The 65,886-nt window shown below is 39.8% G+C and overlaps 1 protein-coding gene across 1 annotated transcript; it reads left to right on the forward strand.

The window, feature by feature from the left end:
- The first annotated feature begins 19,543 nt into the window (after positions 1 to 19,543).
- Positions 19,544 to 49,257, forward strand: RpS12 (ribosomal protein S12). The gene is made up of 4 exons (XM_067149203.1): positions 19,544 to 19,583; positions 19,812 to 19,940; positions 28,868 to 29,072; positions 49,143 to 49,257. Exons 1-4 carry the CDS (start codon positions 19,567 to 19,569, stop codon positions 49,209 to 49,211), a joined length of 420 nt encoding a protein of 139 aa, XP_067005304.1. The 5' UTR covers positions 19,544 to 19,566; the 3' UTR covers positions 49,212 to 49,257.
- Positions 49,258 to 65,886: the final 16,629 nt, after the last annotated feature.

The raw sequence follows: 65,886 nt of genomic DNA on the forward strand, positions 1-65,886 counted from the left end.
ATAATAATAATAATAATATTGTAGCTCGGTCATTTTGTATGGAAGGCCTTAGAAGGGGACGATCTAGCCTGGCCCCAGTTGCGAGTGATGTCACCTAGTACGACCCGTCCGCCCACTCGCTTCTGCTGCAGCCAGGCATCGACGATCCCGTAGCACAAGGCCAGTCACGGCTACCACCAATGCTGACATCACTAGTCGCAGCCCTCCCTGACATCGCGAGAGAAAACCAGAGCATTCCATTTCCAAGGAGATGCAGGGGCTTCTCCTCGTCTGAAGTATGTCCCTATAACAGACAGGCTGCACTAGATCGTGATGGTTCAGTTTGAGCTCGATAATGGATTTCAGTACCAATCTATTTTTAATTAATATTGCAGTCTTACACAATGGTGACAGAGACCACCTCACTGCTCCTGCAAACCAATGAAAATCATATCAATCAATGAATACTGATCTGCATTTAGGGCAGTCGCCCAGGTGGCAGATTCCCTATCTGTTGTTTTCCTAGCATTTTCCTAAATGATTTTAAAGAAATTGGAAATTTATTGAAAATCTCCCTTGGTAAGTTATTCCAATCCCTAACTCCCCTTCCTATAAATGAATATTTGCCCCAGTTTGTCCTCTTGAATTCCAACTTTATCTTCATATTGTGATCTTTCCTACTTTTATAAACGCACTTCAAACTTATTCGTCTACTAATGTCATTCCACGCCATCTCTCCGCTGACAGCTCGGAACATACCACTTAGTCGAGCAGCTCTTCTTCTTTCTCTCAATTCTTCCCAACCCAAACATTGCAACATTTTTGTAACGCTACTCTTTTGTCGGAAATCACCCAGAACAAATCGAGCTGCTTTTCTTTGGATTTTTTTCCAATTCTTGAATCAAGTAATCTTGGTGAGGGTCCCATACACTGGAACCATACTCTAGTTGGGGTCTTACCAGAGACTTACATGCCCTCTCCTTTACATCCTCACTACAACCCCTAAACACCCTCATAACCATGTGCAGAGATCTGTACCCTTTATTTACAATTATATTTATGTGATTACCCCAATGAAGATCTTTCCTTATATTAACACCTAGATACTTACAATGATCCCCAACAGGAACTTTCACCCCATCAACGCAGTAATTAAAACTGAGAGGACTTTTTCTATTTGTGAAACTCACAACCTGACTTTTAACCCCGTTTATCAACATACCATTGCCTGCTGTCCATCTCACAACATTATCGAGGTCACATTGCAGTTGCTCAAAATCTTGTAAATTATTTATTACTCTATACAGAATAACATCATCCGCAAAAAGCCTTACCTCCGATTTCACTACTCATATCATTTATATATATAAGAAAACATAAAGGTCCGATAATACTGCCTTGAGGAATTCCCCTCTTAATTATTACAGGGTCAGATAAAGCTTCACCTACTCTAATTATCTGAGATCTATTTTCTAGAAATATAGCAACCCATTCAGTCACTCTTTTGTCTAGTCCAATTGCACTCATTTTTGCCAGTAGTCTCTCGTGATTCACCCTGTCAAATGCTTTAGACAGGTCAATCGCGATACAGTCCATTTGACCTCCAGAATCCAAGATATCTGCTATATCTTGCTGGAATCCTACTTCTATTACTTCAGTTTCCCTATAGAGCTCATTTGGTTTTATCAGCACCACATCCAGGATATTTTTCCCTCTGGTTGGTTCCATCACTTTCTGAATCAGCTGTCCTTCCCATATTAACTTATTTGCCATTTGTTGGTCATGCTTCCTGTCGTTCGCATTTCCTTCCCAATTGACATCTGGTAAATTCAGATCTCCCGCTACAATCACATTTCTTTCCATGTCGTTTCCCACATAGCCGACTATCCTATCAAATAATTCCGAATCCGCGTCAGTGCTACCATTTCCCGGTCTGTACACTACAAATATATCAAGTTGCCTATTATCTTTAGAAATGAGCCTTACACATAGAATCTCATGTGTCGCATCTTTAACTTTTTCGTAGCTTACAAATTCTTCTTTCACCAGAATGAATACTCCCCCTCCCACCATTCCAATGCTATCTCTACGATACACACTCCAGTGCCGTGAGAACATTTCTGCATCCATTATATCATTTCTCAGCCATGATTCAACTCCTATTACAATATCTGGTAAATATATACCTATTAAATTACTTAATTCTATTCCTTTCCTTACAATACTTCTACAGTTCAACACTAACAATTTTATGTCATCCCCACTGATTTCCAGTTCCCTGTTCCCTGTTCCCTTTAAATGATTGGATGCGACTCATGAAGTATTTTGCAGCTCAGTCTATGCATTCACGTGATTTGTGGCCTATTAAGTGAGCTGGACCTTCGTAAAATGCATTTCCTCATTCTCTGCTCTCTAATTGTGCGCCTCCTAGTGGGCGAGCGCTGTACTTGCCACCCTGGTCCGTTTGTGCGCTCCTGCCACCTGCCTACGTGAAGTGGAACTTGCTTTACGATCGTCGACCGTGTAAGAACGACAATCAGGGTAGTTCAGTTGTCGTGATATCTGGTTCAAGAACGAAGCTTGCCGGCTAACGTTCTGGTAGAAAATTAAGTTGTACAACTAGTAATTGAGAGCTGTAGAGATGTTACTCGACTGGATCCAGGGTAGAATAATCGCCACCCGGGCGATTAGGACTGAAGTGTTTGGGTTATTTTATTTTCATATCCTTCCGACGTTGTGAGTATGTATTTGAATTTTGTTGTCAACGGGTTTAAACTGATCGATGGATACTACTAGAGCTTGATACATTGAGAAGCAAACAGAAACAGTTTTGGTATAATAACTATGTGAAAAAAATTATCAAGTTATATCTCAAGTAATTCAGATTTGGGCAGAAACATTCGAAATTCAGGTCATAATCATTTTATTGTAATTTATTGGTTGTAATTGGGGTTTCAAAGAAATTGCAAATGTATAATTCGGTTTGACTTTCATTTTGAAATAATTTGAATACTTCATAAGGTAAACTTAAGAGAATCTATACTGTAGGAGCTCCTAAGGACCATTGGTTATGAATACGTTATTGGTATAAACATCTATTTGGTGGTTTAAGTTGATCTTGTTTAACTCATTCGAATTATGGTTGTTATCTTGTATATTTCGCAGCCACCCTTTCTTGGGGATAAGTTATTAAGCCGTAAACCTTTTCTGGTTGACCACTCGGATTGTTTGGGTCGCCATCTTAGTATGTGTGTCACGTGATTCGTTGCTACGTACGGTAACTAAGTGTAAACTGTTGGTGGACGTGAACTCTGCTGAGTTTGACATGTGAGTGTCGTTTCTTATTATTATGAAACTTGACATTCGCCGATTGAGATGAGAATTTTTCTTCTGGTGCTCTGATATTTGATCTGCTCGTGTGATAATTAAGTTGGATTTACTGAGGCTCTTGTGGTATTGATATTTAATTTAATTTATTTGTGGGCGTTATTTGAATTGTGTTTGTTTTTCTTCTCCTGTTTTATTGGACCTTGCATACCGTTTGTGTTTCATTACGTTTTTAAATTCTAACTACGATCCGAGTTCCTTAGAAATTGTTTTCTATTTTTCGTATCCTAAACTGAAGTTCTCAAAGACAGCGAGACTGCTATTAACGCATATTTCCCTTTTACTGATCTCTAGTTGTTGATATCTTTATTAGTTTAATTAATAGGTTTTCTTTAAACTGTTGCGCATTGTCGGATATATTACTATCAATTTATTTTAATTAAAGTGTTTTCTCCGTAAAATCAGTGAATTATTATTTCAGTCAAAGATAAATTAAAATTAAGTTTTAATTGTTCCACATTGCCTCGTGGACTCTTGCTTTCACACTCTGCGACGACCTTACCTTGGGATCTCAGTCGATAAGTGTTTCCAATTTACTATAATTGTTGTACTGTTGTTATGATCCCTGGTCGTGCGAAATGCTCTCACTACGTCCCTTCTGTTCGGTTGTGAGAGCTCGGACAGTCAAGAGAGACGGTTCAGTGTTGTGAGTGATAGCTCTATGTAGTGAGTGCTTCGGAGCACTGGAACGCTGTTTTGAGAGAACAGACGGCGAATGAGCATAGTGCACCCAAGCAATGATGGAGAAAACTGCAACGGAAAGACGTGGGGCACAGGGGGAGACTGTCGTGTGATTGCGAACATTGTACTACGTGTAGATTTGTGAGACTGTATGCACGCGCGTAAATTGTGCAGTATGCGACCGCCATTGTAGCACAGTGAGTACAGTTGCAGTGAACTGCTCTGGGGTCCGAGTGACAGTTACAGAAGTAATCTTAATGTAATCGTTTTAGCTTGAAGTGTCAGAGGGAATAACTTGTATGGCTGAACATTGAGAACAGAGAGAGAGATGATTATTATTCTTTCCCTATAAGTTGCTATATGTCGCACCGACACAGATATGACTTACGACGACGACGGATAGCAAAGGGCTAGGAGTGGGAAGGGGACTACCGTGGTACAGCCCCAACATTTGTATGGTGTGAAAAAGGGGAAAACATAGAAGACCGTCTCTAGTGCAGCCGATAGTGCGGTCGAACTCACTATCGCCCAAATGCAAGCCGAAAGCAACGTGATCCAAACCCCACAGCCACTCGCTCGATGATGATGATGATGATTATTATTATTATTATTATTATTATTATTATTATTATTGCACAATGGAAAGTTCATTACAAATGCCCGATTTATGGTCAGCGTTGAGGCCTTCAGTTCTGAAGGTCCCGGGATCGATTCACGGCCGAATCGGGGATTTTAAACGCGTCTGATTAATTCTTCTAGCTTGGGGACCTTAACACTCTCCTCTTCATATTCGGACAACACCATAGTACCAACCACCACAGAAACACGCAATCGTGATTACGTCCCTCCATATAGGGTTGCGTCAAGAAGGGCATCCGACCGTAAACAGGGCCAAATCCACATGTGCGACACAGTTTTCATCCGTGACCCCACAGGCGTGGGAAAAGCAGCAGAAGAAGGAAAACATGGAAAGTTTATTACAAAATAAATTTGGAATAATCGATACTTTTAAATGTAATATTTGTTTTATCTCTTGATTTAATCTCCTATAAAAACGGACTCCCCCGGTACATTTCAATAAATTCTTCTCAGCAAGCTTATTTTCCTCAAAAGTCATAGACTATTGGTATTCGAGGTAATTAACGTCAGAAATAAAGTTATACAGAAATACTTAAAAACAATACCCAGCTACAGATAAAAAAAACGGCGAGCCAGACAGGTAGATGTCAATGCACACGCCGACAGGACAGTGGACCGGTCTGCTTCGCCGGTCTATCTGTTGAACCGCCTACATGCACTCAGCCACGGCAAACCTCCCATACACTAAATTAATCTACCTAGTGAATTCGTAACAACCTCCTTTTTCTTTATTGTGCACCATTTCAAGTATAGTCTACGAAGTACATGCTTTTGACATCAATCTTGGAGTACCTTAACGAATGTAATCTAAAATGAGAAGATTTCGCGTCAAAATGGAGTTTGGACCGTCGACAGCTGATCCCCCCCACCTTTTGATATCCACCATTTTTATTTTTAAAATTTCAGTCTGAGATAAACTCACCGGATAACAAATTAGTCACCCCTGGAGAAATCATTACAAGCGTCATATAATACCGCGTAACTCCGCCTCTGGATTTGATATCCGCCTGGATTCGGTCAGGAAGTGAGTCCACAAGAATGTGCAGGTACGTCGCATCCAGGTTTAGCCACTCGCTGGGGAATTGATCGCTCAATTCCACCAAATTGCGGGGATGCTGATATCTGCGCTTTACCCGCTGTTCCAACATGTCCGAGAGGATTTCAAAGGGGTTCATATCAGGTGATTTTGCAGGCCAATCGAGATGTAGTAGGGTGGGGGATGTCCATAAAATCAGTCACATATGCGCCCAGCCCGATGAACTTTGATGCTGTCATCTTGAAAAATCGGGGTATCAATAGCATGGGCCTACTCATCATGCAGATATTGACTGAAAGGTAACACCTGATCACCGAGAATGTTTAAATAAGCATTCTGGTTCATGTTAGTGGTCACCTCAGTGAGCGAGCCGAATCAATGATACGAAAAAATAAATCGAAAAATACAGACCCACCTCCGGCTTTAACTTCACCTTGCACACATCCAGTATGTGCATTCCACGACATGTGTCATTTTAATATAGGCAAAAACGTGATTCGTCAACCATATTACGTTTCGCCAGTCAGCTATTGTCCGCGTTCGGTGATTTCTAGCAATGGCCTCTTGCGAGGTGACCCACTCCAGATATTCATTGCATGCAGTTCCCGTCTCTAACGGGCTGACTGCAGCAATTTCGGTCAGGTTTGGAAGCGATTTTTATTCACGTGCCATGAAACGCTTTTCCGGTTCCTCTCAGTCAGGATCTTTTTCCGACCACAAATTCTGATGTCGTGTTTCGTGGCCACGTGTAGAACACCACTGCTTTTAGACACGTTGAATACTCCACTGCGAAACACCAACAATTCCAGTAACTTCACGTACCGTGTGGCCATCGGCACGGTCAAACACGAGTGCCCATTTATTCCACTCTGCCACATCCTTACATCTACCCATGTTGACGTGCACTGGCCGCTTGAAACATCAATTTCTTACTGATCGCTACTGCCCGCTCACGTAGAGGCAGTGCGCATGCGGCTGAGCACAGGAATCGTTCACCGCACCATCTGTACAGGCTTAACGATCCGTCTGTGCGTTCGCAGTAGGGTGACTAACTTTTTGTCCGGTGAGCTTATAATTATTATTGGAATGTCATTACTTGTCCCTTCTGGTTCAGCCAATTATTTCTTACACATTTAAAATATACTCCCTGTCAAAAGACGCTGACGTTTTTCTGTCACACATTGTTTAAAGTAGTCATATATAATTTTCAGTTCATTAAAATCACTAAACCTCTTTTATCGGTGTAATTATTATCAGCAATCACACAAAATACCTGTAGTTTTATCTCCGCTAACTTTAAAATCATTGTTTTAGTAAATGTTTGCAAATCCCCTACTTTAGAAATATTTAGTGAGAAAATATGTGTTACATCTACATTCCGAGAATTTAAACTATGGACAATGAAAACCTAGACACTAACAACACACTGAAGAGTACATTCTACAGAACCTACGGAGCGATCCATACAAACCTGAACATTTTAATCCGGCATAATTTCCCTCTGAAAGCCCGTAGAAACTAGAAATTTGTTTTAATGATCACAGTAGTTTTGGGAGAATTATTACCGCTGCCCATTGTTGACAATTTTATTGAATGTGGTGATAATAACGACCACTATTGGCAAATTAATTCGTTCACAGTCTTTAGCTGGCAGTCGTAACGGAAACCCGCAGTACGCCCGGCGAGAGCATGTTTTTAGCGAAAACATACTGAAAATAGAATCATTGGTTACAACACAACGGGCATTCCGAAGACAATTCAATGTGCGCGATGTTCCAACACAGGCAACAATTTCATCGATTGTAAGGAAGCTGGAGACAACTGGTGTACCTACTAAACAGTGACAGTGGTAAATATACACCATCACTGAGTGCAGAGACTATTGATAATGTTCAAAGACGCTACCAGAAATCTCCCAAGAAATCGTTGCGTCGATTGAGCTAGGAGATAAGTATTTCATATGGCATATGTCAGAGAGCTGCGAAGAAATATGGGTTGCGACCATACGTAGTGCATATGATGCAAGCATTAAAGAAGCTGAGCATGAGAAACGAATGTCTTATTGTCGATGGTTTTTAGAGGTTTATTATTCAACGTCCATACATTCTCTCCTTAACTTGCTTTACACACGAGGCAAGGTTTCATCTGTCAGGTTACATCAACAAACAAAACAGCAGATACTGGGCTGCTGTAAACCCCCATATCATTCAAGAAACACCACTGTATGATGAAGAGGTTAAAGTTTGGTGCGCGGTGTCAGCTCCCAGAATTGCTGGCCCCATTTTCTTTGATACGAATTTGGACACTGCAGTTTATACGAGCATCTTCAATAAATTAGTGGAGCAGCTGGATGATGTCGACCTGACAGAAGGTTATTTCCAGCAAGATGGAGCAACATGCTATACGTCTTATGTTTCCATGCAACTTGTAACCAGTTTCTTTGATGACCGAATAATCACCAAAAATTTGTGGCCCCACCGATCACCTGACCTAACCTCGCCAGACATTTTCTTATGGGGGTATATTAAAAGCAGAGTGTACAAGGGTAGACCTCAGACAACTGATGAACTCCGTGGTGACATTAGACACGAAATAAGCAACATTGGCGAGGATACACTTTGCAGAACATCGCAGCATATGGTGAAACGAGTACTCTTGTGTATGGATGCTGATGAAGGGCGCTTCCATCATTATCTGTGAGGAATCTCCCAACAAAGTACTGTAACCAGTTTCTATGCTGAACGAATAATCTAAAAAAACTGCGCCTCCCCCCCCCCCCGATTCATGTATACATACAATTTGTATGTATGTATATATGCATGCATATATGTATAATATCCCAATTGTGTATTATTACCTTCTGAAGTTGCACACGTGTCCTATTATCGATTCAAATGTTATGGCACATTAAAGTAGTTCAGGTTTAAATGGATCGCTCTATACAATATTTTCACCCTTAATGAAATTGTGCTTAAAGGTTAATTTCATCCATTGAAAGAACATCTGTCTTCATCATCCAAGAATTTAGTTTTTCAAGCAAGATAACACAAAAAGTTAGATGATTTCAGCTCGGTAATTGGTGAGTAGAAAAGTTACTCCACTCCTGTGCAAAAATTAAGGACGAGGTAGATAAAGCAACATAACATATCAACTACTCGGTTGAAATAAATGAAAGTGCGGTAACATGTTGCCAGACGTCTCCCACACTTGCGTAAGTAACCTGGCGTGAGCTGAGCGCAACTTTAGCGCCAAATGGATCTGTCCCCACAAAACGAGGCAGTTGAAGGAATGGGACAAGTCAGTGTGTGTCAATCAGTTATTATTATTATTACAACATGGCCCGGAGGCAACATTTCGAAGACTTCACACGGGGAAGAATCATCGGAAAGCTCGAAGAAGAATGAAGTGCGGCTTGTGTAGCCCAGGAGTTTGGTATTGATCACAGCATTGTTTCACGCACATGGAGAGGATTTCGAGCCCCAGGCACTATTGCCCGAAGGAGATGAGGGGGTCTACCAGGCCAACTAAAGCAGTAGATGGCCGCTACATGGTGCAACAGGCAAGAGGAGACTCACGTCAACAGCGGGTGCAATTGCAACCACATTTAACAGGACTGCAAAGCACCCAATCCCACGCTCCACAGTGGCACGGCTACTGCATGGGGGTGATCTGTTTGCCCGATGACCATTACTGTGCTCCGCTGACACACTCATATCGGCGGCATCGTTTGCGATGATGCCAAGAGCATCAGGTCTGGGCCGACGAGGAGTGGGTTGATGGTCGCGTGCTCTTCTCATATGAGAGTAGATTCAGTCTGAGTAGTAATTTTAGACGTACCCTAATTTGGCGAGAGGTTGGAGTACGTAATGGACCCAGGAACATTGTCGAATATGACCATTTTGGTTGTCCAAGTGTTATGGTGTTGGGAGGCATAATGTTGCAGAGGCGTACCGACCTCCAACTTTTTAACGGAGTAGACCCATCGGTTAACGTATTGTGACAGTGCACTCCTTCCCCAAGTGCGTCTTTCCAGAGGTGCATGTTCTGCATCGTGTTCCCATGCTGGCCACAATATTGGTAAGGAGTTCTTGTGGTAGGGCAGCCTGACTTCATTTTTATGAATGACAATGCACAACCACATCGAACAGCGCAGGAGGAGGAGGAGCTCTTGGAACGAGAGGATTTTCGGGGAATGAACTGGACTGTCGGTTCCCCCGACTTAAATCCCATTGAGCACGTGTGAGACATGTTGGCCAGACGTATTGCAGGACGTCCACATGCTCCTACGATCATCCAGCGCTGTTGGAGGAATGGGACGCCCTACCACAAGAACTCCTTACCAATCTTGTGGCCAGCATGGTAACATGTTGTAGAGCATGCATCGCTGTCCGTGGTGATCACACACCCTTTTAAAAACCATGCACCTTATTTTGTGATGTGAAGGGGACCACCATGAGTCGCAGTGACTTACGTGTAATTTATTGTCTCTGTATAAAAGTGTCATTTCTGTTCGTCTCATCGCATCATCTTTCAGTTGCGTACCATACTGTAACTGTTCTTCCTATGTATGGTTCAAGTTTCATCGAGCTATGTTAATGGGCAGTGACACAACATGCGAAAGTTACTTTCATACTTACGTTTTGCACAGCGGCACGGCGACTACATGGATGTGGTCTCTTTTTCGCGTACTCTTCTCAGCTGAGAACAGGTTCAGTCTGAATGGTGATTCTAGACGTTCTGGACTCAATATTGTCTCACGAAGAAGTATCATATCAGATGTACTTTATAAATATCGATAACAATGAGGTGATACTGACCACACAAGAGACCAGCACAATAGATTTTCATGAGTATCTCAAATTGGATTTGGTACACTTGAGAAAGCTCAACTGTTCCATCAAAAATGGAATCCCCCTTCTTTAGCAGCCATACAAGGAAGTTAACTACTCAACATGCGCTGTATAGCGTTAATTTTCACACTTACTGAACTTGGAAAGTCATTAAATTAATGATCACACCTTCGAGTATAGAATCTAAGAGGTTAGTGTCAGTTTTACAATCACTGGAAGTTTCGTACCGGTATTGCCTACCTGATTCATCGGTGAGCCTTCAATAAACACTTACGAAAATAATTCTTCATTGATAAAAATATGCACGCAATCTTGGAATATGGAACATCACGTATCAACATAAGACACGCATGGTAATCTTTTTTCACATTCATCCACTCAGGTTGTAATTCAGCCCTTGATGGAAGTGCGTTTATATTACAAATGAAATCATTTTTACTCATTCTTCCAAGTCGGCGAGGATAGGAACTGTAGTTCTATGCCTCATCCTTTAGTCACTTAATATAATATCTACTTAGTAAGTACAGAGAGTAGAAACAACTCATATAACACTCAGAAAATTAAACTAGGTTTTCCTCGATGCTGGACTTCAGAAATGTCTATTCCAGTTGTTTTCTGCAGTTCTTACCATCATCTCTTGATGCTGAAGGTCTGAAAAGATACTACCAATATCCGGGAACACTGATAGAACTGCATCTGAATAATATACGTAATATTGTTTTATATACAGCACTTAGGGCTACGATAGTACAAATTCTGTTATTATCATAGGCAATCAACTGTAATCACATATACTGTAGAACATACCTTTCTTGATTTGAGGTTGATTATAAGGGCTGGTATAACCTTCCATGCTTAAGGTTATGCATTTAAATATTTCCCTCGATATCAGTGGACTGGAAATACAATTCAGAGACCTGAAAAGCAGGAAGCATTTCCATATTATGCATATAATGTTTGCAAAATTCCATATTTACAAATATCATATTTACTTAAGATAATGCGTATCATGACAATCTATTGAAAACTTCCAAGTCGGTGAGGTTGGGAACTGTGGTTAATTATACGCCTCGTCGTTTCGTCATTTAATATAGGTATATATTAACAAGAGGGAGTAAAATAACTCAAACAACACTCAGAAAATAGAAAAGCTTCAACTCACCACAGATTGTTTCTAAGGCACAGATTCAACCCCGGTGGGGGATCTTTAATCCATTTCTCTTTGAGATATTCATCACTCGGACAGAGGAAAGCACTCACTTTTCGTCCGGATGAGTAAGTGCCCTTACATGAAGGGACGCAACACTACACTTACGGGGCTTAAATCTATTTCCTTAAACTGATAAATATTTCTATAGTAACAATAACCCACGTGCGTGGGCACGAAAATTACATTAAACAATTTCAAACAATATGGATTCGGTCAGCTGGACTGCGATTTCGTTAGTTTAGCCAAATATAGTAGAGACAATGCACGAATATTTTATTGTATAGTGCAGCAGTTAACCTTCAATACCGATGTGTTGTTGTAGAGAATTAGAGTAGGGGAAGCTTTATCTGACCCTGTAATAATTAAGAGGGGAATTCCTCAAGGCAGTATTATTGGACCTTTATGTTTCCTTATATATATCAATGATATGTGTAAAGAAGTGGAATCAGAGATGAGGCTTTTCGCAGATGATGTTATTCTGTACAGAGTAATAAATAAGTTCCAAGATTGTGAGCAAACTGCAAAATGACCTCGATAATGTTGTGAGATGGACGGTAGGCAATGATATGGTGATAAACGGGGATGAATGTCAGGCGGTGAGTTTCACAAATAGGAAAAGTCCTCTCGGTTTTAATTACTGCGCTGATGGAGTGAAAGTTCCCTTTAGGGATCATTGTAAATACCTAGGTATTAATATAAGGAAAGATCTTCATTGTGGTAATCGCATAAATATGATTGTAAATAAAGGGTACAGATCTCTGCACATGGTTATGGGAGTATTTAGGGGTTGTAGTAAGGATGTAAAGGAGAGAGCTTATTTGTCTCTGGTGAGACCCCAACTAGAGTATGGTTCCAGTGTATGGGACCCTTACCAGGATTACTTGATTCAGAAACTGGAACAAAATGAAAAGAAAAGCAGCTCAATTTGTTCTGGGCGATTTCCGACAAAAGAGTAGCTTTTTTCTAGTTGCTTTACGTCGCACCGACACAGATAGGTCTAATGGCGACGATGGGAAAGAAGGTCTAGGAGTGGGAAGGAAGCGGCCGTGGCCTTAATTAAGGTACAGCCCCAGCATTTGCCTGGTGTGAAAATGGGAAACCACGGAAAAACCATCTTCAGGGCTGCCGACAGTGGGGTTCGAACCTACTGTCTCCCGAATACTGGATACTGGCCGCACTTAAGCGACTGCAGCTATCGAGCTCGGTCAAAAGAGTAGCAAAGTTTGGGCTGGGAAGACTTGGGAGAAAGGAGACGAGCTGCTCGACTAAGTGGTATGTTCCGAGCTGACAGTGGAGAGATGGCGTGGTAGGACATCAGTAGACGAATAAATTTGGATGGTGTCTTTAAAAGTAGGAAAGATCACAATATGAAGATAAAGCTGGAATTCAAGAGGACAAATTGGGCAAATATTCGTTTATAGGAAGGGGAGTTAGGGATTGAAATAACTTACCAAGGGAGATGTTCAATAAATTTCCAATTTCTTTGCAATCATTTAAGAAAAGGCTAGGAATACAACAGTAGGAATTCTGCCACCTGGGCGACTGCCCTAAATGCAGATCAGTAGTGATTGATTGATTGATTGATTGATTGATTGATTGATTGATTGATTGATTGATTGATTGATTGATTGATTGATTGATTGATTGATTGATTGATTGATTGATTGATTGATTGATTGATAAATGGAGTAACAATAACATCAAATACACTGACTGACAGAGCAAATGCAACACCAAGAAGGAGTGGTCAGAACTTTATGCCAATTGCAGGGTAGACTGACGTCACTGAGGTATGCTCATGATGTGAAATGCGCCGCTGTGCTGCGCACGTAGCGAACGATAAATGGGACACGGCGTTGGTGAATGGCCCACTTCGTACCGTGATTTCTCAGCCGACAGTCATTGTAGAACGTGTTGTCGTGTGCCACAGGACACGTGTATAGCTAAGAATGCCAGGCCGCCGTCAACGGAGGCATTTCCAGCAGACAGACGACTTTACGAGGGGTATGGTGATCGGGCTGAGAAGGGCAGGTTGGTCGCTTCGTCAAATCGCAGCCGATACCCATAGGGATGTGTCCACGGTGCAGCGCCTGTGGCGAAGATGGTTGGCGCAGGGACATGTGGCACGTGCGAGGGGTCCAGGCGCAGCCCGAGTGACGTCAGCACGCCAGGATCGGCGCATCCGCCGCCAAGCGGTGGCAGCCCCGCACGCCACGTCAACCGCCATTCTTCAGCATGTGCAAGACACCCTGGCTGTTCCAATATCGACCAGAACAATTTCCCGTCGATTGGTTGAAGGAGGCCTGCACACCCGGCGTCCGCTCAGAAGACTACCATTGACTCCACAGCATAGACGTGCACGCCTGGCATGGTGCCGGGCTAGAGCGACTTGGATGAGGGAATGGCGGAACGTCGTGTTCTCTGATGAGTCACGCTTCTGTTCTGTCAGTGATAGTCACCGCAGACGAGTGTGGCGTCGGCGTGGAGAAAGGTCAAATCCGGCCGTAACTGTGGAGCGCCCTACCGCTAGACAACGCGGCATGATGGTTTGGGGCGCTATTGCGTATGATTCCACGTCACCTCTAGTGCGTATTCAAGGCACGTTAAATGCCCACCACTACGTGCAGCATGTGCTGCGGCCGGTGGCACTTCCGTACCTTCAGGGGCTGCCCAATGCTCTGTTTCAGCAGGATAATGCCCGCCCACACACTGCTCGCATCTCCCAACAGGCTCTACGAGGTGTACAGATGCTTCCGTGGCCAGCGTACTCTCCGGATCTCTCACCAATCGAACACGTGTGGGATCTCATTGGACGCCGTTTGCAAACTCTGCCCCAGGCTCGTACGGACGACCAACTGTGGCAAATGGTTGACAGAGAATGGAGAACCATCCCTCAGGACACCATCCGCACTCTTATTGACTCTGTACCTTGACGTGTTTCTGCGTGCATCGCCGCTCGCGGTGGTTCTACATCCTACTGAGTCGATGCCGTGCGCATTGTGTAACCTGCATATCGGTTTGAAATAATCACCAATTATTCGTCCGTGCCGTCTCTGTTTTTTCCCCAACTTTCATCCCTTTCGAACCACTCCTTCTTGGTGTTGCATTTGCTCTGTCAGTCAGTGTATAAGAATTATAAGAGCTGTTCAGATCATTTCCAGGCCAGCGACTTTAGAAATCCTTTATTATACAGCCAAGGGTATGTTACATTTTTACTCTAATTGTACGTAAATATTCCTGAAAGCATCACTATCGACAACATTGACATACATTTCTTTCTTTTATCCCTCTTCTCAGATTAAAGCCGGGAATTTACAGATTTTCTTTCTGTTAGTAGGCTTCATGTTATGAGGAAAATTGTCCAGCTTTTGAATGTTAATTCATTGCATCAAGTGTGTAAGGAATGTGCCGATATTTTTATTGACAAGTGTCTTAATGTGATTATACAATTTTTTAAATGAGAAAAAAGACAAATCTATCCGTAAAAGTTCAGGCAGAAATTCTAAAGCAAAAAAAGTAATGCATAAATGAAAGATCAAGCCATTTCACAGCAGTCCATTTCACATCTTGTGTATATGTCTAATTTCAGTCTTTAAATAATAACCTTTTAAACCTTTCATTCATTTATCCATAATTGCTTTAGCAACTTCGAAGTTAATATTTCAATAATACTTTCTTTCTATACGTAATTTATTTATGAATTTTCGTATATGCATTTCCATTGATATGTGAATTTAGCGCGAATTTTCAGGTCACGTCACTAGGAGCGCCACTTGCGAATTGTCTCCCATTTTAACAAGACTAAAGCCGAGTTTCCACGAGGACAGTATGCAAGACAGGACAATATTGTATTGTCCTGTGCTCCGTGAACATTTCCCTTGCGCAGGGCAAGACAATATCAAGTCGTCCGCTTTCCATCATCAAAATGGATCCACTACGCCGTGCTCTTCAAGGAAAATTAAGTAAATTGATTCATATCTTATACGAAGATGTGTTAAGGGCTCTACACACGCGCAGACTTAGTCGGAGGTAAGTCTGCGCAATCCAGTCTCTTCAGACATGTCTCTGTCTAAGTCTGCCGACAAAAATTCTGCAGGCAAGTCTCTGACATTCTGACGCTGCTTGAATTCAGCCGGAGACTTTGCGACGAAAGCGCTATCTCATAGTTGCTGCAGGAAATGTAAATGTGATAACCTACAAATATGAAATCTGACATTTTTTTTGCGCGTCTTCTTCGTGCAGAGCGCTACACTGTGTCCAAATAACGACTCATCTTCTATACCGACTATCTAATTAATTTCAATCCATATACATTTTTCAACCATCCGAAGCGCATAATTTTAAACGGAAAAAACAGCTGAGCGCGACATATTCAAATTCGTCGGTAAATAATCATTTAGTATGAGCGTGTGTGGGCAACTGCATACTTCCTACTTACTTCCCGGAGGCAAGTCTGTGCAGGTAAGTATTCCAGAAGTCTGCGCCTGTATGGGCCCCTTTAGATATAATTAAAGACGTTATAACTAAAAATAAGAAGAGATAGTGGTTACGGAAATGGTTGTCTCGCCGATCTTCATTAGGATCGTCTGTTTCATTATTAAAAGAATTAGAAGATCCTCAAGAATATAAAATGTGCATGAAGATGTCAATTGAATGTTTTGAAGACCTTCTGAGGAAGGTCTCACCGATGATTCAACGTAACGATACATTAATGAGAGAAGCAATACCCGCCAGAGAAAAATTACAAATTACTCTAACATACTTATCAACAGGACAATAAGATCGATGGTGGGGGGAAGGCATTGTCCCGATAGATAGGAAGCGAGGCTAACTCGTAAAGCCAGCTTTACATTTACGAGTAACTCGTATACGAGCGCTTGTATACGAGTAGGAAATGCGTTTACATTTATGGTGCTTACTCGTATAAGAGTACAGTTTCCAATATCGCTCCAAGCAGACGAAAACGTCTTGCTATGGCTGGTATCTTGCTGTTGTGTTTTAAAACAAGACAACAGAATGAAGCTATAAAAAGGTCAGGAGCTTTTGGGTTAAAGAATCCTTGAAGAAAAGACCCGTTTTTGGAATACAGGAACATTTACTATTTGATTTATTAAACGAGGGAGGAGATGGTTATAGAGACTTCTTAAGGATGGATTTTAGTACATTTGAAATGTTGTACCTTTTGGTAAGTGGACTAAATGACTTTTATAATACCGGTACTGATATGCTAAATTCTGGCATATTATTAGTAATTAATTTTTTCTAGGTTGCCCCTCATGTCCCCAAAGAAAACACTCAGATGATAAGTTGTATCAATTCTCAGCTGCAACTGGCAGTGACTCAGATTTTTAGCTACTGGAGATAGCTTCAAATCATTACAATTCTTGACGCGTATATCAGCCTCAACTATTTCCTTGTTCATTCCAAAAGTTGTTGATTTTCTTTTTAACTAGATCAGTGGTTATGTTAAACTTCATAGGCCTTATTTCTCGCATTGATGTCCCGATATTGAGAACACTTAACATTCCACAGGCACTCCGCTCTGTAGTATAAATTAATGAACTCCTCCAGATTTTCACGAGACATCCTGCAGTATTTAGTCTCCGCCATTTTTAAAACAGTCTAACTCGGATGCAAGTCGGAAGCCTCTCTACTTTGATTGCTATTCGTATACGAGCTACGAGTACGTACGAGTCATCGTTTACATTTACGATTTCTTATCCGAGTCAGTCCGAGTAGCCAACTCGTATAAGAGTTACTCGTAAATGTAAAGCCGGCTTAAGACAGTAACTTATTCATTGTCCTCTCCCCGGCTAGTTCGTTCACACGAGGACAATATTGTCTTGGCTCACTGTATTGTCCAGTCTGCTGTCCTCGTGTAAACTCTGTGTAAATCCGTAAGTGTCACGTATTGCCTCTACTATATTTGGTTTAGCGGCCTTGTTTCTTAGGTGAGGTTGGTCTCACGGTGACGATGGGATAGAAAAGAGCTAGTAGGCCACGGGAAACCATCTTCTGTTATGCCGACAGCATGTTCTCAAGCGTTTCTCTTATCACATTTGTAGTTTTTCGCTCCGCTGCTATTTTCTACGAACGGTTTTTCATGTAAATTTAATACATGGCCACTTTCTGCAAGTTTGGAATAATTTGGCCGATTGTTGTTGCATAAAACACTCTGAAATCTCACTGTTATTATTTAGTCGGCCATGGCAGCCGCGATGAGATGACAGCAGATATCTGCGCAGTGATCGCATTAACTTACAATGTTCGCCACGCGCAGCGGTGCATTTCTCCCATTAGCGCATGGAGCCCGTACACAATACTACCGTATTCTCCCGCATTAAACTGAGAGACATGTTGACAGTGGCTTTCCAGGGAGTGTGGTTTACAGCTTTCCGTTTTTATATTTTGTTTGAGATAGATACTGAAAACGGGTCAGCAAATATTTTCTCAAAATCTATTAAACGCATTTTTAAACGATTTAGGAATAAACTCAGGAGTATAGGTTGTAATGTCAATTCAGAAGTATTTTAGGCGCTATAGGACCACCGTGTCTAACCTTAAAAATACTTGAAACGTGTAAATACAATTTCATTTTAAGTTATCCTTTCAGGAACAAAATAGGTATTTCCTTAAAATCCGAGGTCTAATGATTACATCCCTCCATATAGGGTTGGGGTCAGGAAGGGCAATCGTCCATAAAATAGGGACAAATCCACAAGTGCGACACAGCTTGCACCCCCGACCCCATAGATGTGGGAAAAACGGTAGAAGAAGAATTTTTTGTTTTGTGTATTATGTTTCAATTTTCTTCATCAATAACTATATATATATATATTAACCCAAATCTCTTAATATTCACAAACAACAGGACAACAATAAATCAGTAGCTAACAAACAATTTAATAACCTAAAAAAAAATCAAGGAAATTTAATGTTCAACGAGGTAATTAAAGGCGATACTACTGTACAGTAATCATGGATAAAACTGAATCCATTAAGAAGCAGAGCATTTTTTCACAGATTATAAATTCACTATATTTAAGAAAGACCCCACTGTTTTGTCTCGAGGTAAGAGGAATACGGTATATGTTTCGACAGCTGAACTACACTCGCAAAGTGACACGTGTCCTCTATAGTGTACTTGTTTAACCTCGTAACGGGAGGAGTTTAAAGCTTCACCAAGTAATTATTAAGTATGTCAAGATATGTTTTTCTTGTTAGTGTCTGTGCATCCTTATTAGGATAGAGTATTCGACCATTATCCTCTAAGTTCATACAAAAATGTATATTCATCACAATTCTTTCCACTGTCATAGTACGGTACTTCGCTGCCAACTCATCCCGCTTTGTACTGTAGACTACTGGCCTGAACAAGGTGATTTGAAAGATTTGAGCTCCTATTTTCTTCACGTACACTTGCGTTTTATAAATTTGTATCTTGTATTCAACAGACTGAAACAACTTACATTTTTATCCAAACAATGTTAATCAAGTACAGAGTGGATTGGAACAAATATCGATAGCATAGCCGTTAATGTTGTCATGCTATCGATATAATGCCTATCGTGATAACTATCGCACTTCCTTTTGCTCAAAAATCCTTTTCCGTTTTGTGGTACGTGTGTGCATGTGTCACAGTGTGTAGATTGTAGTTATCCAAGTGAAATTAACTCATCTTGAATATTTTAGTACTCGTTATTGCATATTTATATTCACAGAAGGCTCCGATATATCACTTAATATATCTTGTCTTTCCAGGTTCCATTTAATCTGTCGTTAAGATGTCTGATGGTGAAGCGTAAGTTTGTTTCTCAAGCATGTTTTGTTTACGAACTTGAGTTTAAGTGATTTTGCATTGGGCTAGTATAATGAACGAGTGTTAATAGTTAAAGAATGAAGAGTGTTTGACATTTTAGATCACTTATGACCTTTTACCCCATATACTTACAGCTTTGAGGTTAATTGAAATTTAGATCACTTATGACCTTATACTTGCAACTTTGAGTTAATTAAAATTATGTTACAGAGATGCGCCTGTGGCTCCCGTCGGAGGAGGGATGGACATCAATACAGCACTTCAGGAGGTTTTGAAAGTAGCTCTCACACATGGTAGCTTGGCGCATGGACTTCATGAAGCTGCCAAAGCACTCGACAAGTAGGTGAAATTCGGTACCAATATTTTAACATCCGTTTTGAAGAAGATTTCAAGTGTTCTGTTTAGAGTGCATTTATGTTTCTCGACCATTGTCATGTGTAATATTTTTTCGAGGCTAACTTTAGCGGAAAACTCTCCTTGCCCGTCAGCATACGAAACTTCATGCCATCTGCAGTGTTTCAAGAGGGGTATTTTTCGTGCAGTAGGCCCTATACTAATTCTCGAATGCAACGCCCAGTAAGATCGCTGAACGCAGATTATACAGACAGGATGCTAGTGATGCCTGCACCCAATATTGGAAATTCTACCCTGCAGTGTGCAAGGATTTGCAAATCGCTAGGCACTATCGCATATTTATGTTGTCAGTTAAATACATACGTAATGAGTTTATACGAAATATATTCGTTCACTGTTCTAAAAGTTTGTAGGAGTTTTGGGGATTTATTGTATTGCCTACTTTAGTTACATCACCTGTAGTGGCTGTAGGTTAACCAGGAAGGGATGGAGGGGTTCTGCGCTTAGAATGGTTAGTCCACACCAAAGTTAAACGGTGTTAATGAAAACATTTTTCCACATGTTAATAAACTTCTGTTAACAAACTTCATCAATCTGTCCACACCAAAATAACTGTTCGTGAGGTTGGTTTAACTCAAGTGACAGTTGTTCCGTGCGTGTGAAAGTCTCATCTCCAAGGCTAAAGTGTTGATGTAAGGTTACAGTTGATAGGGTCAGGAAGAAGAAAATATTTAAAGCTGTAGCTTTCATTATTTTAATGTCTAGAGTATCAAAACAAGCAATTTCAGTTACTGTTTTGGAAACATTGTACAACAGTATCAAGGAATTGGTAAAGGTACGAAATAAAGAAAATCTTCATTTAACTTACCTAGTTAGGATAACGTTATTTTGATGAAATACAAGCGATTATGGGAGGTTAGGTTATTCAACCCACGAACCTACTATGCTGGCGTAGCAGGGGGAGAGGTGATACTCCCAGATGGCAGATAGGGGGGTCTCAACCGGCTTGCCGGTGGACTCGAGGGAAATTAAATACCTCTCATGGGCCAAACACACAACCCCCTATGGGTGGGGGGGACGCAGATGAATACACCCACGGTATCCCCTGCCTGTCGTAAGCGGCGACCAAGGGATGATTGTATTAGAACCATGAAACTACTTGCGATAAGTACCACCACGTGGGGAACATCATGGGTTACTTTTACTTGCGTGTAGTACCACTAGGTTAGGTACCAAGTTTTCACGGACCTACTACGCTGGCGTAGCAGGAGGGCAGAGGTGATATTCCCAGGTGGCAGGTAGGGGGGTCCTAACCGGCTTGCCGACGGACTTAAGGGGGATAAACGAACTCTTGCGGACCAAACACACAACCCCCCGGTGAGTGCGGGGTGCAGACGAAGAATACACCCACGGTATCCCCTGCCTGTTGTAAGGAGCGATCAAGGGATGATTGTATTTTTGAACCATGAAACTACTTGTGATTAGTACCACCATGTGGGGAACACCATGGGTCGCTTTTACTGGTGAAGCTATAGTGTAAGGAGCACTCACGGTTTCGTAACACGAGCGACCGCTAGATGGCACACGCCAGTTCACTGTCAAAATAGTAGCGCCGAGAGGAACGACAATGCTGCCAACTGTTGGTTTGATATGGCTATACCTTTTTTTCTTGCCGTGCGGACAGTACGCGCCGCGGCGATAGAAAAGAGCCTCTCAAAGGGAGTGTGGCTCCAAAGGGGCCACTGTTCTCATGACAGATTGGCCTCGAGGTGCAAAAATACCTTAAAGCTAATAAATGATCTTCATTTCTCTCGCCAAGGCCATTTCAAACTTTCCTGGCCGCTTCATAATTTGTTTTTTCTGCAATGGTTGGTAACAAATTCTCTGCCTCATCCTAGGTGTCAGTGACGTCATCCTCTTACTTACGTGAACCAATCACCGTTATAAGCAATGGAGTATGGTGTCTAAAACAGTATTTCTTATTATAAAAGTAAATGCTGGCCTGTGGTTGTTAATATCTCGTGTTTCTGGCCCCCCCCCCCCCCTAAAGTCGCTGAAAATTTTGTTTTGAGAAAGTGTCTGAATTATGTAAACAAGAAATCAAAGCGATAACGAAAGTGAAACAAAACGTAACTCAACTAAGCTGCATGCCAGATTTATATGACAGAAAAAGTTTGTTCGTTTGGCTGTTAGTAGGCCGTATGTGTCAGCCCAGTTCAAACTATGCACTCGCCGTAAGTAAAACATGACGGGCCTTAACACAGTATGGGTATAGATACAAAATAATAATACTGGTAATTTGCACTTTATTTTCGTAACTGCCCTCTACCTGCAGAAATGTTGTGCTGAGGGGATCATGAGTTCGTTTTTACCTTTTGAATGAAGAGACTACAATATTTACAACATTCCTGGAAACATTGTATTTTGCAATCCCACTCAGGTGGGTTTTCAAGCTTGTTGATCTGTGAGAAACTGCCACTGACAATCGTTGCACGAGAGAGGATTCGTATATTATCCGCGCACTTTTTAGTGATAGATTTACACCCTAGTGCTGAAGCGGTCGACTTTGGTTATCTTCGAGATTCGTATTGGCAACCTTTGAAACACAAACTAAGAATCCCTTATCATCGCTGTGCGCCATCTGGCGTACACTTTAAGTACTTGTACTGTTGTTTACACAGCAAAGCCAAACCATAGAATTCATGCTAGGAACAAGTTTCGCAACGGGAAATGTTATATAGTATTCAATATTGTGTGTGTGACACAGTTGTTTGCTTAAAATAATAAAGGTTTTTAAAATTCATATCGATCGATCATATTATCGATTCAATTCAGATTTCATTTCCATTCAGTTGGCAGTATTGACGGAACCCTTCTTACTTCTCCAACGAGTACAAAAATCTATCGCTAAAAAGTGCGCGGATAATACTTATGTCGTCATACTTTTCGTTTTAAGTCCCCGTGTGCCTCACACAGATTGCATTAAGAAATCAAAATAAACGTTTCTCATTGCCTCTGTATTCTACAGTAATCTGTAGGTTTTACATGGTCAGTAAAGGAATAAATAGGTAGGGCCTATGGTACGTATTCAAAGTACAACTATGTATGAGAAATTTCATCAGTTTCCTCTGAAAACTTCTTTCATTTCAGCAACTTTGATCAATCAAACTGTTTGAAAAACCTAATCTTTCATTTCAGCAACTTTGATCAGTCAAACTGTTCAGAAAACCTAATAACACCAAGCCAAACAACAATCGACCAGTCATTTTTAATTCTCTAATCTAATAAAATAAAGCGCATTGGATAAAAAAAACGCTCAACATGATGGCGAAATCCCTTTTTCTTTAAATCTTCCATTGTGATTTGGTCACCGGTATACTGTTCGTAGTCAGTTTGTGGAAATCTTGTACCGCGTAAATTAGGCCTACATTGAATTTTAAAGGTTATGTTGAACTCAAGAATATGGTTTTGAATGTAAGTATCGATTCTCAAGTTCTCGAATGCATTATATTCATTTCTGTGCATCACCAATCACAATCAAAGTGGAAAGAGAAAAAATGTCATCAAAACTTCCGAATATACGGTTATTCGCGACCTTGAGCTCAGCTGAAAAGCTCGCTCTCTGTAAAAGTCGTACAAGTGTGAAATGATACAAAAAATTTTAATGTAACATGCACAAATAAAACGACTGCGGTTTTTATAACATTTTAACACAAAAATGTGAAATTCCCAGCCTTACATTAGGACCAAAATCGTAATAGGCAATCCCAAAACCTCTCATGGATTTATGCATGTAAGGTGCAACATCTGTTCTGGGCTCTCTAACATAATCGTATACGATAATTAGAGGCATGATTTTTTCGCATTAACGATAAATGCAACAAAAAATATTTTGAAGCGATTTTACGAATCATGTTTCTGGTTAAGAAAATATGGATATTATATGTTCGTGAATTAAAGCGATAAGGTCATTTTAAAGCAAAATTAAAGTATTTCGTGATAAGCGCGATATTACAGCAAAATCTGTAGTGAATAACGAACTTGACATTTTGTTCCAAGATTATGTATGAAAAGAAAAGGAAGAGCGAACAAAGATTCATCAACAGGAAAGAAATATGCTATCATTAATGTTCTGGAAAATCTCTTTAAGACATGGCATCAAAAAAAAAGGGGTTGGCTCCAGGTTTCTTGCCAAACGAAATGTTTGGAATGTTGTTCTTGTGGTAGCTGGTAATCCCACTCCAGGCTGTCTCCTCACGGCATTATGCACTCGTGGAATCCCTAATGAAGTCTACAAGCAACACAATTGATTGGTGTATTTTGGCTAAGTGGTCAGGTAAAATTAAGAAAGTGATCACAGACAGTAGCGAAGATGGGTCCCTTGACAAGTGTTACGGTGCACAGCAGAGCTAAACAGTTTGCGAGTGAAGGTTTATCAGTTTTGGAAAGCAATATTTTAATGTGTAAATTTTGTAATATTCGTATCGAGAGGGAGAAAAAAGATACTGTCTCAAAACATTGTTTTAAAAATAAGGAACATTCAGAACGTAAATTTAGCACTCCAACAGTGAAACGGCAGGCAACAATAGAACTCTCGTTATATATGCAAAAGAAAGCTGAGTGAAAAAATAGAATTTATTCGCGAAACAGCGATGCTACTCAAAGCCAACATCCCGCTGGAGAAGGTGGACGACCCTGCAGTCCGGGAATGGCTTTAAAAGTATGTACCAGGTATGTACAGTCTATCAATTAAACCTCCACAATCAACGATCAGTGATAGTAATGAAACATTTAGTGATTAATTTTAGAATTTCATTAAAGCGATGCGGCAGTATCTATTTTGCGAAATAACCCGGAAATTAGTATCCTTGCGGAATCGTTCAAAAATTAATGCGAAAAAATCCTGCCTCTGGATATATGAACGCTACTGATCCACGAAATATCACTGTAATATTTGTCACATGTGAAAGGTAATCATTGATTTACTCAAATAAAGTCTCGAATCCTAGGTAGATTAAGAAATACCGTCGTTACTAGCAAGAAATATGAATACGTACTTATGAGCTGTAAACAGGAGTCCATCATGTTGCATTCCGCTGCTCGCGCCGTCTTTTGTTTGTGTCTGTGAATTCTTATTATTTTTGTGCATTTGTCTAGCGCGGACAGTTCAAAAAGCAAAATGGAGGTGAACAACATTAAGGCCCGGTTTCATCAACACATGTTAAATATATACTAACAAGTAGTTAGTTAATACGGAGTTAGAAATTTAACATCTTGTTAGGTTTCTTGCGTTTCATCAAACTTTTCTTGTGAAATGTTAACTAATCGACTGTTAACTCTCCCAATATTGCGAACTGGTGCGAATCAAGGAGGCAGTGGTACGAACATGCCGTTTTACAGCGCGCTCCGATGCGCTTCTGTTTGAGCACAGCTGTAAAATATGGCGCGTGAAGTGAAACGGAATCGTAGTTCTAATTTTTCCTCCTTCGAAGAAGAGTTGTTAATTGAATTCGTTAGTAAATATATATATATATATATATGAGTTATTGAGTGCAAGCGCACAGATGGCTTGACGATAAAAGAAAAGGACGAGGCGGGGGAAAAGTCCGCGAGTTTTTCAACGGGGGTAAACAGATACTTTTTTTTAGCGGGTATCCGCTGTCACCTAACAAAATCAATTCGTTAATTGTCCCACTGCAAACTGTGTTCCGATATGGGAGTTATTAAATATTGTATTGTCGTGTGCAGAACCAGACTACCTAGCAAGTATATCCCTGATTTGGAGGTTAGGCTCACTAATCGCCTGAACATTAACATTAACAGAGAAATATCCCTTTCGATTACGATATATTTCGGCCCAATTGTTTCCAGGTGATTGGATTCTTACATGTGTGCAATCTATTGCATGTAGAACAAACACCAGGAAAACGGCTTATTTCATAGAAGTCGCGGATAATTTACTGACGCTCTTCTACTGAAGGGAATGTTATATACCTCCTTCTCATGGATGCTATGGCTGCAGACACACGACAAACAACTCTATTAACAGTGGCTTTAGAAATTCCAGCATTGTCTCCGGCCATTATGTGAAAATAACCAGTAGCAAAAACTCGTAATATTATCAGTACCTGCAACATTGGAGAAAGAGGTAGGTTTCTCTTCGTAGGATATTCTAACCTCACTTGAATTTCGTCAACAACCTTAGCAACGACTGTTTTCGATAACCTGTATCTATGAAGAAATTTCGGATCCGTCAAATTTTCAAAGTCATTACGTCGCTGAACTCTTCTTCGATCAGGACTGTTTTGTAAAAGATCTAAATAGAGCAATTCCGCCTCAAAAGCGAGATTCACAGCAGCCATTTTGGAACAGGTTGCTAAATGCTAATGTTAGCCATTTAACATTGGAAATGGCTGATGTTAACTTTAATACGCAGTTTAACATTTGTTAATGTTAACATTTGTTGATGAAACGCAAATTTTCTTAAATCGTATGTTAAAATGATTTAACACCTTGTTAAGTACTAACATGTGTTGATGAAACCAGGCCTAAGGATGTTATCGCTTTTTTTGACGACGAAAATCACCATGTAATAAGGAAATTACAAGACCTAAATCTCGTGCCGAAGCAACCGGAAAATAGCATGATCCCTGGACCAATAGATATATTACTTTATTAAAGGAACAGCACTATTAGACAATTGACAGTTGAAGTGACACGACACCAAAGCATTACCGTGAGCAAAGACATGACACGCGAAAGTGTTGTGTTACACACAAACAAAACACGGAAGCCCTGCGATGCAGAAAAAATTGTATATAGCTGTAAGGCAGTAAAGTATGTATTCTGTAAAATTAAATATTTCCATTGTTTCTTAATCTACCTGGGATTTTAGACTTTATTTGAGTAAATCAATGATTACCTTTCATATGTGACAAATATTACAGTGATATTTCGTGGATCAGTAGCGTTCACGTAACCCCTGCCTCTAACGATAATATTAAAATACTAAATTTGTTACTTAAGAAGCAGCAGTTTCGATTCCTGCCTGAAAGCTCGGTGACTGTACAGTGCCCTGAGGGAAGTGCCGAAAACCTGTTCAGCGGTACACCCCAAAAAAGTAAAAAAAAAATTAAAAAAATACAATAAACATTAATCCTGGACATAATGTAAACGTTTTGCAAGTACGAACATTTGATGAAACTCGTTCAGTCTTCAAGTGGAGCTGTTGAAATGTACTCTCTGCTTTATGATTTCGATTATCTAAACAATACCACCCGAATGTGATGCTTAAGTTCACCGCAGATCGCTTTTCCGGTATAGTATTTCCTCAAATTACCGCAATGATAGGACATTAACACCAAGATCCGTAAGTATGCCGTAGCCGTCCTTTCGTGAGATACAGTTTCTTGAAAAACATGTGATCAAGGATTTAGCGTTGATTGGACTGAAATTTCTGGACGGTTGATACAGGAAATCGTTTCTTCGAGGAACGGGTAATGCAGGAATTTTACAGCATGATTAAATTAGGATGCTCGCAGGACCACATAATTTGAACGGATAATATAGAAAAACAGTTTCCAGGAACGTATAATGGAGGTTCTACTGTACAATCTAGTTATGATCGACATGAATAATGTCGCATACAACTTTACATCGGCCAATAAGAATGCAAGTTTGTAGTTTGGCAATGGACAATAGTGAGTGCTCCTCTTCCTTAGGTTATAAAAGTAAATGTAGTTTTTGGGCTGGGATGGTGGGTTCAGGACATTGCGATGAACATGTCTCTCCTATGAAAGGAATTCAAAATAAGATTTGCTTCAATTCTATTCCCTAATAATGCTACTAAGGTTGGTGAGCGCAGGCAGTAATTCTACCTGGAAACTCGCAAGCTCACAAAAATGAAGATGCTGTTCATGCTCTATTTGCATTTATCTGGTATGTATTGATAACCTTGTTGCATTGAAGTTCGGTATAATAATACTATAGATCAAGTACAGGGTTCGTTTTCATTCCTTAGGTTCGACGTTTCTCTTCGCTAATATGGACTTCCTCTTAACCTGGGCACACCTCCATCCCCTTTAGTACAAGTTGTCGAGCATTGACTCTATTTACATTTTTTTCAATGTAGAAGCATTGTGCTTTGGTATCATGGGAGACATCCAGCTGTAAAACTTGGGTTTATCCTTATCAAGTGCTGACCCCATTTAATTGGGATAAAGGCAAGGAAGAAGCATTGTGCTACAGGACTCTGCTCAGTGTTAAGTTTTTCTCTTGTCAGCACAGGTCTTGCTAAAGTTAACTTGTAATACAGCAATAAAACTTTCTGCAAAGGATGTGCTGTAAAAGAGAACTTTATATTTTCAAAACCTACCTTTTGGAGTGAAATTATTTCAATTGCAAACTATTTTGATCTTGGTGATGCTTGTTGTTTAAAGGGGCCTAACATCTAAGGTCATTTGCCCCACAAAATATTTTGATCCGAAAGTTGTATTGGCTCATTTTCTGTAGTACCGTATGCATTGTGACTGGCACACAATTCTGTGGAATCAATTTGTGATGATAGTATGCAGGGCATGTGTGTGTTTTTTTTTTTTTAATCAAGTGGAAATTTGAAAGTTCTATGAATTGTAGACCTCGCCCCTTTTCCAGGGTTTACTTAAAGCGTTCATGTTGATTTGCCCCTTCAATACAAGCTGACTAGTTGTCGTTTCAAATTGTTTGGCTTTTAAGCAATTTAGCTTCCAATTAGTCATATCCACAGTGATGACCATAAGGTGGCTCCCTCTTCTGAGATGTTACCCAAAAATATGACTTGCTGAGTATCACCTTTCTGAGTGGAATTGTAGTCACTATCATCTCTGGTTGAACTTCTTTTTGTGTATTTGCAATATTTGGATATTGTGTTTCAGGCGGCAGGCAATGCTATGCGTGTTGGCAGAGAACTGTGATGAACCTATGTACAAGAAACTAGTCCAGGCTCTGTGCAATGAACATCAAATTCCATTGATTAGGGTGGACAACAACAAGAAACTTGGTGAATGGGCTGGACTTTGCAAGATTGACAGTGTTGGGAAGGCACGAAAAATTGTTGGATGTTCTTGTGTAGTGGTAAAGGTAAGTAATTCTGATATATCTATTGCCCTTGTCTCTACATTTCCATATGAAATGTTCATTGACTGCTGCTAGCGCAGGTACACTGAAAAATGTTTTATCTCTGTCCTACAATGCTAGAATTAGGTGATTTTTTTTTTTTTTTTTTATCCTTCATTAGGAGATTTGATTGTTGTAACCTTGCATATAAGATGGGTTGGCATGGATTTCATTATTGCTCCAGTGTGATATCATTTATGGCATGACATAAGGGACACGCTTCCTTGGTACTTCCCTATTCCAGACAAAGTTTCTTACACTCTGCTAGCATGCATTGCCCCGTTACACCCTCTTGCTAATCTCCATGTCCAGTCTTGTAATCTCCATTAATTCACTCCCTAGGTATTGGAAACTATCAAGAATTTCAAGGCTTTGACAACCAATTTTCACAATGCCTTTCCCTTGTCTTTCTCAATATCACCATGGTCTTGCTTTTTTCTGCACTGATCTTCATATCATACTTTCAGTTTTCTTGTTCTATGCCTTAAGGTGTTCTTGTACTTCTTTGCTATTTGTTTTCACAGACCACAATATCATCTGCAAAAAGTAATAACTTCATCGTCCGGCTCCATGGCTAACTGGTTAGCGTGTTGGCCTTTGGTCACAGGGGTCCCGGTAACTTCATCTCCCTATTCCCAGTTGCTTCCTTTGCCTCTTTTACAATTTTGTCCATAACCATGAGAAACAAAAAAGAAAAGGCGACAGCCCACTCCCGTCTTAGTCCAGTTGAGTCTACGCTGCGGAGAGATTTTTACGTTGCTTGTGGCATTTCTACAGTTCGTGTACCCAATCTTTTTTTTACCATGGTTTCCCGCGTCTTCTCCCTAGGAATACTATTGTATGCCTTGGACATTTTCCATTAATTCCTCATGCTGGAAATTGGGTTCACTGTACATCTTTCCCTTCTGAAGCCATACTCTTCCTCTTGCAGCTCTCCTATCTTTCTTCTCATTCTCCTCTCTAATATTCTTTCCATTATTCTTGCCAGATGTGATAAGAGTGTGATTCCTCTATTGTTATCACACACTTTTTTTTGTCCCCTTTCTTAAAGACTGGTATTATTCCCCTTCCCCAATCTTCTGGCACACGTTTGTCTCCATATGCACTTTAACAATCTGTACAACCATCAGGTCCAACAGGTCCCTTGCATAATTAACGCCCTTGCATAATTTACGCATCCCAATATTTTTTGGGTCCAAACTGAAGGAAAAGAAATGTTCACGTATTTGATGCTCCCACTTCTTCAACATTCGTCACGCAGCTCCGGATGCGTTTCGAAATAGATTTCAACTACTCAGGTAGTAACCTACCTGTTGCAAAACCGGGCATTCAAAATAGTGGGCAGTGTGCTGTTATCAGCTAGTAGGAAATATAACTGCAGTAGTTCAGTGAGAGAATCAGCCTGAAGCGGCTAGTGACGCTCTATTCCAGTCTGGTACAAACATATTTCACGAGTGTTCCAGGTGTGAGACATGCATTTTCTGTGATCTCAGAATTGTTTTGTTAGTCCACAGTGAGCAAGTATTCGAGTAATACTGCATCATATAAACTCATGGTGATCAGTTACACCAAAACATATGGGAATAGGCAGTCTGCAAGTAGAGGAGGATCTGCTTAAATATATGATGTCACGCAACATTGAATATCCCGTTTCTCACGAAATGCTGTATTTTAAAGGAAGAAATTGCTGTTACGCATGGGATCAATGTCTCGGCTTTGAAGGTTAGCCGAGGCTGGATGATAAATTTTGTGAGGAGAAATGGATTTTCTCTTCAACAAAGAACAGCATAATGCCCAAAAACACGCTGAATGATTTCAATCAAAAAGTGATTGATTTTCATTGTGATTGAGAAGCGTAAAATGAAGGAATATTTGCTCTCCCAAATAGGAACCGCAGGTCAGGCGCCAATCGTTTCCATATGCCACAAAGTCGAACAATCAATTAAGAAAAAGGACATCGAGTGTTATCATACGCACTACTGGAAGTGAAAAACGACGATGTACTGCAATGCTTGGTGTAACAGGTGATGGCATTATTTGTGGCCATGAGCTTGGCTGGAAAGCGCATTGACACACTCCTTGCGCAAGCCAGTACAAGTGGGGAAATAATACAAACTTTAAAGTTACACTGTGCTTATAACTGCGGTCGTTATAAAGACAATTTGATGTTAAGATGTGAACTTAAGTCCCCATCTTATATTAAGACTAAAACAGTAATAGGCCATCCCACGGCCTCCCATAACCCATGGCTTTATATATGTAAGATGCAACATCTCTGGTCTCTAATAGAGCATAACCGTATCAGATCATATTAAAGTACTAGATTTGTATTAGGAAGGAGCAATTTTGATTCCTGTCTGAAAGCCCAGTGACTTTATAGTGCCCTGAGAGAAGTGCCAGAAACCTATTCGGCGATACAATAGAAGAAAGTCAAAAATAATCTTACCCTGGACATACTGTTTCTTGAAAAATGCTTGACCGAGGATTTAGCATTGATGGGATGATGGATGTGGGAAAATAGTGCAGGATTTTTTAAAACATGATATAATTAGGATGCTCGTAGGACCACATAATTTGAATGAATACTGCTGATAATCATAGTTTCTGGGAATGGATAATCGAGGTTCCACTGTATATCATTGTCTCTCAATAAAGTAATAAAGTAGCTTGGATTTAGATACTGTATAAGTAGGTAATTTCATTGAATAGACTACTAACATTGAGAAAGCATTCTACAGTACTTGTTTTAAATCCACAGTGATGATATAAGGTGGCTCCCTCTTCTGAGGTGTTACCCAAAATATAAATTACCTGCTGAGGATCACCTTCCTGAGTGGATGTAGTTTACCTCATGTGAAATATGTAATCTTTAAAACTGTTTCTACATTTTAGTTCTATATTTACTCATTTCATTTCCTCCCTTTTCTTGAAATCAATGGAATGATGCAATGACTACAAACAAATTGAAGTAATCTAGTGATGTATAACATCAAGCACTTCATTTATTGATCTATACTTAATTCCATTGCCTTTGCTGGCAGGACCTAGTGTTTAAAATGTATTGTGTCTTCTGACATGGGCTAGAGTAATTTTGTTACTTTCATTGATCTGTCTCTGTCTTTGGCTTTGACAATATGAAAGTGACTGAGGTATGAGTGATGCTAGTATGCCATTTCAGTGGGCTTGGCAGACTGATATGTAATAGCAACTTCTGGTTTGGTGAGGAAAGCAGCGGGAAACTACCTCACTCCTGATTTCCCTAGTATGCCTCTTCAGTGATGCCTAGGCCATCTATGACAGCTGATGGCATAGCTGTCGAGGATCCAACCAGCCTTAGCGCTGAATACGGAACATACTTAATTCCAATAATAAAAATAATATTAAATGTGTCTCACACCCCTCTATATTTAATAGTTTTAAGCATGTAAATATTGCAATGAATGTGATGAAAATAAAAGGTGCGTTTTTTTCTCCTTTTCACTAGTCTTTAAGTCATAATTATTCTCCTTTAAGGCCAGTTCGGTAATGCTAAAAGTGGATATTACTGCAGTAAACTGCATTTTCAGCGAAATGCAAGGGATTTTTGAAGACTAATATTTTGACGTGGAATAAATCTCTAGTTTTGGAACCGTACTTGGGCCGGTGAGTGTTGCAAGTGACATAAAAGTCTTCAAATCAAACTAACTTGTAAACGGTATGTGCAAGAATGGCATCCAGTACCTCACTGTAAAGAGAAAGAAACACTGTACCTGTCAATAAGTCTGACTGCGGTATGACATGTACGAGCGATCGGATAGTACCACCATCTTGACGTACTGAAATAGCTATGGCACACAGGTAACAATTAGTAAGGTTTCTTTTATACTCTGGCAGGGTAGCACATTGTTTTGCGTGGTGTTTGATTCATCTCGTTGTGTTCTATACACAACTTACAACTTTTTAATTATAATTTTGAATCCACCTTATTCAATACATAAAAATTGTTGCGTAGATTCAATTACAACATATGTTTTTCAAACAGTACTAGTTCCGACGCCCCACTGCGTCATCAGCTGATAGAAGTTTGTAGAAAAATTTATTATCATATAAGTTTATCAACGTCAAATTCATCATAATTTAAAACCATATTAACCACATGAAACTGTGTTAAAAATATACTGTCTCTAAGTTCATATTTTCAGCAAGTCAAGGACTTGCAAGTCTTATGCCATAAACTGATAAACTTTATATCATAAGTGAGCAAACCGGTTTGCATATGTTTTTATCAGTTTATAACATAAGACTCGCAAGTCTTTCGACTTGATGAAAATATGAACTTAGTGACAGTATATTTTTAACACAGTTCTGTGTGGTTAATATGGTTTTAAATTGTGGTGAATTTGACGCATATCACACTCTATTCAATATTAAAATTTTCAGCCATGGCTCTGAAACGGTCCCATTTGAATTTCTCTATTTAGATTTGAAGAAGAGGTTTCAGTCCTTGTTTTGTTGTGCCATGTTTCCAATTGGACACTGTTGTTGGGTTCCTTGTATAAGTGCTTTATTCATTCGATTACTGTACTTGTGTTGTACATAGATTTCTCCTTGTATTTGAATTTTTTTTCCCCTAGTGTGAGGTTATGTTTGGCAATGTATGGCATTGTCTTCTGTTATCCAAGTGCATTGTTTGTATAAATGCACCTTTTTGGATACATTTTGGAAATAGTTGTTCCTTAGCATTCGAAACGTTTAAACCTTGAATCAAGCTGATTGCAGATACAGTAAAACCTTATTAATTCAAAGTCGTTGGGACGCAAAAATCACTTTGATTTACGTGATTTCGAATTAACCGCCAACACGTACTTCGGAAGTGCCAACCCTTGCGGCATCACAATATACTCTTAAGACTCGTTACTGCATACAATTAAAACCTTGATTCACAGTTTAAAGCTCTTAAATGTCATGGAAAAAACTATTTCCAAAATGTATCCAGCAAGGTTCATTTACAGTATTGGATAACTCACCGGCGAACATAACCTCACGCAATGAAATCGAAAGAAAGAAAACGCGGTTCAAAGATGAGGAGAAATCTATACTTGCTCCCCTGTGCAAGTGCTTTATTCATTGGATTACTGTACTGTATGTATTTTAGATGCCTTGTGCTTGCACTGAATGTACCCGATGCCGTTAAAACATCGCGGCTTATCGAACTTCCCTACGGCGAGGGGAGAAAGTCTCTCGCTTCCGTCCACATTACAACAGTACAGTGACTGTACTTGTACGATTTCCCCGTCATGGCACTTCTAAGGCCCATTAATGCATGCAATCGCCTAGATTCTCAGTTTAAACTTTTCAAATGCCATGTAAAACACTATTTCAGAAATTTATCAAACACTATTCAGAAATTTATGCAACAAGGTGCATTTACATTATTCAGATAATGCTCTTGTATATAATTATATTTTGTGTGGCTATTTCTAGCAGAGTGCAGCCCTTGTAAGGCAGACCCTCCGATGAAGGTGGGCGGCATCTGCCATGTGTAGGTAACTGCGTGTTATTGTGGTGGAGGATAGTGTTATGTGTGGTGTGTGAGTTGCAGGGATGTTGGGGACAGCACAAACACCCAACCCCCGAGCCATTGGACTTAACCAATGAAGGTTAAAATCCTCGACCCGGCTGGGCATCGAACCCGGGAGTCTCTGAACCGAAGGCCAGTACGCTGACCATTCAGCCAACGAGTCGGACATGCTCTTGTATAAAACAATGACAAACATAACCTCACGCAACGAAAGGAAGAAAACACGATTCAAAGACAAGTAAATATTATGCTGGCTCCCCTGTGCAAATGCTTTATCTTTTGGATTACAGTACTGTCTGCATTTTTAGATGCCTTGTACTTGCATGGAAAGTGCCCGCTGCCCTGAGAACATCGTGGCTTTTCGAACTTTCCTATGACAGGGGAAGGAAGTCTCTCGCTTCCGTGTGCAGTGTGCATTGCATAGCAACACAGTATATTTCCTGGCTGGCAAATCTCTCCTTTAAAACCACAAGTCCGTTCGGCCTCAGCATTTAAAACGTAAAACAATGCAGTTTCATCAGCATTGACAATATTGTTTGGTGCGTACGAATTGATATAACACTTTTTCGCCAACCGTCGGTATCACCCGTGTTCGCAGTGTTCCTTACACTGCCTGCTACGTGATATTGTGGCATTGCTAAAAACGCCGAATATAAAATAATATTACAATTCCGCTCGAACACAGCAGATATGAAACACACTGTAGACACGCTGATGTAGGTGAAAGTGCGCAAAGTTACCCCTTCACGTTCCAGAAGACGCATTCTTTCATGACGCGGAGAAAATTTGAATTTAAATTACTCTGTAAAATACTATTTTATTCAAAATATAAAGACAGTTTCGAATTAAAAATTTGAATTTCTCGAATTACGAATTATCCGTGTTTCGAATTGCCATTTAAATAACATGCACAACCGTACCTCATGTTTCCGGGAACGAGAGCTGCTTCGAATTAGGCGAGATTTTGAATGAACTTATTTCGAATTATCGACGTTCTGCTGTATTAATGGAGCTTAGAATATTTTGTGATGCGGCGAGAGTTGGCATTTCTGAATTAAGAGTTGGTGGCGGTTAATTGAGTCCTATTTTTGGGCCCCAACAACTTTAACAAGGTTTTACTGTACACCATTCTCTTGTTAAGACTTTATATGGGATCACAGAACACTAAGTGATTTGTTGCGTGAAAAGTTTGAAACGAAATGGGAGAATGTTTTCACAAAAGTTAGGTTATAATATATTTTCTTGTGTCTGGGTAAATTTCAGAAATGCTGTTCTCACAAAAATTTATAGCGAAAATTATTCTCTGCTAGAGCTTCACCCTTTGACACTCAGCCTATATGCAGGGGTTTGCTTGAAGACACTCAAACTAAATTCTGTGATTTTTCCAAACCAAATTACAAAAAATCAACACGTAAACAGCTTAACACACATTAAAATAAAATAAATCACACTAATACAGAAAACTATGAGCATTTCAGAAATGAATATACCTAGGTCGCATTATTGGTAAAGCCAAATATAATTATTAAATATTGAAAATAAATTTTAAAAAATAAATTATGGTTTTCAATGACAGAAAAATCACATTATTGCGTCTTCCTTCTTTACCCTTAGACGTGAAAGAAAGAACATTTAATTCTAAATAATTTGGTATCAAAATGATGTGTGTGCTGCAATTCATTCATGAAGTATGGCACAAAGTTATTCACTGTACATGTAACGGTTATCGATCTCAGGTCCTCCCTCGCGGTCCGATGCACGGTGAGCAGCTGTGACTGTCATTTCCCACATAATGGGAATCACTTTCGGCAAAAGAAAGTCATTATTACAGTCTAAATCATCTGAAAATTCAAGGATATCGGCCTCATTCGGCCTTGAATATGGCCTAGCCATTACGATGAAAAGATGACGCAAGCACGTGCAACAACGGAGTTATGAAACGGAGTAAAATTATATTTTGCGAAGTACAGCGAACACACGACATACCAAAGAAACGAAATAAACTCTAAACTAAACTCATAGCAAGATCAAATTGTTGTATTCATAAGCCAACCAAAACAGATCCACGCAGTAACAACCACAACATAAACATTCACGGTCCACAGATTTCATTTGTCGAAAATAAAAATATTTTGTAGGGCTGGTGGATATATATCTGTAGGATAAAACACAAATTCAACGCTTTAAGGTACCGTCACGATCGACTGTTACGATTTAACAGCCACACAAATGACCAAAATCCCTAAATAGGACAGAGCCGATGTATCGGCGCCGTGAGCTTTCTCGCCACAACCTCTTGCGCTGATAGATCGGCGCGCTGAGTTCGAAAGGGTTAAAATCTTTTCACAATGCATACCTTGTTAACCCTCTGAGGGTGGAATTTAATATATTAAACAGTCAATGATGCAGTATTATTGGCGTGCAGATTGATCTGACTGATTGGGGAATCCCTAAATGGAATGCCATTACCACTTTTCTAGCTTAAGAGTAGTGAGAAAAGATAGTCTCTAGTTGCTGATCTTAAGGCTGGCTTTTCGTTATTTATAGCATTATTTTGCAACTTGGCATGTAAAAAAAAGTCTGTGAGCAAGAGATGATTGCTATTTTGGACTTCATGGATGTAGATGAAAGTGATTTTTCATTTGAAAAATCAGATGGAAATTCTATTGCAGAGTCATCCAACGGCAAGAGTGATTAAAGTGCCTTGGAGAACGAGAGATAGTGAATGGATTGACGTTAGTAATTTAGATCCAGGTCCTTCCACTGATCTTATTCTTTTCCTGCTTCCTGGCCTTTTTCCCCAGTTACCTGTGATCGGAACTTTGTATGGATTCAGCCCTGTTTTATGACCAAATGCCTTCTTTGATGCCGACACTATGTAGAGCAGGGCCTCTCAGGGTGCATGCACTGTGCACGGTGCAAAAGACGACTTCGCTTGGTTGCCCAGGGTGCAGACCCCCACTCCTTGATTTGCAGCAATGGCGCTGTCTTTCTCTTTCCCCACGCCTGTCTCGCTCGCTCCCCGTCTCCCTCTTTCCCCACGCCTGTCTCGCTCGCTCCCCGTCTCCCTCTTTCCCCACGCCTGTCTCGCTCGCTCCCCGTCTCCCTCTTCCTCACTTGCTCCGTAGCGCTCCAAATCCGAGCCGAGTAGCCCAGAAACGAACCGATGCACTGTGCACAGGAACTCTGCGTTGCTGTTTGCACACGTGAGATTTTGGGCGTTTGAGAGGCCCTGATGTAGAGGAATATATTCACTATCCCACACTGAACTGCAGAAATGCACCACACACAAATAACTTTTATCTGCTGCTTAACACAGTAAGCAAAGATTAGCAATGCGCCTAATTAGGGCAGCTGCACATTGACAAATAATACAGCTGAATATTTGAACAGTGCAGTCCAAGCACCACGTATGTGCAGAGCTAAATACTCGTAGGTGGATTCGATATCTGTTCCTTAAGGTTTTACCTTTAAAGGAATTTCATGAAAAATAATTAAATATATTAAATGATAAAAGTATAATTGTCTTCTAAGTTAATTCGTCATCGGGGATAGGAGGTCTAGCTGCTTTGATGAATAGACAGCGGAGGGACTTTAATAGGGGCCCACATTAGATTCCCAGACAGGCCAGAGATTTAAGTTTGCCTGTTAACTCTTCGAGCCGGTGGGGCTTAGTATTTGTGTTACTTAACGCACACCGCACATCAAACGACCAACCTCTACAAAATAACACAGGATTCAATACTTCTCGTTAGGTCATATTTTGTATTACGAACTGTCAGGCATTCATTTCAGTGCACAAAATAACCCCTGTGATTTTATAGAAATTACATCTCTTATTCCTGTGTCAACCTATTTATTTCAAATTTCTCAGCAGCAGTAACGTAATTTAAGGGGAGTACGTACTGCCTATGCTGACAATGGTAATTTCTCCATTTTTAGGTACGCTCAGGTAAAAGGTCCTTTGTCCTAATATTTGAAACTTTATCGTTTTATTGTATGAACTTTGTTCTTTACAATGCTGTCTTTAGTTTTAGGATTAGAGGCATGGTTACTTTTTGGGAATTTTTTCCATATTTAAATATTATTGAAAAATTTGAGAATTAATAATTTTGTCTTGTCTCATTTATTAACATATCTAAAATAAACTGGCAGCTTTACAGAGAGAAGGTGTGGAAGTGTTTCACTGATAATTATTTCAGATTTCTACCTTTTATAGTCTTCTGACTGAGCATACCTATATAAAGAAAAAAATAAAAGCAGAGAAAATTAACTTTAAAGTTTAGTTTATATAAATCTTACTTGAAATGTGGTCTAGAACCCTCCTGCTGCATATTCCTCATCCTCTTTGTCCTCCAGACTCCTTTTTAATGCTTTCCTTGACTTATGCTTCCACTATAAACAGCTTTTTATCCTCCATTTTGATGCGACGAACATGAAAAGCTTGAAACGCACAGGGCGAATTCCACCCTGGTTGGATCCCCAGCTGTTCTAGTAGCTTAATTTTGCCTGAATTTCCCATATAATGATAAAACAGCATCATGTACTCCTAATTTTAAGGTTTTATATCCATCAAAATTATGTTTATGTACACGGCTCCAAATAACACCCAACAGACTTGTTTATATTTTGGGCTTTCCCATGCAAACATTTCGTCAATAAATCAGATTGGGGAAAATCCTTAGAAATGGGCTTAATCAGAAGCATTACTTTTTCTGGAAGTCCATGGTGTTTGTAGGTTTACTTGTCTTTATTATACGTGCACCAAGAACCACGACAAGCAACTCAGTAACCCGAAATAATAAGCTATTATAAAAACGTTGAAAAATCTAATACCTCGATTATACGTTCCTGTAAACTACGTTTTCCCGTATTCTCCGTTCAAATTACGTGGTCCTGCGAGTATCCCAATTAAATCATATTGTAAGTATCCCGTATTATCCGTTCCTCGAAGAAACAATTTCCCGGATCAACCGTCCAGAGATTTCAGTCCCATCAACGCTAAATCCTCGATCATACGTTTTTCAAGAAACCGTATATCATGAATGGACGGCTACGGCATATTTAAACGTCCTGTCATTGCGATAATTAGAGGAAGTACTGTACTGGAAAAGCCATCGGCGGTGCACTTGTATAAGGAACCATCTTAGCATCGCATTCGGGTGGTATTGTTTAGAGAATCCTCGGAAATCATAAAGCAGAGAGTGGCCACTACAAACTGGAATTTCGCATTTTGACAGCTCTACTTGAAGACGGAACGAATTTCGTCAAATGTTCGTACTTGCAAAACGTCTACATTATGTCCAGGGTTAGGTGTTTATATTTTTAACTTTTTTTTCAATTGTATCGCCGAATAGGTTTCCGGCACTTCCTCAGGGCATTGTGTAATCACTGGGCTTTCAGGCAGAAATCACAACTGCTCCTTCTTAATACAAATTTAGTATTTTAATATCATCGTATATGATTATGTTATTGAGACCAGAACAGATGTTGCACCTTACATACATAAAGCCATGGGAGGTTTTGGGATTGCCTATTACTGTTTTGGTCCTAATATAAGACTGGCAATTCCATATTTTTGTGTAAAAATGTTATAAAAACCACAGTCGTTTTATTTGCGCACGTTACATTTAAAAAGTTTGTAGAATTTCGCACTCGTACCAACTTGTACGAGCGTGCTTTCCAGTGGAGCTCAAGGTCACGAATAACCGTAATTTCCGAAGTTTTGACGATATTTTTTCTCTCTTTCCAATTTGATTGTGATTAGTGACGGGCAGAATTGAATATAATGCATTGGAGAATTTTCGAGAATCAATATTTACATTCGTAACTATATTCTGGAGTTCAACATAACCTTTAAAAGTCGTCGTAGGCCTAATTTATGCGGAACACGATTTCCATCAACTGACTACGAGCTGTATACCGGTACTGTACCGGTGACCAAATTAAAATGGAAGATTAAAGAAAGGGATTTCGCCATTATGTTGGGTGCATTTGTATCTAATGTGCTTAATTTTATTAGATTAGAGAATTAAAAACTACTTGTGGTCGATTGTTGTTTGGCTTGGCGTTACTGGTATTAGATTTTTCGAAGTTTGGCCGATCCAAGTTGCTGAACTAAAATAAGTTTTCACGGGAAACTTGAAGTTTCCCCAGTAAAACTGAATGTAAAGTTTCGAGATATTTAAGTCGCGTACCGGTAATTAATGTTTGAAGCCAGCCCCGCGATCTAACTTGTCTGCCTCTCAACCAGAGGGCACGGGTTCGATTCCCAGCCAGGTCAGGCACTTTTACCTGCATATGAGGGCTGATTCCAGGTTCACTCATTCTGCGATTACCTTTAATTGATGAACCATCTAATGGTAAGATGGGGATCTCGGTCTAGAGAGCCAGCAATAACGACCGAGAGGATTCGTCACACTGACCTTGTATAACCTCGTAATCTGCAGGTTTTCGGGATGAGCAGCGGTCGCTTAGTAGGCGGAAGGTTCATTGGGGCTGTAGTTTGGTTTGGTTTAGGAGTGTTTATAAGATTATTATAATACATATTTCATATTTGTGAAATTTAGGCAAATTGTTGATGCCGTGGTTCATTCGTTCCCGGATTTTCTGTTTTCCCATGTTGTACGATTTTTTTTTTTTTGCGGTCCCTCCAAAAATGGAGAATCGAGGTTCCACTGTATTGCTATAATTTGAAATTGGATTAAAGAGATTATCTCTAAAAAAAATTATGAAGTTGGATTAAACGTATTGTGATCCTAGATATTATTTGTACATCATACGGTATAATTATGTTTTGGAAAACTTCATGTCAGTTTGTTGTCTTTTTCGGTCTAATCTTGGGCAAGTTTCAGTGCTGATGCCGTTTGTGCTATTTTGGATATTTCTGTTTTTGTGGGCAACTTTTCTTCATGATATTTTGACTGATGAGAAGCCCTAACATAGTCTATGCGGTTCAATAATGTATTTGCATTTCCTAGAAAGTTATCAAAAGGTAAAATCCAGCTTGCAGTCAGAGGAGGGCGTGGCATTTGTAAGTGGGGGGGGGCATAGAATATCCAAATTATGGGCACTTGTAACGCGATTTGGCTGAAATAAAAAACGGTGCTCCATTGTACACATACCAAAGAATACTAAAATACATTAAAATGAAATTCTCAGATTTTTGCAAAAATTGAGGTACGTACTCCCCTTAATACGTTTTCGTATATATTGTGTTAGTCAAAGTTTTGGCTAGGACAGGTTGGATTCATCAGCTTTTATTGTGCATGTTCACTCTATTGAGTGCACATTCTTTCGTTTATATGGATATAAGCAGCGACCTGGTGCACAAAAAGTGATCATATGTTACAAACTTCATGGTTCTGATCCGTATTGAATTGTAAGCACAATGTAATTATAGTATTGATGAAAGGTGGACCATTACTGCGTTAATTTAATAATTACATTGCACAAAAAGTGCTCGCTCTCACCACAGCATCGCCCACGCCCAAGCAGGTTTGAATTCACTCGGAACAGTGAACACTATCAAGTTACAGTATGCCTTTATAAGTCTATATTGATGTTCGATATATGTCAGAAAGCATACTTGATTATACATATGTATCATTCTCAAATTTCAGTTACAAAAGTGACTGTTTTAAAATCCATGCAACCAGGCGAGTTGGCCATGGGATTAGGTTCGCGCAGCTGTGAATTTGTATCCGGGAGATGGTGGGTTCGAACCCCACTGTCGACAGCCCTGTAGATGGTTTTCCGTGGTTTCCAATTTTCACACCAGGCTGTACCTTACTTAAGGCCACAGCAGATTCCTTACCACTCCTGGGCCTTTCCTGTCCAATCGTTGCCATTAGACCTACCTGTGTTGTTGCTACTGAAAAAAAAATCCATGTAAAACCATTCCCTTTTCTGTAGACTTTGTAATGCGGGTTTACATAACGTGCTTATGGTGGTTTTGCCAGAACTTCCGAAAATGTTACTTAAAAGTGAAAAACATTAAAAAGAGGTTATACTGTATGTAGTATTGACTGGCCAATTGAATGTTAGTGTTGACAGCATAAATATGTGTGTCATCTGAATACAGTGAAACCTCGGTGCGTTCCTCATTAACCCTTTTTTCCCACTTAGCAAGTCGTAAATTCTAAGTCCCAATTATCATCGTATTAAATTATTATAAAAATACCTCGCTTATCAAGTCACGAATTTTCGCTATTACCGCTTAGTATAATCACATTTTTCCTAGCCCTGAAAATGTTAATTTGTCATCCCTTGTGGAAGGAGGGGATTGCCATCTCAGGTAAGAGCCCTTGCCGCAGTTGCGTGACAACTGGAAAAGGCCTTGAATTCTTGAACTTCACAGGATGAATTTCACCTTCGAGGAACAAGCCATTAACTTCAGAAATGCTGTTTTGCTTGCCGGTTAGCAGTGAAACTGCAGAATAACACAATGAGCCTGCTTGTGTTTGGATTTTGCATTCCATGCAGAAGTTAGAAAACCCCCCTGCGAGTGGGGGACGCACATGTAGAATACACACGCGGAATCCCCTGCCTGTCGTAAGAGGCGACTAGAAGGGGCGACCTAGGCGTGGACATGGGTTGCGGTTTGGTACAATGTGTTGGACCTCCTATGGATGGGAGGGGCTGAATACATTCACTGGTTAATCCCTGTCTGTCGTAGAAGGCTACTAAAAGGGTCATGTGGCCATTGTCCCCTCTTTATTTTTCTATTGTTTTTTGAGGGTTGATTGTAGATGTATTCCACATTTTTGATGTGTGCGCTGCTCGGAGATGGACCTCCCACGTGTGGGACTACGCTTGAAAGCCCATGTCAGTAACCACCCAGGAAGCGGCTGGTGGGAGTGTCATGTACCCTTGCAGTAGTATCCGCCTGACAACACGTCCCCGCACAGCCGAATGCCAGAAGGACATATTATTTTTATTTATGTTTACCCTATATTTAGTGCTCTGTACATGCTATTGTGGGTGACTGGAGGAAGCCAGTCCTAGTGCTCATTGCCTCAGTCCTCCCGTATTAGGCATCGTCCAACATTGGGCCCCGGGCAGTACCGGCTATGACCAGGTAGGTATTGCCTCGGCTGCTTGGTTCGGTTAACTTTTTATTCCCTAAGGGGGGCAACCCCTTGGGAACAATCGCAGCGTATTAGTCTGGGTTCCTGGTTGCTACCAGAACCGATGGGCACGATTTCAAGCTGGTCAAATTGATTCTATTCAGTTGACACATTGAAGGTGTATACAGTGAACTTGAGGACCTTAAGAAAATGCTCAATGGTGGTTTGCTTCTAAATACGAGCACTGCGCTCCAAGCAGATCGGTTGCTTGTGCGACCCCTTCCGGCAAAATCCCCGTCAAAGTGGAAAAGCACAAAACCTTGAGTCTGGTTCGTGGAGTTATTTTCCACCGTGATCTCGTTCTGAACACTGACAATGAATTGATGGAAGACATGAAGCACTGTGGCGTTACCCACGTCCGGCGTATCACACGCGAAGTCAACGGTGAAGATGTTGCCACGGGTGCATTCATAGTCTCCTTCAAATTGTCAGTGTTGCCAGAGAAGGTCAAGCTAACAACCTATCGTTGCGATGTGAGGCCATACATTCCGCCTCCTATGCAATTCTATCAATGCCAGAGATTCGGACACATGGTATCTCGTTCAAATCCGTCTGCGTGTGGTTCATGTGGAAAAATAGCTCATGGCGCGGAGGAGTGCACAACTCCGTACAAGTGCACTAACTGCTCTGGTCTTCATTCTCCTCGAGATCGGAACTGTCCGACCTAACTGGGTGAGAAGAAGGTCCAGGAGATCAAGACCCTGGATGGTCTTTCTTATCAGGAAGCGCGCCTTAAGTTTAATTCTCTGAATGTCCTGTCCAAGACATTAGACTTCAGCATGATAGCACAGTCTCTCCCAGGTTCATCATTTTCCCTTGAAACGCCTTCCATGAAGATCGCTGCGCCCAATGTAAGGGCACTCTTCTTCCCTGCCGGAGGGTCTGATTCTGCACCAGCGCGTTTTCCTCCTGGAAAACCTGCGCACTCCCCTCGTAGGAAGAAACCCCGCCCCCGGACTACGTTGAAGAAATTCAAGCCATCCGTCACCTCGTATGGTGACGAGGTGATGCACATGGAGCATTTATCTCCATCTTCGGATGGGGATGTGAGTGTAGGTTAGATAGCATTACGCTGCTTCTAACCTAAACCTCAGAAGTCCACACCCACACTATGGCACTGTTACAGTGGAATTGTAACTGTTATGATAGGCATCTTGCTGAGCTGCGCCAGCTCATTAGCGAGTATTCTGCAAGTATAGTCTGTATTCAGGAAACAAATTTCCAACCACGGGCCTGTTCCATGAACAAACTTTGCAACTTTTCAACTTTGCACTTTTCACTTTTCAATTCTTGCAAAGTCTTTCTGCTCCACCATGAACTAGGTTGTACTTTTCAATTTCTTCGCAAAGTGAAAAGTCTTTGCAAATGAGTGATTCGATCGAGTTTATTCCATGAGCAAACTGTATAGGCCTAATACTCTACGATTTTAATGCTTTACTTTTCGCGGCGAACTTGGCAGTATGATTGTCATACCGTTAATGTTTTTATCATGGGAAAGAAAGGTTATTACAAGAAGCTGGCTGTGCTGGAAGTTGTCAAGGAGAAACGTGACATCCTTTTTTTTTTTTACATCTTTAAAGATAACCTCTCAAATGATGACACATCAATGTTAAGGAGAGTAGGCTACCGTCAACACATCCACACACAGAAGGAAATTCACCCTTCATTAGAAATCCCGTCGCTATATTGAGTGGATTATCAGACCAACGTACTGTTAGGAAATATTAGATTTACTATAACATCTACGACTTTGGTTGCAGTTCGCAAATAATTGATTTTGATGTCCCATGCATTGCTGCTACACCGTGCTGCTAGGCACCATTTACTAACCAATGTAAGCATATACGAATTTGTTCTGTTTCGGAAAGGAATTTACTTCTTTTTGTTGCATGTTTCAATAAATGATCAATCATTTCAAGAACCACTCGCGATATTACGTCGAAGTGAGGTTATGAAAATTAATCCTGCCTTTGTACATTCTATTATTGGATTCATCATCACTGTTCTCACTTGATGCTAACAAAAGCTCACGTCGTAACGTGTTTATATCACTAAACCAAATTCTACGCCGAGAAACTAATGTACATACTTGTTAGTTAACATATGAAAAGGGAATCATCTCTTTGCGAGATTTATGAGAACTTTTCACTTCATTTCTTTGCTCTTTGCGTTCCTGTACCAATGGAGGAACATAACAGGCTTGAAAAGTGAAAAGATTCCTAAATTTTCACTTTGCAAGCTAAATCTGAAAAGTGATGGTGGAACAAAATCTGAACTGAAAGGTGCAAAGTTCGTTCGTGGAACAGGCCCCAGGTCATCATACAGTCTTGAGAAATTTTTGACTATATTCGACAGAACGGCATTATGCTCACCGGCATTTTTGTCCATTCTGATGCCTACAGCGAAGAGATTCCACTGAGAACTCTGCTGGAGGCTGTAGCAGTTCGCGTTCCTCTGCCTGTCATAGCAACGGTGTGTAATGTTTATTTTCCACCAGGCCATCCTCTTAGCTTAAATGATGTTGCTGATCTTATAGATCAGCTTCCCCCTCCCTCTTATTGGGAGATTTTAACGCCCATCACCCCATGTGGGGCTCTGAGACGCCGTGCCCCCCCCGGGAAGAGAGCTGGAAACATTAGTAGCGGAGCTGGATTTATGTAATTTGAACACGGGAACCAACTCACTTTAATGTACGTTACGGCACATATTCTCGCATGGACGTAAGTCTGTGCAGCCAAACGTTGGTTCCGCTGTTTCGGTGGAATACACGTGATGATCTCTGTGACAGTGACCATTTTCCCATCATCCTTACTTTGTTGAAACAAAAATTCGTCGAGGCTCCTCCTCGATGGATTCTTAACACGTTCGCTGCTTATTAGCAGAGCGTGACATACCCGCCAACCTGAGCAAAATATTTCTGTGGGACTATTTAAAAGTTGTAATTATCGAAGTTTTGTACGTTGGTAGGACTAGTTCTATCGAACTCGTGGACTTAACCCACTCACGCGCCTGGTGCGTGACCCGCACATTGGTTGAAATCGAGAGGTAATACTGGTCACCAGGCAGATCACCCGCGTGAGTGGGATAAGTCTATGAGTTCAATATTCATATTTACACTTCTCTATTACAGAATTTGACAAACAAAAATGAAATACTTTGGCTAATTGGGTAGATCTCGTGATGTTGAAGGAACCACATTGTTGGCCACCAGAAAAAAAATATAAATAAAATTATAACATAAGCATCACGACGCAGTAAAAAATTATTACTGCACGTTCTTTCAAGTTACTTATAAATGTGATGAATAAATAACAGAAGTTCTTTCGTGTTATACACATATATGATGCAAGAATAAACAATTACAAGTTCAGTTCTTTTACTGAACATGTTGCAGTAGTGGAATTTATTTATTTCAAAAGCGGAACCACTCGTAATTCTCCTGAAGAATTAATAAACAAGAAAATGCAGTGTCTTATCTCGCATTGAAGTGGTCCTGCTGCTCAAAGATCCCATAAATGTATGACAACTCTGGAGAGGAAATACGCGGGAAGCGGAATACGCAAATATGGCTATGGATCAATCTGCTAGTAGACTGGACTTACTCAATGTGCGGGATGAGAATTAGAGCCTTTCTGCCGTGCGGGAAACCTGTGATTTACATTTCCTAGCAACCGTTCCATGACGCGCTAGGCGCGTGCTCCGCACCTGCTTATAAAGTAGCGTCAGGCGTCCAGCACGTGATCCGCATTGAACGTGTTAAACATGCAGATTGGCCAAAGTACACATCACTAGCTGTATTTAACGACTACCAGGCGGACCGTCGGCGAGGAAATAGCTTACATCACCCAGGTTATTCTTGCTGCTGCTGAGGAATCCATTCCATCCTTCTTGGGGACTCCTCGCCGAAAACCCGTTCCTTGGTGGAACGAAGAATTTGCAGAGCTATCAAAGAACGCATTCGTGCTCATAAACATTGTGGCAGCCTACTGTGGTCAATTTGGTAACATTTAAAAAACTCCGCGCTGAGTTCTTATTCGCTGAAGTAAGAAAGCTTTGTGGGAGAGATCGTGTCGTCAGTGACATCACATACTCCATCATCTCAAGTGTGGACTAAACTCCGATGTATTTCGGGTATCCAAGGGTCATCTTCTGTACCAGGAATTTCCATTGCAGGCAGTGTCGTCACCGAACCACTCTTGATTGCTAACCATCTAGCTAGTCATTCTGCGAATGTATCTGGTTCTGGGAATTACCATCATGATTTCCTCGCTCTGAAGTGGGAGGCAGAACGTCATCACCTTTAGTTTTGCCACTCAAGCTTCAGAGGACTACAATGTGCCCTTTACGGAGTGGGAATCGGACTTGGTCAGTTGAAGTTTTGTACGATTCAAAATGGCGGCCGAAGTCGTTCTGTTGCAGTCACGTGTGGCCGCATATAACCTCCAATTCATTATCCAAGTCTGTGACCAGAAAAATGTGTTATATTATAACCTAATAACACTGGTCCAAAATAAAAGGCTTCTACTAACATTTATTTTTGAGAGAGTATGACCTGCAATAATACTTTGATGTTTTTATGAGCCCTGTTCAAATGTTTTCATATTTGTTGTTTGGTATTTTTAACACTTTTCAGTGCACTATTATGTTACAAGCCCCACCGAAATAAGTTCTGATATTTGGTCTCGTGTTTTTTCACATATTTTAATACTCTCTTCTCTTAGAACTTTCACTGTACCCGCGGATATATGACATAAATCCTGTTTTGTCCTGTTGGATAGTTCTTATTTGTATATTCAGTTGTAAGTTTTCTTGCTTAACACGTTATTTTTTCTTGTCCCCTGCAGAAAAGTCTTCACGGGGTTATACTGTATTTGTGTTACGGAAGTTAGTGTGACAGGAAGTGTAACCCTAGCAACCATGCACGTGTTTTTTTTTTATTTATTTTTTTAAATTATAGATAAGGCAATATGGTTTTATGACCTTTTACAATATCATTGTAAAATTACGTTGAGTTTTAAACCCTGTTGATATGAGTCACGCAAGTCGATGTAGATTTGTAGAAGTTTTTCTAGTCTGATTGCTACAGCTGAGTGGCTCGGATGGTGGAGCACTGATTTTGTAAGACTGATATGGAGGCTGGCTCAGTCAGCCTTGTTTGAGAGTGCTCAAATAGGCCAGCCTTGCAGCCATAGGTTTGCTTATTATAAAGAATCCCTGCTGGACAAAATCCCAACATTTTGGTATCTCTAGAAGCCGTGGGAGTGGGACATAAAACCTATAATGGTATCTTATTGTGTTATTATTAGAACGAAAAGTTACTTGTATGTTTTTCATTTCTTTTTACAGGATTATGGTGAAGAAACGCCTGCGTATGACGTTTTGAAGGAGTATCTCAAACAGTCAAGAGAACCTTAAAACATGTATTTTAAGTACATTAAATAAAAAACTAATCTATGTAGAAGTTGTACTTATTTTTTTACATTACTATGAATTAAAAGGTAAAAAGGAAGTGCTGGCTGCATTCCCTTGTTTGAAATTTAGCCAGAGCAGCCTGATTGGTATAAACATTTGCTGTATTTCATCACATAATTATCGTACTTTTTATACCAACATTTTCAAAAAAAAATAGTAGAGTACGACCCTTATGTAAATGTTTTAATACCAGTATTTTTATTACTCAAAAAATTAATTTATAGCTAAATTGTATTGAACACAAGTTTAAGGCACACATGATACTTGATGTACATCAGAATAATGAAAATAGTTTAACCGTTTGAGAGTCAGGTTTCTTAGTCCACTGCACACCCCAAAATTTAGGTTTTTGCACATGTTTGCAAAACAACCCTCAAAAGGCATTATATTTTAATGAAACGAATGAATTTAACATAGTATTTTAACAAGACGTCAAACAACTAGTTTGAGTATAAAAATTGCGAAACATCATTTTAGTAATGTTTTTTGGTATGATAATCCTAAAAACAAGGTACAGGGAACAATTTTTTACTTGCTTACTTAATCTGCTTACCCTCCAGGGTTGGCTTCTCCCTTGGACTCAATGAGGGACCCCACCTCAAGGGCAGTGTCCTGGAGCGTGAGACATTGGGTTTGGGGATACAACTGGGGAGAATAACCAGTGCCTCTTCCAGGAGGCCTCACCTGCTGTGCTGAACAGGGGCCCTGGTGAGGGATGGGAAGATTGTAAAGGATAGGGAAGGAAGCGGCCGTGGCCTTAAGTTAGGTACCATCCCAGCATTTGTTTGCCTGGAGGAGAAGTGGGAAACCACGGAAAACCACTTCCGGGATGGCTGAGGTGGGAATCGAACCCACCTCTACTCAGTTGACCTCCCGAGGCTGAGTGGACCCCGTTCCAGCCCTCGTACCACTTTTCAAATTTCGTGGCAGAGCCAGGAATCGAACCCAGGCCTCCAGGTGTGGCAGCTAATCACACTAACCACTACACCATAGAGGCGGACAACAAATTTTTGAAAATGTTAATTTCTGAAGAATTTTTCATCGGTAAAACATTCTGAATTCCTGACTTACTGCCATCGAAGCTAAAGCGGTTTGCGTGTTATAGTCTCGTCTTCCCAAACTCTGTGATTACTAGGTGCTTTATTTACGTTCGTTCGCTTCGGACGTGGCGGCTGTAAGACCTCATTCTCACTTTCATTTAAGTCTTCGCCACTTGAATTATTTCCAGATATACCTCCTACATTACATAGTCTTCATGACTGTCTTCAAATACTGAACAATCACTTTCAGTATTCATAAGAATTTCACGAACTGTATCTTCGCTTGTAAGCAAGTCAGCTCGACTTCGCGCAGCCATGTTCAACTGTTTGCAATTGACTCACTAAAGCTGAAGACATCCGCTTAAACACATTTCATTTCCTGCACTCCACAAGGTGATAACAATAACCTAACGACTTCAAAATATAGCCAACAGATGTAGGGAGCTATCCATTTTTCAATCGTTGTCCAAAGACATATAGTTACGAAGATATTTCACTTCAAATTCCGACACGCAATATACTGCGCCGTAACCACAGCGGCACTTACCGCTACACGCAATATATTGAGCCGTGACCTTCAAGGGGTTAATTCATAATATATTTGCAGCAGTACGGCAAACGTTTCTCCAGTCTGAAAATAAAAATTAGTGTTGATTTGAGCATTAAAGATAAAATATTACACTTGCAAAAAATCATTGCATTGTTGTAAACAATTTACTCAATATCTTCTGTGTCTCTATCACTGGTTTCATTATCTAACATGCTGTCCACACTAGTGATGGGCAGTCTGAGATATCTCTAGACTAGCACAGGCTCTTTTTCTCACTACAAATTTCGAGAGATCTCTAGACCTTTGTGCCCGCATTGTGTGGCGAGCAGCATGTCGTAGGCCTACAGGTAGGCGGAGCTGAATGTTGTTTGTGCCGAGTATGCTGCCCTTCTCCATTTGGTAAATACATGTCAGAAAGCACCTAGGGCGTTCATTTCTGATGCAACATAACATAATTATAAAGGATAGGCATTCTGGCATTGTATGCAGCGCTAAGTACCCTAATGAGTAGGCCAAGTACAGAAACTGAGAGCTACTGTAGGTGTACATCATCAGACCGTCCACATAATATCTATATGACCCGTGCATGTGTTTACCAATATTTTGATGACAAATGAAATAATTCCTTACAATGTTAAGAGTATTCACGTCATAATTAGGTACAGTAGCTTTAATTTTAAATTACTAATCAACACTTCTAAATTTACGCAGAATTTTATTCTATCTCATTTTTACAGTAGTGCCACTTTTGGTCTCCAAGACCATCCTCAGCTACATTGAATAACTTTAAAAACTATGCATCACTACAAATTATATAAATGACTAGCTGATGTACCCGTGCTTCGCTACGGGATTGGATTCTCAGAAAGACTGACCTTGTGGTTTTCCTAACTGAAGTCAACATAGGTCACTACACAAACGTCAGTAGGAAAGTAGCGATTAAAAGCAATGATATATCATAAAATACTCGGTCAAATGAAAAAACGCACATTTTCTCACTTTTAACGAACAGTACCACGGTGCCAGTCTAACAGTCCAAAGTTCCAGAACTGGAATGACCAGGCCGCAGACAGTCGCGAACACTCCTCTGCCATTATTCTTTTAAATATGCACACTGCTTATTCCAATCAGTGCCTCAGAGTAGGGACTGAATAGCTCGAATGCTATGATGAATGAACCGGTGTGTATGTACCAGTAGTAGAAGAAAATGTATGAACCAGAGGAATGGCATGCTAAAGAAGAAAGGTATCTAATCTTAATACGTAGACTTTCACGACCACTAAATGACATGATAATTATTTGGGGATATTAGGTCATGTAATAATAAATAAATACCAGCTGATACGTTTCAATCCTGCGACCAGGATCGTCTTCAGAGCAACAACAAAGCAAAATGGCTGCGGTCATTCCATAGTAACCTGACTCAAGATAGAGAGACCCTGTTAGAAATGTAGTTCATTCCAGGGCCTCCAGAGTCACGGAGAAAGATGTTGACGAGTTAACTATGGAGGGTAGCCATGATCTACTCAGTATATAGCCGTCACCTTTGTTGAAATTACTTGGGCGTTTAGCAATTTCTATCGCCTCACGAATGATTCTGGCAATAAAATGTTTCTCTTTACAAATGACAGAAGTTGCATCAAAAATTATTTGACGGTCATTATGTATGGCATGTTCTGCCACAGCAGACTTCTCTGGCTGGCAAAGACGTAAGTGCCTGCGATGTTCTTTAACCCTTGTTGCTACTTTCCTACATGTTTGGCCAACATAAACCGATCCACAGGAGCAAGGAATCATATATATTCCAGTGCAGTTTAAACCAATATGATCTTTGACAGATTGCAAACAATTGCCTATGGTGATATTAGGCTTCAAAATGGTCTTGATATTGTGCTTTCTGAGAATATTGCCAGTCCCATCCGTGACAGATTGCACGTATGGCAAGAAGGCCAGACTCAAAGGACGAGAATCACGTGACAATCTGTCTTTTGGCTTAGGATGTAGCACTTCATCAATCTGTTTACTTGAATAGCCATTGCTCAGAAATGTTCTGGTTAGGAACTCAAGTTCACCGTTTAATTTATCCTCCTCACAAACCTCCCTTGCTTGGCTGATAAGAGTGTTAAGCATAGCACGCTTTTGGCAAGGATGGTGATAAGAGGACCCATGAAGGTATCTATTAGTATGAGTAGGTTTACGGTAAACCGAATGACCTAAAGTTCCATCTGATTTCTTAGAAACCAATACATCCAAGAACGGCAAACATCCTCCACGTTCAGTCTCCATGGTAAATTTAATGTTTGGATGTATGCTGTTCAAGTGATCCAAAAATATGGATAATTTGTGTTTACCATGGAGCCATTGACCATGTTGTAACAAAGTTGATAAATACGAATAAATAAAATCATGAATAAAAATATATAAATAAAATCACTCAAAAACTTAATAAAATTAATAAGCATAATTAACCGAAATGTCCGTAGTATGGGCGCCAGAGTTCACCAGAATGGATCCCTCGAATTTAGATAAGAGCATGATAAACTTTATATCCCAGGGCGTGTACATAATGCTGCGTACTGGTACATCTGCTGCAGGCCTTACCTAACCTCCTGAAAACGACTAATTAGGTAGGAACTGCACCTAGGTTCATCAATAACACTGATTCTAAAATAGCTAACTATATTCTGAACAAATTCCGTGCATGAGCATCTCATCAACATACAACATTATACATATAATACACACATAAAATATTGCTGGAAGACTCCATATTTACAACAACAACAATAATAATAATGAAAACAGTGGGAAAACGAAAGCGAGAACTAAGTTACCATTTGTAAATAGTCCGATGAACAATGTACATGCATGAAGATAAATACCCTTCACTGTCTCTATATCAATTCGACTTACCGATTCTCATAATCGGCAGTTATCACATCACACAGATACTGTACCTTGTACTACTGTGTTCACATATTTTAACACTTGTTGTAAAGATATATACACACGTCTGTCGATCCTCAACATAAATTTATGGAAAGTCTGAGATAGCTTTCACCAACATATAATGCTAGGCCGCCACAAGTGCTACAATACTTAATGCGCAAGCACTCTCCACAATCAGCCACTTTCCACAAACATAACAAGACTACGCTCCACGAACGTATGAAGTCCAGTCCATTGAAGCCGTGTCACTCCAGTACCGTGTATCAGCACCACTTCCTTCCCGTACAGTGCGTCAGTTGTAGTTATCTTCCTTCTCGTTCCTTTACAATCACCTTCACAATCACCCTTACAATGTCTTGGTTGCCGCCGTATGATCAACCTTTATAGACATCAACATCCCCCTCCTCTCAGATGATACGTCTGGATTGGTGCTTGCCAGCCAATCATGAGTGATCTCAAATCAAGACCAAGCCCTGAACTACTTCTTCCTCCCAAGACAATAACAAACTCTGGGGAGTTTTACATGAATCATCAAATTTTCCTAATACAACAAGTTCATCTCATCAGGCTGGGATATATACATGACTCATGAATTTCCCGACACAAGTACATCACAACAGACACTGGGGTAGCCATATGACTCATTCAAATTACCAGAGTTATTAAAGCAATGTTTTCCCACTCGTGCAAAACAAATTACTCATACCTACATATGTGGATATCTTCCAGCTTACCAATATAAATGGCAAAATATACAAATGAAATACTGATAATAATAATAATATTAAATCGAATACTGACAATAATATCTCTAACTTCTACATATAATTCGGGGGTGTGATATATGTACTATCACAATGTCATCGACATATCTCAACCAGATGGATGGCTTGAGCGTGCAAGATTGAAGGCAACGCTCTTCAAAATCTTGCATATAGAAATTAGCAATGACTGGTGCCAATGGCGATCCCGTGGCAACACCATCCATTTGTTCATATATTGTACCATAAAAACTGAAATATGTGGTAGTGAGGACAAGGTGAAACAGATTAACAATGTCACCAGGAAAGATGTTATCCAACAGAGACAAGGTGTCTATGATTGGAACCCTAGTGAACAGACACACATCAAAACAGACTAGAATATCACCAGGAGAAACATGCAGATTGAATAAAATGCGATGAATTCCTGATGGATGCCTCATTACCTATGTACGGCTTGAGAAGTTCTCCAAGGTATTTGGCCAGATTGTGTGTAGGGGAACCTAGACTGTTAATAGGTCTAAAGGGAACTCCGTCTTTATGGATCTTAGGAAGGCCATAAAGTCGGGGAATTGTGGAAGCCTGCTGTTGCAAACCACGAGAAACATCATTCGGAATCGAGCTAGCTTTAAGAAGAGACGCTGCTTTTCCTATCAATGGCGTTGGTAGGATCATTTTTTAGCACCTTATTGTAGGTGGGATCACTGAGAAGTTCCTCAACCTTGTTATTGTAGTCAACAGTGTTCATAACCGTGACTCTGGAGGCCCTGGAATGAACTACATTTCTAACAGGGTCTCTCTATCTTGAGTCTGGTTACTATGGAGTGACCGTAGCCATTTTGCTTTGTTGTTGCTCTGAAGACGATCCTGGTCGCAGGATTGTTACGCGTCAGCTGGTATTTATTTATTATTACACGACCTAATATCCTCAAATAATTATCATAAAGGTATCTAACTCTCCATCTACTTCCCGCCAATATTCAGGCAGACTGTTACACTCGGTACGACCGGGCGAGTTGGCCGTGTGGTTAGGGGCGCGCAGCTGTGAGCTTACATCCGGGAGATAATGGATTCGAACCTCACTGCCGGCAGCCCTGAAGATGGTATTCCGTGGTTTCCCATTTTCACACCAGGTAAATACTGGGTCTGTATCCTAATTAAGGCCAAGGCCACTTCCTTCACACTCCTAGCCCTTTCCTATCCCATCGTCGCCACAAGACCTATCTGTGTGCGAGGTAAGGCAGATTAAAAAAAAAATACTCGGTACGCAGCAGTAATCCTTTCTATCGTAAATGAGTGGCAACAGAAGACACGAAGCACATCACAAACGATGGTCAATGTAATGCTATTGTTGATCAATTTTATGAGCTTCCTATATCGTAGGATTTCACATTTAGTTTTCTTTCGACTCTGGGATATTAGGGCGTCTTATTATTTATAGCGTACACTGTAGTTCCTTATACTCCGACTTCACATAGACACCGATTTTAATTAAATTCTGTTTACCCCTTTTTCTCCTGACTCGGCGCTGATATGGACTTGGTAACAAAAATTCAAATTAATGAATATCTCTATGATCATAGCCGTTACGGTAACAATGTATAAGACATAAATGATCGGAAATTTAAAACTATATAACTTTAGTTATGTAATATTATCGATACGACCACTAATGGCATAAATATTTGAGATATACATTTTAGGCCTTGCCCTAAACTACCATTTATCTCAGTGTGAATAAAATTATTTATGGCCTAGATTATAGCATATATATATGTTTGTCCAACCCTTGTCCCGTTTCCCTACGGGGTCGGGTATGAAGTGAGATGAATTTGTCGTGGCGGTTTTTTATGACCGGATGCCCTTCCTGACGTCAACCTCATCAGAGGAGTTAATGAGAGATGAAATGAATGACGTGATATATGATAGTAGGGAGAGGGTGAAACCCGGTGCCGGCACATAGCCTACTCCTGTCGAATAGCACCAAGGGGTCTGCTCAAGGCTTAACGTCCCCATCCGGCGGACGAATCACCATCATCAGCGTCATATGCCCTCACTCCATATGAGCACTGCGGAGAGGTTTGGAATTTAATCCAGGCTTTTGGCACGCAATCTAGTGATTAGAAATTGTATACCACCACCTCCCCTACCCTGCCGGCCAACATTCTGATGGTGAAAATTTTTTCGACCAACGGGACTCGAACCGGATAACCTCGGTGTTAGACCGTTTTTAGACTTCAGCGCCTTAACGATCATGGCCACCAGGCGGGCTTATAGCATATATATATATATAAAATAAGAGTTTTGTCTGTACATTGCTCAAAATTTAAAAAGGATGGTATTTCTGTATCAGTCATGCCCACATTAACAAGGAAATGCACTTTTTACTTTTCCGTCATTTCTGTCTGTATGTATGTACACGCATCACGAGAAAACGGCTGAAGAGAATTTAACAAAAATCGGAATATAGACTCGGGGGATGAACCTCTACAATCTAGGCTCTAAATAATTTCATTCATGCTGAGTGAAATGGTAGTTTAGAGGAAGGCCCAAAATTTAATTATCTAATATTTATATTATTTGTGGACCTATCGATAAATACTACATAACTTAAGTTATATAACATTATGTCTTATACATTTTTACCGTACCGGCTATAACACAATGTACAGAGAATTTGTATTTTTTGTTGCTAAGTCCATATCAACACCGAGCCACGAGAAAATGGGTTACGAGAATTTTATTAAAATCGCTATATATAGAGTCGGCGAATGAGAAACAAGAGTCTAAGCTAGAAACAATTTTATTCACCCTGGTTGAAATTGTAGTTTAGGGGAAGGCGCCTAAATTTTTTTAAATACCTATGTTATTGGTCCTATCGAAAAGTACTACATAAGAAAAGTTATAGAGAATACAATTTCCAATCATTTATGTTTTATTCAGTTTTACCGTACCGACTATGACGAGTGGTATTTCAGAGTCGGAAGAAAACTAAATGTGAAGGCCTACAATATCGAAAGTGCTTAACATTGATCAACAATAACATAACATTGACCATTGTTTGTTGTGAAGTTCTTTGTCTCTTATGCTGCCATTCAACTCCGGTAGATGAGATTACTGCAGCGTACATGACCTGAATATTGGCGGGAAATAGCTGGGGAGTTAGAAAACTTTCTTCTTTAGGATGCCATTCCTCTGGTTCATACATTTTCGATACTGCTGGTGCGTAACACACTGGTTCATCATAGTATTTCCAGCTGTTCGATTCCTACATTGACGAGCTGTTTTGATTGAGCAGTGTGAGCACTTAAGGCAGAAACTCGCGTCGTAGTAGTAGTAGTAGTAGTATGACCTGGTCTAGAATTACAGTTTAGGCCTATTCCAAATTATAGCACCACATTTCACTAAATAACCCAAAATTCAAATCTAATAAGAGCCGTTTCTTAAGAAAAGCTTCTTCCTCTTAACTTTTATTAAATTCTACATTCATTTTATTCCAAATTAGCAGTGAAGAGGGGATTTCTCCTCTGGCTTGGAGGAAAACTTTGCCTACAAGTCAGATAGATTTGTCCGCTGCCAGTGTAGTGAATTGAGATTTCCTGACTCGTCGGGCACTCCTAGGAAACAGATTAGTAAAGCCCCCCCGAAGAAAGACGAAGAGTGTTCGCGGATCACGGCTGTCTGCGGCTTGGTGATTCCAGGTCTGGAACTTTGGACTTTAGATCACCAGCGTGGTACTGTTTGTGAAAAGTGAGAAAATATGTGGTTTTTCATTTGATCGAGTATTTCATATGAAAGCATTGCTTTTAATCGCGCCATGCTTACTGAGGTCATTGGAATAATCTATTTTCATTTTAGTTGGGAAAACCACTAAGACAGTCTTTTTGAAGATGTAAAAAGGCAGGTGAAGAGAGTGCCATTATAATAACTCCCCAACCTGATTATGACTGATGGTAGGGAAGTGGGCCTGGCATTACAATGAATATTCCCTAACCCTGTCTTCATATGAGAAGACACGTTTAGTGACTTCCTGTCGCGTTTCTAGGGTAACGTTAATAGCTATGCAATTTAATGCAATCTTGCTCACAATGTGTACACCACCTAACGTAGAATTCCGTAGCGAAGCACGGGTACACCAGCTAGTAATAATATAAATATTTAAGAATTAAATTTTAGGCCTTCCCCTAAACTACCATTTCACTCAGCGTAAATAAAATGGCCTAGTTTGTAGCGACTTATTCCCCGCCTATGCATACCGATTTTCATTAAATTCTCTTCAGCCGTTTTCTCGTGATGCGTGTACATACAGACAGACAGAAATTACGGAAAATGAAAAAGTGCATTTTCTTGTTACTGTGGACACGACTGGTACAGAAATTACATGTTAATTTTAAGGACACTTCATCTAAAGCATTACTTTGTCAATTTTATATATTTTTCATCTAAACAGTGTTATGTGGCTGAAGATGTTGATAATATACGAAACATGTACCACTTTTGACCATTAAAAGTTGCCTTAAGCAATCATTGTATCGACTAGGTGGAAAATAAATAAATACTTAATTGTGAATCTATGGTACAGAAATACCATACTTTTTAAATTCTGAGCAATGTACAGACAAAACTCGTATTTTATATTTATATATATATAGATGAAAGCTCTGTATTATAAATTTACAGTCCTAACTTTTTAGGTTTTGTGTTCCTGAATTAGGAATACCACTTTAATGTCCATTATTTACAGTGTAAAAGAACTATTGTTTTTTGACCTACACTTTATGAAAGCACATTAAAATACAGTTTTAAGAGTCTTATTCTTCGCTTACACCAACTTATCCACTATTGAATTTAGTTTTGTGAATGTAGCCTCTTGTTTTCAATATAATGTTGTCAGTAAATCAAGTATAGATCTATAACACTTACTTTCTAAAAAATGTCCTTGTTTCAGTTCGTTCCGTTAGTTTGGTATTATGACAGCGCAATGTGTAATTGTGTCTAATTGTACGCAACAACTTTAAGGCTATGTCCGCAATGCAAGTCATGGATGTAGGTTATTTTGAAGAGATGCCACATAGCACAGTCCGCTGTGTTGTTTATTCAAAAGAAGTAAAACACTTCTGGGATGATCCGGCACTTAAAAAAACACAATATCACTGGAGGGAAGTCCTCACAGGGAACGCCCCCGGCCCGACCTGCATCACAAGAAACTACCCTGTCGACAACAGATGCGAGGTATCCAGGTATGTGTAAATCCTATCTACAGTTATTCACAAATTATGCAGGGTTATTCAACTAAGATGTCCTCCCCAAATAACTCGTGAACTGTTTACTGATATGGTTTTCACTTTCGTTAATGGTATTAAGGGGCTCATGAATATGCCGTACTTTTCAGGGCTTTTGACAAAATGTATTGGCACACACGTTTCCATACGGAAACTGCTGATCTACTATTAACCTTACGCTCGTAGTTACTGGGGCAACACAGGAGAATCGGTCTTGAGCATTACCCTTTGATACTTTGTCGAAGGAAATGTAGCAGACTCGGGCATTTTGATTTACATGTTCCACTCATTACAATAAACAATATTTTATTATAAATCACCTATTCAATACATTAAAATGTTATTACATTTAGATTTTCACCATTAATATGAAGTTATAAACGGGACATGTTTCGCTCCATCATTCAATCTAGATCTCAAAGGTTGGTTTATGTTTACAACTATTGACTTTAAAATTATTTGTACATTTTACAGTCTTAAAATTTATTTTACTAACATCATAGAAGGCAGAATCATTGGTAGCATGCCTTATTAACTAGAACGTAATAGTGGAAAATTTGATAAAAATATATTTATTTCAAATCATGGTAGAATAAATTTGCTCTCAAATATTTACAAACATTTGGTATGTCTAAAATCTTGAAGAATGACGTGTGATTCAATCTTAAGAACGTATGATTAGGTCATAGATATTTAAAGTTTAAAACATGAGATCAGGCTAAAAGTTTGTTATCCTTTGAGGATAAGAGTCTATAAAATTCTAAGATTTTGTCATCTTGTTGATTGTAACATGTGATAGGTTAACTTTAGTCTTTACGAAGTTTGAACTTTTGTTGTCATTTTGACAACAGTGATGTTGATTGAGTATGTGTTTGTTGACATCAATGACCAAAGCTTTGAAGCAATGAATTAAAATGGAGCGTAGTTAAGGGTTCGTGATTCGACGAACAATGTAGCTACAAGTTGTTAAATAGGCTATCGCTTGTTGGCATGTCTTTAACAAGAAAAAAGATTCGTATGAGTGTTGAATGTTGTGTTACTAGTTGAGTGAGCACTTAAGGAAACTTCACTTACCCCTCCAGTTATTGCTTGTCTGTCTGGTGTTGTCTGAAGTTTCATAGTAACTGCCTGTTGTTCCGCTTCTGCTCTTTGTGTTGTACGAGTGAGGTGTTAAGGGTCGGGGGAATGATATTAGTAGATATGGCTTTGGGAGGGGAGTGTTTAGAGGAGGTGCAGGGATGAGTTGTGTTTGTTAATATTATATGATTGTTGGTTGTTTTGGGGATAAACACTTAAGCAAAATTACTTTTCTCTAAATTAAGTGTTTGTAAAAGTTTAGGCAATTGGTTTATGTAAAGGATTTATTTCAATTTTGTCTATTAAGTTGTTGTTTTTTTTCCTTATTAAAATGCTGATCTAGATGAATATAAATATTTTCTAATTCTGTCATTAATTTTCCTTTTTCTATTTTTTTTATTTTTAAGTCTTTCTCTGTAGTTGTAAAGTGGTGGCCTGATTCTCTCATGTGAACACTCATAGCAGAATGTTTATTGTGTTTTGCAGCATTGACATGTTCAAGGTATCTTGTAAGAAAGCTACGGCCAGTTTGGCCAGTGTATGACAATTTACATTCTACACGTTATCTAAATTCTAGTATTTATAAACTAAGGGTTATTGCTTGAATTTACGCTATTGTGGTTGAAAAAATTTGTTTCGGTTTGTGTCTTGAATGCTATGTTAACATCTCATTTCTTAATAGAATTTATTAGTTATTTGATAGCTGGCTGGATTAGTGAATGTGAATGTTGCAATTTTGGATTTCTTAGTTTTGTCAGGAGTAAGATTAGTTGCTAATTTGTGTTTTACTTTATTCATGATATAATTGACCATATCCATTTTGTAGCCATTAATTGAAGCCACATCTTTTATGAATTTAAGTTCCTTTTTTAAGTTACTATCTGAAAGGGAAATGTTGAAAGCTCTGTAAATCAAGCTAAAGAAAGCCACCTGTTTATGTGATTTTGGGTGGAGTGAGTCGTTTTTTATCGTTAATGGAGCGTATGTTAGTTTTCTAAATATTTGAAAGTCAAATTTGTTACCTAATCGTGTTACACTAATGTCTAGAAGGTTTATCGAGTTGTTAGATTTGGCCTCTTTCGTGAATTTTATATTTGGGTCAATATTATTTAAGAAATTTGGATTTTTTTCACTATCGTTTTGTTGACTATCATGACAAAGGTGTCATCTACAAAGGGCACTAGGAAGGTTTTGCAATGTGAGTGAATGCTTTAGACTTTTTCAAAATAATGTTCACCACACTCAATACACTTACCCATACGTCAAAACCAGTCACTGAACCAACTCGCCACTTTTCTTCGGTTACATTTTCACACTTGATCCCATGCTGCCAGAAGCTCCTTGTCGGATGCAAAACGCGGCCCTTTCAGCTTCATCTTCACTTCTGGGAAGAGAGCGAAGTCACATGGGGCAAGATCAGGACTGTGTGGAGGGTGATCAAGCACAGTCAACCCCGATCTGGCAAGAAAATCCATTGTTACATTAGCACGATGTGCTGGAGCATTGTCGTGATGCAAGAGCCAAGTGTTAGCTGTGACCTTGGACGGAGCTGCTTGAGAGCCTGCATGACCTGAGGCAGACAAATCTCACTGTACCACTTCGCAGTAACTGTCCTTTGTGTTTCTAGCACAACCCGAGTTAGGATGCCCCGTTTAGTGAAGAATACTGCAAACATCCTTTTCACTGACCTTGACTTTCGCAGTCACAGGAGTACCCTCATCTTCAAAGAACCACACCTTGTTCTGGGATTTTGTTGGGACATCGTAATAATAAAGCCAAGTTTCGGCACCATTTCACTTGATGTGCCCTTTGTTCCTCTGAAAGTGAATGGGGCACCCAAAGGGAACACCTTTCTAACATGGAGATGGTCGTGTAGAATTGAATGAATAGCTGGTGCAGGGATGTGGAGGGTCTCTTTTACCTGCCGATGTCAACCGCCTCTCTTGCTGCAACATTTTCCTCACAGCTTCAATGTTTTCCTCAGTCACTGATTCAGACAGTCGCCCAGAACGAGGATTGTCTTCAACCCCCAAATTTCCCCTCTGGAACTCTTTGTACCAGCGAAAAATTATCCGATGTGGACAGTCTTTCCCCAGTACAGGAGTCATTTCCTCCAGGCACTGGTCAACAGTTAATCCACGAGCAAAACTGTCGTGGATAATTGCGCGATATTCACCTTCAGACCACACTGACATCTTAACTTGCTCTCAGTCCCACTGCTTGGCAACAACTGGTGTGAAGGTCGCGCCTTGCTGTCTTCTAGACCGGTTTTCATCCCTCACCATAACGGGTGTCCAGCCAACCGTTTTTACCTATTGTAAAACTTCCCTAGTGCCCTTTGTACATATCTAAGTCAAGTCCTTTTATGTTCGTTTTTATTTTGTTTTGCTCCAAATGGTCCATATGTATATCGGCCAGTATGCCCGACTTGGGGTCACCAATCGCTAAGCATGTTTGATGGTAAATCTTTTTGTTAAAGGTAAAATAATTATTATTTAAAACAAATTTCAGTAAGTTAATAAACGATTCTATTTCGCATTTGCTTAATCTACTATGTTCGGAAAGATTGAGTTTGATAATAGTTTTATTGACTGGTATATTTGGATACATGTTGGTTGTGTCAAATGACACTATTTTATGATGTGGTTGTAAGTTGAATATATCACAAAATTCTACTGATTTTTTGATCAACGATCCCTCATTAAACTTGTAGTGTCTTTTGAGGAAGTATTGTGTAAATTTAGATGTTTTATATGTGGGGCTGTTTCTGCTGTTAATTATAGGACGTATGGGTACATTAGTTTTATGTAACTTGGGCAATGCCCTTGCTGTTGGTATTTTAGGGTTCATGCTTATCTTTTGGTATTCTTGTTCATTAAACAAAAAGGTAGAATTCTTAAGGATAATTTTTAGGTTCCGCTGCATCTTATTTGTAGGATCTTTCTTTACTACAGTGTAGGTTTCTTCCAAAAAGAATTCCTCTGGTTTTTTTATATAGTCGTTACCACTCATGCGTTCGGATATTACTAGGGGCCGTATTTTTTGGTAATAACGATATGCACAAGTTTTTTAATATCTTTTTCCTTGTCTACATAATAACTTCCCAGGTACTAAAAATACCGTATTTTAGCAAGATGAACTCACGAAATATCGTGAAATCTGATTTATTGCGCGAATTATGCAAATAATCATGAAATATACCCCACTTGGTGCAAAAAATGCGAAATGGTACTGGAAGAGCTCTCCAATAAACGTTTAAATGCTTTTGAGAACTTGACTATCAGTTTCCTTCTCATTTGCTTGATAGTGCTGTATATTCTCCACACAAATGCACACAAAGCGGTACACACTGTGTATCAAAAGTATGTGTATTCAGTTTCGCGATCTCTAAGGCAGTCAATAAAAATCAATATCTGTTATCGATTACAGCAAATAGCGTTGTGGTCATAACTACATACAAGACTGGTTGTAGATACAGCAGTGCGCAATGAGAGTTCGTTACTTACGAACCTTTATCGGCAAATGTCCAACGTTTAAAAAATGCCAAAAACTGAAGTCACAACAGGTTTTTCGAGGGCCGAGGAATACAATAGTGAGGGGTTCTATGTATTTGACGCTGCAAGAAAGATTCTAATGTATCAATAGTGTACCGGTAACCGGTAATATTCGTAAAGTGGAAATGTGCAATATACACTGCAGAGAATCAGAATGAAGCTAATGAACATAATTCTAAGCGGCAAATATCAATCGGTGATACTTTACAGATCATAAAGGTGTTGAAAAATTATAGAGAGCAATTTGTAATAGACACAAAAAAAAGCATTCATGCAAGCCAACATTCCTCTAGAAAAATAGGATAATCCTGGCTTGAGGATGAGAATGAATATAAAAGGAAAGATAAATAATACTGTCTTTACTGTAAAATATGACAGTATTGGTAGGTCTATTGTAAATAAATAGCCTGTTTGAGTAGTAATAATGTTATTGTTTTTACGTCCCACTAACCACTTTTACGTTTTCCGGAGACGCCGAGATACCGGAATGTTGTCCCGCAGGAGTTCTTTTACGTGCCAGTAAACTAGTGACACGAGGCTGACGTATTTCAACTCCTTCAAATACCACCGGGCTGAGCCAGGATCGAACCTGCCAAATTGGGGTCAGAAAGCCAGCGCCTTAGCCATCAGAGCTACTCATCCCCGATCAGGGAAAAAGAGCATATCCATGAACATCTTCGAGGGCTATATGACTTAGCAAAATGCAATGAAAGCACATCTTGTTGAGGAAGTGAAAGAAGACAGTGTTAGCAAACGTTTAGGAGGTTTTATAAAAGACCACAGTGAATTTGCATCCAAGTGTTCGCAAGCATCATGGTTTCCGACGTCTAATGTGGTCAGCGAGAGGAGCTTCTCTGTTTTCACAGACACTTTCTAACTGTCGCACAACTCTGCATCCTGATAATGTTGAAACTATGTTTAGTGTCTACTTTGGAGACAAGTAATTCAACGTCTAAAAATGTAGACTCGCAGGGCAGATCACCTAACTTCGAAATGAAGTATCAGTGATTTATATATTTATTTCTATAACAATTTGCATATTTGGTATTTCTAAGATTTAATAACAATGATACATTACAAGAGTTTACTTTAAAACCCCTTATCACAAAAATATATACTTTTACCCCATACGCTACTACAAGGAAGATTTCGCAGGAAACATCGATCAGTATAACAATTTATTTCACAAAATACCTACCGAAATAGTGTCAGTTTTAACACCGAAATCAACAGTTTTATTTCACCAAAATATAAGGCCCCTAGATATTACAGAGAAGACATATTTCTTTCCTGAGTCATTTTACCCAAAATCTGAAGAGTAAGTGTGAATGATGAATCCCTGGCCCCATTTAAAGCAATTTTATGTTGCATCTAAATGCATATTTTGCCATTTTTTTTGCTTTGA

The sequence above is a fragment of the Anabrus simplex genome, chromosome 6 (genome assembly GCF_040414725.1).
Source record: "Anabrus simplex isolate iqAnaSimp1 chromosome 6, ASM4041472v1, whole genome shotgun sequence".
NCBI lineage: Eukaryota > Metazoa > Arthropoda > Insecta > Orthoptera > Tettigoniidae > Anabrus > Anabrus simplex.

What these genes read in the sequence shown, in the direction of transcription:
- RpS12 (XM_067149203.1), top strand. An exon ending in GCTGCCAAAGCACTCGACAA is followed by an intron (nt 19,941 to 28,867) that starts GTAGGTGAAATT and finishes ATTGTGTTTCAG; the next exon opens with GCGGCAGGCAATGCTATGCG. An exon ending in GTTCTTGTGTAGTGGTAAAG is followed by an intron (nt 29,073 to 49,142) that starts GTAAGTAATTCT and finishes TTCTTTTTACAG; the next exon opens with GATTATGGTGAAGAAACGCC.